This window comes from Magnolia sinica, chromosome 7 (genome assembly GCF_029962835.1).
Source record: "Magnolia sinica isolate HGM2019 chromosome 7, MsV1, whole genome shotgun sequence".
NCBI classification, from domain to species: Eukaryota; Viridiplantae; Streptophyta; class Magnoliopsida; order Magnoliales; family Magnoliaceae; genus Magnolia; species Magnolia sinica.
In genome coordinates, this window is record NC_080579.1 from 93766448 (window position 1) to 93838536 (window position 72089).

The 72089-nt window shown below is 41.0% G+C and overlaps 3 protein-coding genes across 4 annotated transcripts; 2 read left to right on the forward strand and 1 right to left on the reverse strand.

The window, feature by feature from the left end:
- Positions 1-14804: 14804 nt before the first annotated feature.
- On the forward strand, positions 14805-21699 carry LOC131251760 (3-ketoacyl-CoA synthase 10-like). The gene is made up of 3 exons (XM_058252695.1): positions 14805-15249; positions 19048-19673; positions 21059-21699. Exons 1-3 carry the CDS (start codon positions 14836-14838, stop codon positions 21600-21602), a joined length of 1584 nt encoding a protein of 527 aa, XP_058108678.1. The 5' UTR covers positions 14805-14835; the 3' UTR covers positions 21603-21699.
- Positions 21700-32178: 10479 nt separating this feature from the next.
- On the forward strand, positions 32179-40245 carry LOC131251761 (20 kDa chaperonin, chloroplastic). The gene is made up of 6 exons (XM_058252696.1): positions 32179-32334; positions 32858-33035; positions 34776-34955; positions 35450-35605; positions 38889-38966; positions 39774-40245. Exons 2-6 carry the CDS (start codon positions 32865-32867, stop codon positions 39945-39947), a joined length of 759 nt encoding a protein of 252 aa, XP_058108679.1. The 5' UTR covers positions 32179-32334; positions 32858-32864; the 3' UTR covers positions 39948-40245.
- A 2256-nt stretch (positions 40246-42501) lies between these two features.
- On the reverse strand, positions 42502-58340 carry LOC131251762 (auxin response factor 16-like). 2 transcript variants are annotated; one of them, XM_058252698.1, is made up of 13 exons: positions 57862-58340; positions 56488-56600; positions 56306-56401; positions 56174-56230; positions 55610-55765; positions 55408-55492; positions 54010-54100; positions 53754-53918; positions 47225-47420; positions 46054-46192; positions 44116-45860; positions 43219-43409; positions 42502-42782 (listed from the first exon to the last, which is right to left on the reverse strand). In XM_058252698.1, exons 1-13 carry the CDS (start codon positions 57905-57907, stop codon positions 42602-42604), a joined length of 3261 nt encoding a protein of 1086 aa, XP_058108681.1. In that variant the 5' UTR covers positions 57908-58340; the 3' UTR covers positions 42502-42601. The 2 variants fall into 2 exon arrangements, with proteins under 2 accessions (XP_058108681.1, XP_058108682.1); XM_058252699.1 differs by lacking the exon at positions 43219-43409.
- Between the last annotated feature and the right edge of the window lie 13749 nt (positions 58341-72089).

Sequence of the window (72089 nt, forward strand, 5' to 3'; positions counted from 1 at the left end):
GATCGAAAAAACAGATGAACGGTTAAGGTCAGACTGTGCTGGGTGAAGTCAGGCGCACCTAATCCGCTCCCTTCAACGACACGAGGAGGTTATACGGCCCTACGTGTATGTCCACGTGTCAACACCCGCAACTCCTATTTTGGCTACTGGACAGTGCTATGTGAGCCCACCATAATGTACTTGTTTTTTTCACATTGTCCATTTATTTTTTCAGATCATTTTTAGGACGTGAGCCCAAAGATTAAGCAGATCTAAACCTTAAGTAGACCACACCACAAGAAAACATGGTAATTGAACGCAAACCATTGAAAACTTTAGTAATGTTTATTTGCCATCTAACCTGCTGATTAGGTTATGCATATCATTAGCTTCATCCAAAGTTTTTATTTTTTTAATTTTTTATTACACAGGCACCCGACACATACCAGACCCATGCACCCACTCACGCCATATTGGGATTTCACCACCTATGCCTAAGGAACCCAAGAACCCGTGTTGAAACTCCTGAGAGTCTACTACTAAGGCAATGAATGGAACCCAGCTTCATCCAAAAAGACTAAAACTTGGGGCGCCTGAAATATTTTTAACGGCGGGTGTTCAACACCAACGCGGATTGCGTCCTACCCCTGCTCATCTCTAGCCCCAGACGGGCAGTTTTGTAGGTGGGCCCTCTATGATGTATCTGTTTATCCATGCTATCCATCCCTTCTCTCATATCATTTCAAGGTATGTGCACAAAACTGGGAAAGATCCAATGATCAAATTCTTGAGCATTGGATCTTCTTCATTTTTGTACTCGTACCTTAAGACGATATGAGAAAAGGGATGGACGGCATGGATAAATAGATACATCATGGTGCGCCCACTCACGGAGCTGCCCATTCGTGGCTAGAGACGGGACGGGGGGAGGACGCAATCCGTGTCTGTTCAACACCACTGTTACATGTGGTGTGATCTGCCTGCGATTTGGATCTGCCTCATTTTTGACATCATGGTCTAAAATAATATGAAAAAATGGATGTACAGTAAATAAAATACATACATCATGGTGGGCCCATAGAGCACTATTCAGTAGCTAGCAATCAGTGCCTAACTTAAGCCGTGTATAAAGTGGGACCCACCTCACTCTAAAAGACAACTAAGCATACACCATACACGTTATACAAGGATCTATCAGAGACAAACAATACAGTTAAGCATCCAAATTTTGAAGTAAAATCATGTAGGTGACAGAATGTACGGTTGCAACATCTAGAAGACGCCATCCATATAGTAACTGAAATCCATGAATTTTCCAGCCCATCCTGGCATGAATTTTCTTAGCAATGACCAGATTCTATCTCCGCGTTCCATGGAAAAAGTGCCGCTGTCCTTCTCTACCTTTCATAGTAGATGTGGTTTTTGTGAGCAAGATCTAGAACTTTCATGTAATTTTTATATGAGCCGAGTCAAAATAAAATTCTAACCCTTTAACATGTAGCATGAAAGTTCAATACTTGAAGGGTTAGGATCATTGAATTAAAGTAAGAGGTGCTTTGTGGATGATGATGTATGTGTTTTATTCATAATATCCATCCATTTGGTCAGCCTATTTTTAAGCATGAAAACTTCTTAGGGTCTATATAAATTTTGGATCAAGATGATATTTGTGTCTTACCTTCATGCAGTGTAACCTTATGAATAGTTTTGATAGCGAATAAACATCATGGCAGGCTCTAGGAAGTTTTAATGGTAAACATCATTGTCCCAATAGGTCCTTTTTGGGAGCGTGGATTTGGAACTCCAGAATTAAGAACCCACTGGATTTGAAATCCTATTGTTGTTTTTGGCACATTGGATTCAAAATTCCCTCTAATCCAAAATAGTTATGTATAGTATAGTTATTAGGTTTGAATTTAATTACTAAATCAACTTAAATATCTCTAATTAATGTAATTATGTAATGTTTGACACAATGTTATAATAAGATTGTTGAAATATATACTCTGCCTAAAAGTAATGTAATTCCAAGTCTCAAATAAGCCACAAGCACAATATCACATCTAAGTGTCTAACCAACGATTTTTAACCATTTATTTACATGAACAATGTTTGGACGGCGCAAATCATCATGTTAAAGTAATTATAGTGATACAATTGATAATTTAATTATTTTAGGATATCATCAATAAGCCATGTGCCCAATAAATTAATTACCTAGTGACACACATGCAACTCTTAGAATGATTTTAGATGTAATCTAAGATTTCACCTTGGATTTCAAATCCCATCTTCGAGAGGATTTGAAACCCCCTGACTTTGAAATCCTCACTTTATGGTGTCAAACCTCTTAGATGTGCCTCATTCTTAGCCTGATGCCCTAAAATGACATTGGAAAATGGATGGACAGTGTGGATGTAATAGATTTCAAAGGATTTAAACTCATTTATCTAAATCACCATTATGTGGTGTAATGACTTCCAACTACCATGATGGTGATAATTATTACTCATAAACAGCACAGCACAGCTGTTTGGCTAATCCAAACAAGCCCTAACTACACGGCCAAATGATATTCATAATAAAATCACGTCTAAATCCATTCTGCCTATGATTTGAGGTTCAACCAAACACGCCCTCACACATCTGCCATATGAATCACGGCAAGTGTCTTTTCTCACATCCATTCAGTCCGTGGCCCTATGCATTTCTTGACAATGACTGCCCCAATGCTATCTGTACTGGTCCAAGATGAGTGGGACCGCGTAGCAAAAGCATTCAGAAACCGTGTATAAAGTGGGACCCATGTCACTCAAAAGGCAGTAAGACAATGTACCGTGCATGATACGGCAATCTAGGAGGGGCTATCAGAGCATATATTCGGACAAACAACGTAGTCAAGCATCCAAGCATTGAATTAAATCAGGATAGAATGTACGGTTGAAAATTCTAGAAAACGCGGTCCCAAATAACTGGAATCCACAACACATATGGCTCTTGTATTTAATGCAACCCAAGCTTATTATTTGGTGTGGTGCAATTGAGTGTTGGATATGCTTCATTTTTTGTAGACATATCTTAAAATAATATGATAGAAGAGATGGACGGCATTGGATAAACAGATACATCACGGTGGGCCCGTCCACAGAACTGCCCGTTCGTGGCTAGAAACGGGCAGGTGTAGGAGGCAATCCTCGTGTTAAACGTGTAAATCATTCTACACAAATTACCTTCCTTAAGAAAATTGTGACCTTTGGCTTACCTGATGAATAGGCCTATGATCATTTTGCTTTGGAACCATCCGATGGATGGCTCAGATCTTTCAATCATGTGCTGACTCATGGACGGATTATATTTCTAAAACACACTTGTTAGACAATCCTTTCCATCAGTTTCCTTCAATCTCTGGTGAATGTTTGACCATTGACCATGTCCATTTTCCACCGTTGTTTTGATAGCCACTGATCAGATGGCTAGGATAATCCTATCCATGTGAATTTTCAACCATTGCACATCCACAGCTGAGATCCATCATCCTACCCTGTGAACTATGGAGAGACGGATCTTCATTGTTCCAGTGCTTCCAGCTCCGTTGAACAGTTAGGCCGTCAGTGGCTCGAGCTGGCCTGCGGGTTTGGGCCTGGCCCACTTCAAACTGGGCTTGGATGAAATGAGGTAGTGGGCCATGTCTAAGATTCAGATGGGTCCGTTCATGGTGGGGTACACTCAATGAACAGCCCAGATCTTGCACAGAAGTGGGTGGCTGTGATCAGACTCGGCCTGTTTTATTTGGCCCACTACCGGATCGGTCATATGCTTTACTTTCATGCTGGGCTCGGACAGCTTGGGCCCCGGTCCACATGGATTGTTCCTGGTGTCATGCCATGAGATCATGTACGTTGATTTAATGCTTGAAATCATTTTCAACGTTGATCGCTGCCTTAGCTAAGGTGGGCCACCCAATCAGCCAAGCACGTTAGCTCCTTAGATTGTGGACGCTGGCCCTGCATGATGCCGGCGCACACTCGTAATACGCCTCCATATAAGGTGGACTCGAAATACCATGTTTCAATGACTTGGGGTCGCCACAGCCGATAGGATGCTATATTCATAGAATCGCTTCGGAGAGTTCGATTCTTCAACTTTAAATGACTCCTGAATAAGGTCTGCGGTTGAAAATTCTAAAGACTTAGATGACAACGAGGGAATGAATTAAGCATCATCAACCGCCTATATTTGTGTGCGGTCTGCACTTTACGGGATCCAGGGTTTTTCAGAGATTTTCAGAATTTTAGAAAACTTTATATTAATAAACTAGCCTGATTACTTATGGTATCATAAACCGGTTTATGAGCCACTGATTCTCAAAATCAATGTCTCAACCCAGAGTATGTTTGGAAGAGATCGAGGGATGCAATATGTTAACAATGTTAACAACCAAATATGTTACTACTCATTTAAATTACTTTTTAGGAAAATTGCAATGTCTCAACATAGGATACGCTTAAGGAGGTGTAACTATTAGTAAAGCTAAACAAATACAATATTCAGATGTTTAAAGAACATGAGAAAGTGGTTTAAGCAACACTTGACTTATGATATGCCAGGATTCGAAAATACGACAAGGTGCATAGCACATAACCAACAAATACTCAAACTATGTGCATGGGCAGTTTGAGAGAAGATGTATGCGCGCAAATGTTAACAGAAAAATAAAGTAGATAGCTAAACTGTTGTTGATACACAAGGAGATGTGGGACGAGGATATGAGAGTTAAGGCACTCCTCGTGAAGGAGATGACCATAAATCTTGGATCTGACCCTACCGTGCTGACCTTGGATGATGGAGATGGCTTGGATGCTTGTGCAAATTGGATGAGATGGCCTCGGTGGATATTAGATTCATTAGGCTATGTAAGTGCTCTTTAGTATAGCAAGTGTATCGCTAACCCTAGGTAGCTCACTCTGGATCTCACTAATGCCTTACTTTTGCCTCAACCCTCAAGTATATAGAGTCTTCCATGGGACAAAGTCGGTGGAAATGCGAAGGGTAGGCCTCTGTTTATAGAGATTAACTTGATAATTTTGTAAATTATAGTAACTTTGAGGACAAATTGTTGAGGGACTGCGCAAGTACACAGAGGCGGATTTAGGATAGCAACCCAATGGGACCAAGCTAAAGGGAGAAGTACACAGAGATTTTAATGTGGAAAAACCCTCGTGGGAAAAAACCACTGCACAAAGCGACAGATGAACACTATGAAAGTAAAATTACAAAGAGAGAGAATTTATCCGATTTGAATAATCTCGAATCTCACCCTTGCTACCCCTTTAAGCTCTTTGGATGAATTTGAAAACTCATAAGAATATTTTCTAATCCTATTTACACCCATATATATATAGCCTGAGAAGAATTCCAAATGGAAAAGAAAACTGAAAATAATCCCATCCCAAACGAAAAAGAAAACATAAAACTAAATTAAAGACATCAAATACAACACAAACATCATCACATGGCATGATCTAAACGGTTGGAGCAAACATGGCATTATAGATTCACTTTAATAACTGGTAAAATGGATAATTTCACCTTCTTAGAGGATAAAATGATCATTTTACTACGAGTGTTGGTTTTCCTTTACCACTCTTCAGATAGAGCTTCAGAGAGATCTTAGTATATGTCCGAATTTCCAAAGACTTGGAGGCAATGAAATTTTTATCTGTACATAATTTTTGCACTTTTAGTCACAGTGCCTTCAGAGCTATGTTCATTGTATGGGTTTGTTGGAATGGGCTTGATTGATAGCTTTATTGCCACCAACACCTATTTTAAATCTAAGATGGGTCGTTATGCATTATAAATGGCTTATGAGCAACGTGGGCCACCCCAACAAGGGTTTTTAAGTTTGCATATGAAATTTATGGGCTGAATGGACCCATTAGGGTTCATGGTAGATTAGGTTTCAAGGATTGGCTGGGCTATATTCCTAAGAGATTTCCGGCTCATAAATCAGCTTATATGATGATGTGTACTGTTCGTTAGAGCAGGGCTGGCATATATTAACTCAAAACTATAGAACTCATGTCCTTAAGTCAGATTCTGATAGCCAGAACAATCCTGACCTTTGGTTGGTGGACACCTGTTAATTGAAATGGGACCGGACCTTTGATTCATGGACACCTGTTAATTGAAATGGGACCATTTTTTTAAATTTAAAAAAAAAAAAATTTATATTTTTAACCGTCCAATTAATATCCAGCAATACATGGTCAGATAATTAAGTAATTTTTATTTTTTAACCGTCCAATTCTTATTTTTATTTTCTGCTTTGCATGCATCCTCTCGTGGCTACATCCCAACCATACGCTGTGTGGTGGCCCATCAGAGTTATGAATCAGCCATAATTTTCGGTAACTAGTAGGTATGACTTATGAGGGGGTACACATGATGGACGGATTGGATGTTGTGGAAACATCACAGTGGGCCCATAACCTAGAAAGCTTTGTATTTTATCCCACCTCATTAAGGAAGAACATGACCAATGGTTTGTATTCAGCACACAAGCGCTGGCCACCTGATGAGAGAATCAGAAATAACTTTCTAGACAGGGCATGTTTACTGTGGGCCCATCTAACGAACGGCCTGGATCTCCTACACTTGCTTCCCTTCTACTCCACATCATTTGATCTTTGCTGAGGGGAATGGTCTTTGGTACAGTATCCGCTATACACGGGCCTTCAATTCTGATAAGTGGGCCCATCGACCATTTTTATAACCGTCCATCCAAAAGGCCCACCAAGTGAACCGCAACACCCTTACCTGATATCACATTTCAGCTCCCTTAATCCTAAGGGCTGGTTTGGGCGCCACTAAATTGTCAGCAACCGTTGAAAGCATATCAACGGCTCGAATGAACAAAAGATTGCGACCCACCCGGATACCAAACCGGCTGAAATTTTATTGAGGTATGCCTTTTGTGATGGAAAGGTTGATGAACGGTTTGGATTCAAACACGAGGGGGCAGGTTTCCTTAATCAGGTTTAAAGTAAATGTCTACCCTGAAAAATTCTCCTGGGCATAAATTTTCGATCAGTGTTTACCCTTCATTCATGTTTGTGTGATCTTATGAACAGGTTAGATGACAAATAAATATTACAATCGGCCTTCTAAAGCTTATTCGAAAAATCTGGAAAGAAATAAATTAGATAACGACATTTCTTACGCATGCAACTAGAATTTAAATTACTTAAGTTAATAGCATGGCTTGGAAATAAATCGGATAACGAGATTTCTCATGCATGCAACTAGAATTTAAATTATCTAAGTTAATAGCATGGCCTATTCATAATTTATAAAGATGATAATTTGGCTCTAATCACGATAATCAATAACTCTAATTTAACTATGCTATAAACCACTCTAATTATAAAATACACTAAAAATAGAAAATTTTAATTTAATCATATAAAATAATTCCTAGTATAATTATAAGAAAATTTTAAAAAGACATCAAATACAAAAACTTTAAGATGAAAAAAATATGTGCAGTCCATCGAAAACATAAAATTTCAGTTTCAATAAATTTATTGTTTGTAATTCGAAACGTAATAAAATTTGGTGGGAATAAAATAGATTTGATAATAAAAAATTTATTCCCACTAAATTTTATTACATTTTGAGTTATATAAAAATTTTAAAAATTTTGAAAATACTAATTACTTGAAACTAACTATTTTCGACACAACATTTAAAAAGTTCTAAATTTAACTTTCTTTCAATTTAGTTTTTATTTATTTATATATAAAATTAGACTCATCAAGCTTCAATTTAACTTTTAAATCACATATCTTGAAGTTGTAGAAAAATATATACTAATTTTTGAAATCAATATATTGAAACTGTCAAAATTTGAATATGCAAAATATTGCTGAACAGTTGATAACGATGGCACCATCAATTTCTGTCTAAATTTTGATGGTGGCACCATAAAAGTCTATCTATAAATTCTATTTTTTATGGTGGCACTATTAGGGTCTATCCACATTCTGAAAATTTCACCTTCCACTCTTTTGAGTGATTTTGGTGTACCCTACATCACTTCTTCTAGTCCTAAATATATGTAAATATGTATACGGATATACACTCAAATCGAGAAATCAAAAGTAACGTCTAAGGACATACAACTCTCAAATTGATAGACTTATTAATTTAATGGGTCAAGCATATGTTTATTGGACCTAGGCCCAACCCTTACATCACATGAGTTAGGTCTAAGCTAGATATGAAAGTTACAATTTAGTTTCCGTGGAAAATAATATTATATAACTATCTAATAAAGAGTCTATATCAATTTTAATGGTAACCATAAAATGACGATCCCTCTAAATTAAATATATAAAACTTGATAGTTAGGGTAGTTGTGGTATACTCTCCATGGACCTAACTGGTTTAGTAATTTGGGTTGAAATTTAGGACCTAGATCCACTATTTGTGAGGTTGAGTTCAATGACTCATTGGATCAATGTAACCATTCATCAGGTCAAGTTTAATAATCCATAAGTCGACGTGGTTAGGTTGAACTTTAAGCCCAAATCAAGTCAAGTTGATTTTAAGAGAACCCTAGACCTAACTCATTTAGTAATTTAGGTTGAACTTTAAGACCCATATCCACTATTTGTCAAATCAACTTCAATGGCCCATTGGATCAACCTAACCATTCATTATGTCAAGTTCAATGACCCATCAGGTCGATGTGGTCCATTGAATTGAACCTTCAGTCCAAAGTCAATAGTGAATTGACTTTAAGAGAACTCTAGACCTAACTTATTTAGTAATTTAGGTATCCACTATTTGTCAAGTCGAGTTCAATGACCTTACTGACCCATCAGGTCGATGTGGTCCATTGGATTGAACTTTAAGTCCAAAGTCAAGTCGAATTAACTTTCAGAGAACTCTCGACCTAACTCATTTAGTAATTTAGGTTGAACTTTAAAACCCATATCCACTATTTGTCAAGTCTTCCATGACCCATTGGATCAACCTAACCATTCGAGTTCAATGGCCCATTGGATCATCGGGTTAGGTTCATTGATTTATCAGGTCGCCATGGCCCATTGGATCGTCAAGTTAGGTTCATTGATCTATCAGGTTGCTGTGGCCCATTGGGTTGAACCCTTTTTTCTTCTTTTTTTTTACACACGTACCCGCCACACACCCACGCACGCCGTAGTGGGATTTCACCACCTATGGGTTTCGAAACCAAGACCTTGTGTTGAAACTCCTCAGAGTCTACCACTCGGGCAAAGACTGGAACCAGGTTGAACTTTGTCCAAGTCGAGTTGATTTTACGAGGACCCTGACCTAACTCATTTAGTAACTTATGTTGAAATTTAGGACCCAGATCCACTATTTATTACACCCATTATAAAAATGACCCATTGGATCAACCAAACCAACCCACTATTTGTTGGGCGGGGTTCAATAACCCATCTAATGGTAATGTTTTTTTTTTTTTTTTAAACATTAAATGTATATTTTAAAATGTCTTGAAAATAGATCTGAACAGTCTATCTTATAATGGTCACCATGGATGGTCCACGGTTCAAACAATATGCTTAATAGTGATCCCGACCCTTGACTTTCAAAGTTGAATGCAGCTGATTAATGATTTCTGTTTGCAGTCGTCCACATTCAACTACTTATCTCATTGCTCAGGATCATTGTTTGGGAACTATTTTTGGACAGCAGTCATCCATGTAGCACCCTGAAAAATGGATGGTTCTGATCAGCTAACCATCTCCGCCAATTTTCCTCAACTAAAGAGGCTCTTGTGATTTCAAGGCCCATTAAAGCCAAAATCAATTGGACCCACAACCTCAGATCGTAACCGCAGATCGCCTAGATTGGTTATTCTGGGACCCATGTTGTTGATCAAGTGGTGGGGCCTTACATGGACGGCTATCTCCTCTTCATCAATCTCTACGGTGTATAGAAATCACTAAAACATAGGTCTATAAGGTCCAATGAGCTGGGCAGCCACCTAGCCCGACCCAGTTGGCCTTGGATTTGGGCCCATTAACTTCACCCAATGGATGGGCCCATGTTTGCTACTTAGGCCCATGTCCATGTTGGGCCAGGCCTGGCCTTACCAGTCTGTTCAGTCCAATCATCAAGTGGGACGTGGATTAGGTACCACTCCCGCCTATCCCGAGCTCGGAACAGGCCCGGGCTCTGAGGGGCCCACCATGATGTATGGGTTTATCAACACTGTCCATCCATTTTGCTATATAATTTTAGGATAACAGGTCTAAAATTGAGGCATATATGAGGCTCAAGTGGACCACATGGTGGGGATTAAATGCTCGCTGATAAAAACTTCTTTGGAGCTGTAGAAATTTTGGATCAAGCTGATATTTGTGTTTTGCCTTCATTTAGGTCTTTGGAACCTTATGAACAGGTTGGATGACAAATAAACATCACCACGGGCTCTAGGAAGGCTTCAACTGAGGGCATCATTATCATCACAGATTCTTATGGTGTGGTCCACTTGATCCTTAGATTTGACTCACTTTTTTAGGCTTATATCTTAAAATGATATGGAAAAATGATTGAATGGTGTTGATAAACCCATAAATCATGGTGGGCCCCTTTGAGCCCCAGTCAAAGCTCAGAGCTTAGCAGGATAGTGCCTAATCCATATCCTATCAAGTGAGGCACCATTATAAAAAAGAACGAATGGTTTAAAAAACATAAAAAATGAATGGTTTAAAAGTACTCGCGAACAAATCTCATTCAATATAATTGCCTATGCGTAGTTTATATACACCCATCAGTTATGAAGTTTGGTTACTTTGTTTCAAGAATCGAAATCGTGAGTATCACGGGACACATTATAAATAAGGATATTTGAAGTAAATTCTTATATTAAACTATTTTAAACCTTTGATTATTTCGCATGAAGAATAAGGATTTAGAAGTGAGTTCGGGCTAATTCCGCCCAGCCCAACCTGGCCTGTTGCAGAAAGTGCCCAGGCCCAAGCTCAAGCCCAACTATAAATTTATTGGGCTTCAAATCCAGCCCCACATATCCTTCATGACCCGCAATTCAAGCCCAAGGTGGACCTAGAACTAGATGGGCCAGCCCTAGCCACTATTTACACAAGTTGCTTTCCATTCTACTCATTTCACGATAACCGTCCATTTTTAGAACATTGGTCTTATGAGCTCCGTTGATGCAAAAATCCAGTTCACCCTCGTCGAGTTCCGAGCACTTGCACAAGAGAATGACAAAAGAGACTTTGACTATAATAGGGACCCTCTGATGACAAAGTCAGGCTGGGAATTTCGGTTTAATAGTGAAAGAGGGTTTTGGATGAGAGATTTTACATACCTTTCCATATTGATAGGTCCTCTATTTATAGGACGAAAGCTGATTACGTGGGTGGAAACGTTTCCTGAATTATAGGTGTGCGTTCAGCGGATGTTTCGCACAATCTCTAATGAAGATAAAATCAAGTGGTCAAAGTCTAAGAAAGTTGAGGCTGATGTTCGAGGCTGAGGTCTATGGCTTAGTTGACCTGTGAAGGCTAAGCTAACCCGACAAGGCCGAGCTGACCTGACGAAGCCGAGTTGACCTTGAGATAGTATGTCGAGCTACCAAGGTGGTTTAGGCCGAGCTAACCCGGGATAGTATGCCGAGTTGACTTAACAAGGCCGAGCTACCCTTGGGATAGTACATCGAGCTAACCTGATAAGGCTGAACTAACCGAAGGTAGTATGCCGAGCCACTGAGGAAGTTTAGGCCGACCTCTCTTCCTTATCCATTGAGGAGCTTATTAGTCATAACCGGCGGTGGCTGACCTCATATCCCGATGAGAAGTTGGAGCCCAGCTTTTTTCTTTAATCAATTCATTTTTACTCGCAACATGCCCTATAATCTTGTTGGGCCCATTTGATGCTAAACTTAGGTATGATTACGAAGCCGCTGACCTACCGGTTTGAGTGAGCAAAAGAGAAATTGATTAGATAGATATCTGACCCTTTGACCTTATCTGAGCTGAGTCAGGCCCAGTTATCCTAACCAGCTTCCCAGCCGATGCTAGAGTGTCTGTTGGGTTATGTATTATGTTAGTTCTGTACGTCCATCCGGACCGTTCAAATAGATGATCGAACTGCAGATGGAGAATATAACCTGAGAACCACAATCAGAAGAAATATTAACCATCTGATTTTTATCTGTATATGGATCACTCGTTATTTTACTTTTGACCGTTCATTGATAGCCATTAATTGGATAGATGGGTTTGCTTGATCAGTGTAAAATTTAGAGGTATGATCTATCCGCAATGGGACCCACAATTTCGACAGTCTAGATAGCAGCACGAGAGTGACACATGTTTTTTAAAGTGGTGCTGAACTAACATAGGAGTTCAGCAACACTAGCTAGACCTGAATGGTACTTGAGGCACCCTCGGTGATCAGAACCGTTCATCTAATTGCCCCAACCTCGGATCAGTGTGTGAAAATCCCACCATCCATATGGTTTTCACTACAATATTGAAAATCATACTGATTCGGCAATCATATCCATCCAATTAGTAGCCGAGCTATAAAGTGAAATCGTTTAATGGTCTACAACCAATGGCCAGAAGTACTGAAAATCAAAGGCTAGGATTGTCTGATAATGTGTGAGTATGAACAGTGAGAATTTCTTGATAGGCCCACTAGATGGATGGTACTAATTTATAAGTTCCATCTCAAGTGTACGCTAGAGAGACAGAGAGCACTATCATAGCCACGTTCTACGCGATCTACCGAATCATTTTCCCAATATCCACATTATTGATAGTTAGTTTACCACCAAACCTTCGATGGTGGTGGCTCATCCAAATACCAACGTGCATCCTGTAACCTGAGAGTTAATCCAGTCCATACAAACTACCCAAAATATCACTCATGGAAGGATAACCATTCAATTTTGTTATTACATGGACTGTCGAGAACAAAATGATCAGCATCCGGAATTCAACAAGAAAAATCCAACGATTAAGATTTTCTGATTGGTATTAATTCTGGAATATTGTCCATCCACAAAAGGAAGAGTAACTTGGACAGTGTCGATCGCCATACTTTTATAACACGTGTATGGCCCATGAATCACCACCATTTAAAAATCTTCACATTTGCACCACGCTTCTATAGCGCTACAAAACAAAGAAAGCGTCAAGCCACAAATCGGGCCGAGCCGAGCAAGCTGAAGCGAACACGTCAGCGTCATTAAATAAAAGATAATCTCTCAACCACCAACGGCTATTGTTTGACGTTTACAGTAACATCACTTATCACGAGAAATACGATCTCATGTGAGTTCATTCTCATATAAAGTTCGATGGTGACTCTTCAACATCATCCACACGGCATCGTTGTACCGCAATCCAGACCGTCCAGATCACCGATCACTGTGGCTGGAGTAGAAAACAAAGTAATAGTAACCTTTCTTCTTCCCTTCGTATTCGGCCCCTCTATTTTAAGTTTAGCCGTCTATTTAACAGCCATCAAAATTGGATGGTTATTATTGTTTTTTCAGTGCAGTTCTAGACATGCGATCCTTCCACGATATGATCCATAATTAGGATGGTCTGGATTTCTTTACGTTGGTTCCATGTTTGATAAGAATGAGTGATCATTATTTTCAAAGTGGTGGTGAACTATCAGTGGAGTCTGTCGCTTAGCGTGAAAGACGTTATTGTCCCCTGACTTCATTTGAAATGACTATTGTGTCCTGAGTAGTGGCGGTAATGGACTAATGGTGTACCCGGCCCATTTAGCACGGGCCTGGCCCACCATGAGTCGGATTCGGATCTAGACGTTGTTCACCAAGTTGGGCTCGATTTTAAGTTCTTTGACCCACCATGGGTGATGCATCAACCTTCACACTGATGGTTCATTGTGGACTGTGTTTATTGATCTGGGCCGTCCATTTGACCCACCATGGGCGTTGCACCCGCTGCTGAGAACAATAGGTGCTCTAGAGGACTCGGGTCCGGGTAGTGGCTTTGTGCTATGAGGTGGGCCCGACCCATTTTGGCTATTGATCCCTACACCAGCCAGCTAGCTGGTGTGAAAGCTCCATGATGTATGTGTTTTATCCACACCGTCCATCCATTTTTCCAGCTCATTTTAGAGCTTGAGCAGAAAAATGAGGCGGATCCACCAGATCCAAATCTCAAGTGGACTACACAACAGGAAAAGAGTGTTGATTGAACGTCCACCGTTTAAAATTTCCTATGGCCCAAAGTCATGCTTATTTGCCATCCAACCTATCGATAGGCCGCACAAACCTGGATGAATTCAAAACAAAATTTTCAGCTTGATCCAAAACTTCAGTGGCCACCAAAAACTTTTCAACGGTAATCATTCAATCCCCACTATTCTCCAATGTTGTGTTTCACCTGAAATTTGTATCTACCTCATTTTTAGCTTCATGCCTTAAAATGATCTCCCAAAACGAATGGACGGTGTGGATAAAACACATACATAATGGTGGGGCCCACAGAGCTCTGACATCGGCTATCTTCTCATCATGGGCTCACTAGCCAAACCTCATCCTCCCCATGACATCCCTACCTAACAAATACAGTTCAGGGTCAAAACTGTCATTTATCTATTCAGGAGGAAAAAACAAAGAAAGATCACATATTTGAAATCCTACCCAACAAACCATCAATGGCCCATTCATGGCACTTCCAACCAAACACTGTATCTGGTGCGCACATTAACTATCCTTCACCCACTTCTCTTATAAGTTCCCTCTCTTTCGCGCTTTCTTTATTGTATATGTTTTCATAATTTCATAACATGGCAGCAGAGCAGGCACTACTCTCGACAGAGATCGTTAATCGGGGCGTTGAGGCGTCGGGTCCCGATGCCGGGTCTGTAACGTTCTCCGTACGGGTCCGGCGACGTCTGCCGGATTTCCTACAATCTGTAAACCTCAAGTACGTGAAGTTAGGCTATCATTACTTCATAAACCATGCGATCTATCTCGCGACGGTTCTGGTGCTGGTGCTGGCCTTTGGTGCTGAGGTACAGAGCGTGGGGGGCCCAACAGATCTGTGGTCGAAGATGTGCGATGGAGAGAGTTATGACCTTTTGACGGTGATCGCTTTGTTCGGTGTGCTTGTGTTTACGGTCCTGATTTACTTCGTGTCGCAGCCGCGGCCCATCTACCTCATCGATTTCGCGTGTTATCGGCCGTCGGATGAATTCAAGGTGATGTGATCTCATTTGCACGAGTGTGTTTGTGCATACGTGCATGTATTCATGTTGGTGTATGACGCCAATTGCATACTGACGCTGCCCGTGGTGGGGCCCACCTTGATGTTTTTATTATATATCCACTCCGTCCACCTGTTTTGATGGATCATTTTCTGGCAAGATCGTAAAAAGAAAAGAGAGAATAATCTCAGGTAGAGTATTCCATAGTAAACAGTGGTGAATGATAATTAAAATCTTCATATGGCCACAGAAGTTTTGGATCGACCTGATATTTATTGTTTTCCCTTCGTCCAGGTTTATTTGATCTTATCAACAGAACGGATGGAAAATAAACGTTACAGAAACGTTACCATGGGCCCTAGGAAGTTTTTATTATTAGATGGTTCAGTCACCACTCTTTCCTATAATATGGTCCACCTGAGATTTGGAACTGCTTATTTTTTGGACCCATGTGATCTGAAAAAACGGATGGACAGCGTGGATATATAATATATACATCAAGGTGGGCCCCTCCATAAGGACCGCACCATCGCATGTGAGGGGCCGCCCGGACCTAATCTGCTCTCGCTAAGGAGAAATTGACCACTGCAAAAGCGACCTTTTACCCGGAGTCTTTTCAAAGCCCCCCAAAATTTTACTTTCCCAAAGTAAAACATTCTGTACGGAAGCACTATTTGCAGACGAAATTCAGTTTGCATGCACGTGGCTAAATACCTCCCACTACGGTTATAATCCGTAGCTATAGGTAATGATTGCAAGGCTTTTTCTTCCGCAAATAGTGTCTGTACAGAATAGTTTACCTTGATATAGCAAAGTTTGGCAGCATCTTGAAAAGACGCTGGGTAAAAGGTAATGTTTACAGTAGTCAATTTCTCCTCGCTAATTGCGGACTGACACCGCAGAATCACGTGGGTGCATGCACAAACATGGGACGGTGCCTGTGGGCCCACAATAACGTACGTGAACTGCTAATATAATTTATTTTTTTTAATCATTATTTTAAAGCATGAACCGTAAAAGAAGCAAAGCTAAATCTCAGGTGACCGCGCCGCAGAAATATTGGTGATTGAACGCGTATCATTGAAAGTTTTTAATGGTGATGTTTAATCATTACTGTTTCCTGTGGTGTGGTCGACCTGATATTGTCATCAGTCTCGTTTTTTGGCTCATGGACTAAAATGAGCTGAAAATATGAATAGATGGTGCGGATGAAACGCATACATAATGGTGGGGCCAACAGATCACCGTCCAGTAGCGACTCTAGATAATCAGCGTCCAAATCATGATAAAAAAACAAAAAATCTCAGGCAGAGTGTAATGGATGATGATACGTGGGCACTTAGAAATGACTTAGAAATTACTTACGTGGCATAATAGGTAAGTCTCCAAAATAACGGTTTGTAATTTAGATGTACGGTCAGCAGAAGTACCTGTCTACAGGCATGGGAGCCACGGTAAAAAGGGCAAAAACATGTGACTTTTCACTGCGGGTCCCATACCTGTACAAGCGCACGTGGCTTTTTATTGGCGCTTGACCTGTTGGGTATGGACGCAATAGCCGTTCTATTTAATGATCTGAGTACTGGATTGGTGGATATTTATTGAACGGTTTAAAATGGAAAACATCCAACGGTTCCATTTATAAGAAAAAAATCGACGGTTCTATTTACTAATTGTGTGCACCCTGCGCATCAAGCGTCGTGTCCGTCACAGTGTCAAATAATTCCGGTACAAAAGTTTACCTTTAACTACGGTTATAATCCGTAGCTATATATATTGAATGCCAGGTATTTTCATCTGTAAATAGTGTGTCCGTACAGAATTTTTTACTTTGCGTTTTGAAAAGACGCCGGGTAAAAGGTGTCATTCATGGTGGTCAATTTCTCGGGAGAGATTGTAGGAAGTACCGTAACTCGTCGTCCAGGCCAATCGTTCTGGAAATGATGCTAGTTTTGTAGGACATCCGTACCATGCAACCGGTAGGATCCCCGGTGAAGATCATCTTTGACAAAATCGGACCGGTTCGATGGTCATTTGAGCCACTGTATTATAATCAATGGACAACCGACAGTGTGATTCAAAATGGTTATGTGGCCCACTTGATGAACGGACCAGTATAATCTCTGTAATTGATAACCTTAATGGTAATTGTAAACGTTTGCATGGTACAGATGTCCCACGTGAATGACAGGTGAGAAGTTATGGCACCTAAGGCTGTGTGTGATCAATTCACACTTCTCATTTAAGGAAGTTTCAACGCTCACCTTTTTCAGGTGAGAACTCGTGAGCATCTTTACACACGTGTCATGTACCTAAAATCGGAACCGTTCAGTTGATGGGACACCCCATGAAACCCTTATCATATAAAATTTACCCTAATCCAAATTTATATGGGTCACAGATAAGGGGAGGAAAATAAAGGGAGGATACTGTTTCCTTTACACATGGCCCACCATATTTCTTTTATCAGGATAAATTTTGGGTCATAGTGGTTTCATGGGATTTCGCATCAACTGGACGGTTCGGATTTCGTTCCCATCCCCACAAGTTTTCACCTAAAACGGGTTGAGTACTTTTGAAATTCGAATCTCAGGTGCCCTGCGTTCAGGAAAGAAGGTAGATTAAACACCCACCGTTAAAAACTTCCCAGGGCTCACTGAATTGTTTATTTTCCATCCAACCCCTTGATACGGTCACACAGATCTAGATGAAGAGAAAACACAACAAATATCATCTTGATCCAAAACTTTTTGTGGCCCACAATAAGTTTTTACAATCACCACTGTTTCCTGTTCTGTGGTCCATATGAGATTTGGATCGCCTTCATCTTTTAGCCTATGGCCTAAAATGAACTAGAAAAAAGGATGGACGGTGTGGATATACAACATATGCATCGATGTAGGCCCCACGGTTACGGACTCAACGAAGGGGGTGTTTCACCGGTTGGACCATTAGCTACCGTCTATCCAGATGATAACTTCCAATTTTTCGTGTACGGAAGACATCTAATCCGTCCATGATAATTGTAATATTAATTCCTCTTGTGTAAGTTCGTACATGTGGGGTCCATGGCCGGTTAATCCAATCCATTGACCTGATGGACCACGTCCAAAAAATCTCCTCAGATGGTAAATTCTAACCATTCTATTAATGGCATCCAAATACATGGTTAAGGGAAAATTGAAGGAACAAATATTGGATGACTAAGGTCTTTCAGTTGGGGAGGTTTTTTTTTTTTTTTTTTTTGGGAATGGTCCACACCTGATGGTGGCCATCAGACCAATGGGTTGGATTACCCAACAATGACCACACAACATGTAAATCCACTCTTCAAAAGAGAGAGAAAGTCGGCCTCCGTTGTCTTATATTAGCTATACATATAGTTTTTTACCTGATTTAATCGGAATCGGGTCCATATCTGAGGCTGGATTAGTGACTCGCGTTTAGGTCCATGGAATCTGATCCGTTTGAATTTTGGGTCCCTTATGATACCTACGCATATTATTTTTAGTCTTATTTCTTGAATGGACCTAATCTGATCTGGAGCCGGACATAGATCCAGACCCGTTATAGACCTGACAGCATTTCGAATTCTAACTCGCACTCGACTCAGTGAGTTTTCGAGCCAAGTCAATGAGAAACTCGGTTTTTTGCATGACTCAGCTGAGTTTTAGAGACTTGTCATGTCAACTCGACACGACTCGCAATGACTCGGCCGAGTAACTCACCAATGGAATTTGAGTCAACCTGACCGGTCGAGGTATAGCTCTAACATACGACTACTGTTCTCAGGTATCAAAGCAGGACTTCATTGATCTGGCCCGGAAATCCGGCAAATTCGATGAGCCCAGCCTCGAATTCCAAGCCAAAATCCTACAGTCATCAGGCATCGGCGACGAAACCTACATTCCCAAAGCGATCATGTCTCCAGCCAATTGCGCCACAATGAAAGAAGGCCGCATCGAAGCATCAACGGTCATATTCGGTGCCCTCGATGAACTCTTCGAGAAATGCCGCATCCAACCAAAGGACATTGGCATACTCGTCGTGAACTGCAGCCTATTTAATCCGACACCATCGCTATCGGCCATGATCGTAAATCACTACAAGATGAGGAGCAATATCTTGAGTTTCAATCTCGGCGGTATGGGATGTAGCGCAGGCATCATCGCACTCGATCTGGCCAAAGACATGCTAGAAGCGAACCCACATAGCTTGGCTGTGGTGGTGAGCACCGAAGCAATCACGTTTACTTGGTACAACGGCCGCAACCGTTCGATGTTGATTCCCAACTGTTTCTTCCGCATGGGTGGCTCTGCGGTCCTTCTATCGAACCGCAGGCGGGACTTCCCGCGCGCAAAGTACCAGCTCGAACACATCGTGCGCACGCATAAAGGGTCTGATGATCGGAGCTTCAGGTAAGGAGTATTGGGGTTTCAAGACTCGGTGACTCGGCCCAACTCGTTTGGACTTGAGTAACTAGGCTGAGTTGGGTCCAGTGACTGGGACAACTCGTTCTGGCCTGAGTCAACGAGGCTGAGTTGGGCGAGTCACCCACACTTCATGCGAACTTATTGGTGTCTGATTGGATTGGACTTGTCTAGAGCTGGGCATCGAGTTAGATCGAGTTAGGGCTAACCCAATAGGCCTGACTCGAATTTGAACAAACTCTGTACCAAGTCCAACATGCCTAACTCGATCTGAGTCTGGGTCTGGTCTAGACTAATCCGAACAGAGTCCAATCCAATCACAAGTACTAAGTCGAGTCCAGTGCAATGGGTATTCACAGGCTGAAATAGGCACTCAAAAGCCTAGATTCACTTGCCAGAATTGTTGCCTCTCCATCAACTACGCGGCATCTCAGATCTAACGTTTCATATCTGAGTTATATATATATACACACACGAGTCGAGTTAGGCTCAAGTCAAGTCAAGTTACCAGGTGACTTGAACTCGACTCAATTTGAGTTCAGATTAGACAAAGTCAACTTGATTCAGATCGAGTCAGATTTGAACAAGTCGGACGAGTTGAGTTTGCCGAGTCGTCTGTGCCCAGGTCTAGACTTGTCCAAGTTGACTCAGAGTTTACTGGGATGAGTCTTCAATCCATTACTTTGTAGTGGGCCACTGGGAAGTCAATCGATTTGTGGCATATTCGTGTGAGATCTGCCCCATTCATTCAGGTGGGGCCCACTACTTGTGTGTTGTGACATGAAGATCAGGCCGGTCTGCTTGCTCGGCAGTTGCGATTCATATTACCAGTGTGTGTTGCTCTATGGGGCCCTCGTGCAAGTATGATTGGATAATCTGGGCCATGTTCTAATTATCATCATCTAAGACTCATCCAATTAATTGGGATCGGCTCCTGTGGTCCACTAATAAATCTGCAAAATGTTTTGACCATTGGATTATTGACTTGAATGTGAAGCGTTCAAATATCAACTTTCAACGGTCCACATTAAGCTACACATATCGAGTAGCAGTGTAAATTTCTCACCGTCCCATGTCGAGTAGCACAGGAAACGTGGACGGCTTTGATGATCCCATGCCTTTGCATGTGGGCGCCGATGAATGTTGACGATCCCGAGTCTATAGGCAAAACGGAGTGGTATTAACCGTCCATTATTTGATGAAATGAGTAACCTGATGAATGGCCTGGATCTTATACAAACATGACACATTGGGATATTTTTAAGCTGGGCCCATCCAAAATATTGTATTGCCGGCCCATTGCCATCCTTACACGTGTGGCAGTAACCACCATGCTTTCTTGCTTCTCACGTGCTGCATGAACCTTGCCTCAGATGCATCCACCAGAAGGAGGATGATCAACGGCTCAAAGGCATAGCCATAAGTCGGGACCTGATGGAAGTGGGCGGCCACGCTCTGAAGACCAATATCACCACCCTGGGCCCACTCGTCCTCCCCGTCACCGAGCAGCTCCTCTTCTTTGCCATGCTGATGTGGCGAACCGTCTTCGGTGGGCCCGACGGATCAAAGCCGTACATTCCCAGCTACAAGCTCGCATTTGAGCATTTCTGTGTGCATGCGGCGAGCAAGAACGTGCTCGACGAGCTGCAGAAGAACCTGGGCCTCAGTGACAGGAACATGGAAGCTTCTCGAATGACGTTGCACCGGTTCGGGAATACGTCGAGCAGCAGCATATGGTACGAAATGGCGTATCTTGAGGGGAAGGAGAGAGTGCACCGAGGGGACCGTTTGTGGCAGCTTGCGTTCGGGTCCGGGTTCAAGTGCAATAGTGTGGTGTGGCGGGCCCTCCGTCGGGTCAAAAGGCCCACTAGGAACCCATGGCTCAACTGTCTTGATCAATACCCGGTCCGAACCTAGCAAGCAACTGTAACGTCTTTATCCCCTTAAAGTACTGCTTTCCGTCAAATACTGAAAATGTCACTTTATTATGATAATTGTATTATTATTACTATTATTTGTTGTTGTTATTGCCACTATTGCTGCCGCAACAAGGTATGGTGCATGCAATACATGTGGAAAGAGGAGAGAGAGGTTAAAAAGATGGTATAGGTTGGTGTTGGCTACGGACAAAGATTGAAAGAGTTAATTAATGAAGTGTATTTTTAAAATATATTTCTCCCATGTTTATTTATTACTTTGGCTTACTTTGTTGAAGTTGATGGATAAATTAGATATCTAAACCGTGTCTAATGTGAGTTAATTAGAAAGTGTAGAGTAGAGAGAAAATGATATTGGCTACTTTCATGGAAATTTTTTTTATGAAAATACCTTACTCAAAAGGCAAGATACATAAATGCCTTTTATTATTTATTATTACTATTTATAATCTCTCAATGATTAATTATGGGTGGAGGTGTATACGAGTTGATCCGAGTCGAGTTTTGCCCAGCTTGGTTCGACTCGGCCAGCAAAATACCCCAGATTGAACTTGGCTCGGCTCAGTCCTTGAGCCTAAATGGCCAGCTCGGCTTAGTTCAGTCAGCAATATAGGCCAATCCATGTAGAGTTCAAGTCAAGATCAAGCCGAGTTCACCTATACATCATTTTCACAAATATATAAACTGTACCTTTAAAATCTCACTATATGTAAAATAACCGTAGTGATTTTACATGTATTTCATCAAACACCTTGTAAGCAACATTTTTTTTTTTTTAATTTTTTTAAAAGTATTTGTTTCATATACATATCTTCCTTGCCACCAACCACACTTCATTCAGTTAGTTCATCGACCACTTGGTGAGCAACATCAATATCAAATTAACCAAGTCATCGAATTTTGATTCAAGTTCGATTCCAATTGGGTTGGATCTGAGTCGAGTCGAGCTCAATTTGAAATTTTTTCAAGCTCAAAAAATCAGCTTAACTAGACTCGAACTCGATTTCAAACCGAGTCGAATCGAGCTTTTTTGAGTCGAGCGAGCTAACCAAGTTAACTCGGTTCGCGTACAGCTCTAATTGTGAGGGTGAAAATATTCGATGACTATTCACGTTATACATGGCATAGATTGTTATGAAAAATGCTCCAGCAAAGACTAACGACGAATGTAGGTTTACCCAAATCGCATACGAATGTGGGATTTTTACCTGCTTACCTAACTTCTAACTGGGTTGGAGTGTCTACTTATCCGTTTACTCAAGGGTGTTTTTAAAATTTACCCAACCAATGATACTTTTATAATTCCACGCTAAGAATCAGGTCGGTCTACAAATCATCTGGGCCACATTTAACTGATGAACTGTACGGTCGTGAAAGAACTGTCCGAAGCTTTCTAAACCGTCCAATTATTTCTAACATCACAGCATACCTACTGATTTTACCACATTTATGTTTTAGCAATAGCATACAAACGGTGAGATCCAAGTGATGGTGGATTGGATATTTCACTTGTTTCCAATGCTGGCATATATACCAGCGTGTGAAATAGTTTACCTCTACACACGTGTGGAATTAGCAAAAGCTCCGTTATGTAAGCTAAGAAAGGAAAATTATTTGTACTCCCGCTCCTCGTGACACTTGATATGCAGGCACGTAGAAATTGCTCAGAGGGATACTTTAATTTACATTAAACCAACTGAATTGCGTGACACTGTCGCCAAGGCACAGTCCCAAAATGAGACTGTTGAATCAATATTATCCCTTGATTGGGGGACCGTTATATATTTTCTTTTTAAAAACATAGGTTATGCCAAAACACTGTCGCCAAGGCACAGTCCCAAAACATATGAAGGAAAATTATTAAGAATTCATATCACTCTACAGAGGTTGGGGTTCGGGTTGGGGTGGATTGGGTTTCCAGGCATCAACCTATGCCAAAGCCAACCCAGGTAGGGTTGAGGATTTAAAGCCTGAGTCTAACTTGATTTCGGCCCAATACAATCTAATACGGCACGGTTTTCTATCTGGGCCAATTCGTTCAAGTTAGGGACGACTTAGTTGTAGCCTAATAATCTAAGGGGTCGTTTGGATACCTATAAAATTCTTAAGTAGAAATCTATTTACGGATAATCAAATTACAGAAGAAGTTTGGATGAGTAATTTGATTATAATCAGCTTGCAGGATGTAATGCTGAGCTATAATATGAAACATGAGAAAAAGTCATGTTTCATATTATAGATAAACGAACTTTAAACAATTAACTTTTTAAAGATCTCAAAGCAGAGAGATTTCCTTATAATTTTCCAATGGTTAAAAGGACATGTTATGGGAAAATGTAGTCCAACCATTTCCGAGGTCAGCTTAGCTCGACGAACACCCGACCCATTCCTGCGACGCTTCACCAAGGGAAGTTGGCATCCACTCCCTCGGGCATAGTCTTTGGCAGAGCATGATCCTAAGTTTCTACCTGCTTGCACCCCCAAGGACTGGATGACTTGGTAACGCTAAGGGACCATTGAGAATGGATAGATCCAACGAGGGATCAACTCTGAGCTACAACTTGGATTGACTTAGCTTCGATTAGTTCAGCTCGGATAATCTCCGGTCGATCAGTAAAGCTTGGTTCGGATTAGCTCAATTTAGGATCCCCCTCAATAATGCATGATTCAAAAGTAATTGCCAACTCCCATTACTTGCGCATAACTGCCCACCGCGTGATTTTAGAGTAACTGCCGACATTCGCCACTCACGCACATTTCGCCTAACGGCTGAAAGAGTGCCTGAGATTGCGGATTACCTTGCCCTACAAACAGTATAGATAAGGGACTCACCTACATGAACAAGTACACAAAATCTCTCAACCAAAACCCTTGAACATGACTAGACCCAGATTCCTAGGCTGACTTGTTGGGATTTTGGCATGCGGAATCACACAAATCTAGAACTAGGATAGCAATACAATGGCACCAAGCACATACAAGAGAACATACAGATTTAACATGAAAAACCCTTGCGGGAAAAAAACACGGCACAAAACGACAGAATTCCACTATGAAAGTATCAATTACAAAGAGAGAGGACTTACCCGATTCGAACAACCTCGAATCCCACCCTTGTTACACCCTTTAGAAACCCTAAAACCTTTTTAGGAATCCTTGGAACTTCTTTAGAAAGCCTTAAAATAATTTCTCATCGTGTCTAGAAAAGCCCTAGAGACCCCTATTTATAGTTTAGGCAACTTTCTTTCGCACCTTGCGAAAGACTGACTCAAATTTCCGCAGTCCGCATCAGATTCGGAAACTAATTAAGGCTAGTCGAGCCGAGGCTACGACTAGTCGTAGGACCCCTACGACCAGTCAAGACATCCCTACGATCGGTCGAGCAGCCCGGACACCAAAAATCCCAAATTGCTGGACTTTGAGTCGAGCGGCTCCCACGACCAGTCGTGGCTGACCCACAACCGGTCGAGTAGCACCCAAAATCAGATTTAAGACTTTTTTCAACAATCTTTACTAAGTCTTCAATCTTCAATCGTGTAGCTCTTTGACATCTTTTCTTATTTCTGTATTGTATCATAGCTTCAATCAACGCTTCTCGTGCACACTCTTTCCTTCTTTTACGCCATCGCCAAGCCTAGAAAAGTTGCACAGAACTTTGAACTTCTCTATAGGAACATTCTTGTTGATCATGTCTGCTGGATCTAAATCCATATGCCCAACCACCTTTGCTCCTATCTTCCCAAAAGAAAAGATGTAATCTTCTTACCATCTCACCACTACCCAATATTGTTTGCCGGGGTACTTGCTCACAACACTGATAACCTATGAAATAACCGATCTAATCCAGACCATGATATACACTGCCAACCGTATTCGAATAAGGCTCATGAGATATCCTGCTTTTCCTCATCTGTTTTGGGACATGTCCTGAGGAAAACTTGAGGAGAGACGCGTATGGAACGCTCTCTAGCTTTTCCTAGCCCATCATATCCTTGATCATACCTACACACAAAGTATTCCTCCTGTGATTACCAAAGCCTACTCCTCTTTCAGTCTCAACACCGAGAACCATCTTTGTAGCCCCCCAATCCTTCATCTTGAATGTCCTACTTAACGAAGTATTCAGTATATTGATTTCAAACATGTCATAATTGGCGATCTACATGTCATTAATTCCTGACTCGCTATGAAGGAAACAAAACACTGCTTAGGCAACAGGTCGAATCACGACCTCCTGCAAAGTTTTTTCTCAGCCCCTTTAACTTCGAACCGCTTTGGTTGCTTCATGTAGATCTGCTCTTCACTTTCCCTTACAGAAGTACAAACTTCACATCCACCCTTCCAGCTCAAGATCACATTGGCCAACCAGCGTCAATCACGGATCTAATAGACATCTGCTATACCGTTGGCGCGAATATCTCTAAGAAGCTGATCCCTTCTTTCTCAGCATAGCCCTTCGCTATTAACCTCACCTTATATCTATGTTGTATTCTCCTGAATATCCACCTGCATCCAACCGCTCTCCAGCCCACTGGAAGCTCCACCAGCTCCCATATGTCGGTCTGGTACAACAAATCCATCACATTGCCCATAATCACCTTCCACTTCTCAGCATCAAGCTTTCTTAGAGTCATCTGAATAGAAAGTGAATCTCCTGCGATATTGGAGTCGTCCATGTACCTCGCCGATATCCTGCGATCATGTCGTGTGATTCTTCTTACAAGTGGTTGTTCCACCTGCTCTATATCCCTGTTCGCGCGTCTCAGCCTTCCTGCCCGGCCCGCTCATATGATCATGCCTAGCATGCCACACACGTGAAGAGGCAGAATCCGCTATATCCACTCCAGCTCCACATTTTGAAGTGCTTCCGATCAACCTGTACATGTTACCGAGTCGTTGCGCTTTCATGATTATCCGTGCCACCTTAGATACCTTAAGAACACTATCAATACCTATGTACTTACATTCTTTTGCTTCAAATACACCAAGAGAAATCAGATTCTGCTTCAAATTAGGAACATGCCTGACACCAGTCAAGGTACGCTCCACCCCATCAAAGATCCTGATGCACACCATACCAACGGTCACAACATTACAGACAAAGCCATTGCTCATAAACACCTGTCCACCATCGCACTCCCTGTAGCTAACGAACCAACTCCGATGAGGAGTCATGTGAAAAGATGCCCCTGTGTCTACCATCCACTCGTCCTTACGATCATCGTATGACCGCCTGATAGTAGACACATACAAAACATCACCATAATATTCACTCGATTCATCTGACGTGGTAACATTGGCCTTCCTGTATGAAGCCTCAAAATCTTCTCTCTTCGATTTAGGATTTTCACAATCCTTCTTCACATGTCCTTCCTTCTCACAATTTCAGTACTTTACCTTTCATTTGCCCTTGCCCTTGCCCTTAGATTTGGATCTATAACCTGAAGAACCCGTATCTTGTTCAGAATTCTTACCCATTGTAAACAGTGCATCAGAAGATGTCCCCATGTCGCCGTTTAGCTTTCTCATAGCCTTCCCTTGAAAGGCTGAGATAACGGTGTCAACACTCAGGGTTTTATTCGTGCTACACATGGTATCCTTGAATGACTCATACGACGTCGAAAGAGAATTCAGCAACATACATGCTTATTCTTCATCTTTCATCACTTCCTCCATATCAAGCAATTTGCAAACTAATTTATTAAAATTGCTGATGTACGAATCTAATAGACACATGCTATACTGTTAGTGCGAATACCTCTGAGAAGCCGATCCCTTCTCTTTGAGCATAGCTCTTCGCTACTAACCTTATCCTATATTTATGTTGTATCCTTCTGAAGATCCACCTGCATCCAACTGCTCTCCGGCCTACTGGAAGCTCCACCAGCTCCCATATGTCGGTCTAGTACAACAAATCCATCATATCACCATAATCACCTTTCACTTCTCAACACCAGGCTTTCATAGAGCCATCTGAATAGAAAGTGAATCTCCTGCGATATTGGAGTCGTCCATATACCTCGTCGATATCCTGCGATCATGCCGTGTGATTCTTCTCACAGGTAGCTACTCCACCTGCTCTATATCCCTGTCCGTGCTTCTTAGCCTTCCTGCCCTGCCCGCTCATGTGGCTATGCCCAGCATGTCACACACGCACAGAGGTGGAATCCGCTACATCCATTGCAGCTCCACCTTTTGAAGTGCTCCCGATCAACCTGTACATGTTACCGAGTCATTGCGCTTTCATGATTACCCGTGCCCCTTATATACCTTAAGAGTACTATCAATACCTGTGTACTTGCATCCTTTTACCTCAAGTACACCAAGAGAAATCAGATTCTACTTCAAATTAGAAATATGCCTGACATCAGTCAAGGTACGCTCCACCCCATCAAACATCCTAATGCACACCATACCAACGGCTACAACATTACAGGTAAAGCCATTGCCCATAAACACCTGTCCACCATCGCACTCCCTGTACCTAGCGAACCAACTCCGATAAGGAGTCATGTGAAAAGATGCTCATATGTCTAGCATCCACTCATCCTTACGATCATCGTATGGCCACCTGATAGTAGACACAGACAAACCATCACCATCACATCCACTCGATTCATCTGACGTGACAACATTGGCCTCCCTGTACGAAGCCTCAAAATCTTCTCTTCGATTTAGGATTTTCACAATCCTTCTTCACGTGTCTTTCTTTCCCACAATTTCAGCACTTTACCTTTCCTTTGCCCTTGTCCTTGCCTTTGGATTTGGATCTATAACCTGAAGAACCCGTACCTTGTTCAGAATTCCTACCCATTGTAAACAGTACATCAGAAGATGTCCCCATGTCGCCGTTTAGCTTTCTCATAGCCTTTCTTTGAAAGGCTAAGATAACGGTGTCAACACTCAGAGTTTTATTCGTGCTGCACATGGTGTCCTTGAATGATTCATAGGACGCCGGAAGAGAATTCAGCAACATACATGCTTGTTCTTCATCTTTCATCACTTCCTCCATTTCCAGCAATTTGCAAACTAATTTATTAAAATTGCTGATGTACGAATCTAATAGACACATGCTATACCGTTGGCGCGAATATCTCTGAGAAGTCGATCCCTTCTCCCTGAGCATAGCCCTTCGCTACCAACCTCGCCCTGTATCTATGTTGTATCCTCCTGAAGATCCACCTGCATTAAACCGCTCTCTGGCCCACTGGAAGCTCCACCAGCTCCCATATGTCGGTCTGGTAAAACGAATCCATCACATCACCCATAATCACCTTCCACTTCTCAGCACCAGGCTTTCCTAGAGCCATCTGAATAGAAGGTGAATCTCCTGCGATATTGGAGTTGTCCATGTACTTCGCCGATATCCTGCGATCATGCCATGCGATTCTTCTCACAGGTGGCTGCTCCACCTGCTCTATATCCCTGTCCGCACGTCTCAGCCTTCCTGCCTTGCCCGCTCATGTGGCCATGCCCAGCATGCCACACACGCGCAGAGGTGGAATCCGCTACATCCATTACAGCTCCATCTTTTGAAGTGCTCCCGATCAACCTGTACATGTTACCGAGTCGTTGTGCTTTCATAATTACCCGTGCCCCCTTATATACCTTAAGAGCACTATCAATACATGTGTACTTGCATCCTTTTGCCTCAAGTACACCAAGATAAATAAGATTATACTTCAAATTCGAAACATGCCTGACATCAGTCAAGATACGCTCCACCCCATCAAACATCCTGATGCACACCGTACCAACGGCTACAACATTACAGGCAAAGTCATTGCCCATAAATACCTATCCACCATCACACTCCCTGTAGCTAGCAAACCAACTCCGATAAGGAGTCATGTGAAAAGATGCCCCCGTGTCTAGCATCCACTTGTCCTTACGATCATTATATGACCGCCTAATAGTAGACATAGACAAAATATCACCATCACATCCACTCGATTCATCTGACGTGACAACATTGGCCTCCCTGTACGAAGCCTTAAAATCTTCTCTCTTCGATTTAGGATTTTCACAATCCTTCTTCACATGTCCTTCCTTCCCACAATTCTAGCATTTTACCTTTATTTTGCCCTTGCCCTTACCCTTGGATTTGGATTTATAACCTGAAGAACTCGTACCTTGTTAAGAATTCCTACCCATTGTAAACAATGCATCAAAAGATGTCCCCATGTCACCGTTTAGCTTTCTCATAGCCTTCCCTTGAAGGGCTGAGATAACGGTGTCGACACTCAGGGTTTTATTCGTGCTGCACATGGTGTCCTTGAATGACTCATACGACGCCGGAAGAGAATTCAGCAATATACATGCTTGTTCTTCATCTTTCATCACTTCCTCCATATCCAGCAATTTGCAAACTAATTTATTAAAATTGCTGACGTGAGCCTCCAGATCTCCACCATCTGCCAGCTTAAAGTTATACCACTGCCGCTTCAAATGTAGGGGATTTTCAGAAGAGTTTTTTGCATAAACATCCTCTAACTTCGCCCATAACTTAGCCGCAGTTTTCTCCCTCATGACGTTGCAGAGAACTTCATCCGTGAGACATAAACGAATCGATGATAAAGCCTTCTTATCAAGAGTATTCCATTCATCATCAGTCATAGTAGACTTTCGCTCCTCAAGAGCACCATCTTCACCTTGCTTGGTTAACAGGGTAAGCATCTTAACCTTCCATAATTCAAAATTATTTTTGCTCGAGTACTTCTCAATATCAAACTTGTCGTTTGCCATTATTACTAATCCTGCAGATTCAGATCTGTGCCCCAACGGTTGCTCTGATACCACTTGTTGGGATTTTGGCCTGCGGAATCACACAGATCTAGAACTAGGATAGCAATACAATGGCACCAAGCACATACAAGAGAATACACAGATTTAACGTGGAAAATTCTTGCGGGAAAAAACTACGGCACAAAGCGACAGAATTTCACTATGAAAGCATCAATTACAAAGAGAGAGGACTTACCCGATTCGAACAACCTCGAATCTCACCCTTGCTACACCCTTTAGAAACCCTAAAACCTTTTTAGGAACCCTTGAAACTTCTTTAGAAAGCTTTAAAATAATTTCTCATCATGTTTAGAAAAGCCCTAGAGACTCCTATTTATAGTTTAGACAACTTCCTTTCGCACATTACGAAAGACTGACTCAAATTTTCGCAGTCCGCATCAGATTCGGAAACGAATCTGCGTAACTACGACTAGTCGAGCCGAGGCTACGACTGGTCATAGGACCCCTACGACCGATCGAGACATCCCTATGACCGGTCGAGCAGCCCAGACACCAAAAATCCCAAGTCGCTGGACTTTGAGTCGAGTGGCTCTCACGACCGGTCGTGGCTGACCCAAAATCAGATTTAAAACTTTTTTCAACATGACTTTGGCATCGGAGGGTTTCTTACTTTAGCCAGGGTCTCCTTTGCTTTTCTTTTGTGCAGGTGCTCAGAGGTTGAAAGATGACGGTCTAGATTATTGCATCAATAGGATTTTTTATTTTTTAAATGAAGAAGAAAAAGAAGACAAACTTCTCTCCTTTTTTCTTTGTTACTATTGTTGAGGTTGAAATTTCTCATGCATTGGGATGTCATCAAATCTTAGTGTTGTGTTTGAATTGGTGAGTCCACTTGCGTGGCCCATCAAATAATTTATTTATCGTAAAAATTAGTCACATGTTTTATTGAGTTGAGTTTATCTATTGAATTATTTTACATAAAAATTTTACATATTATTTAATTATTTTTAAAATATTTATTACCCCACGTGATGTTACAAGTGAATACTTGAATATAAATTTTAAATATATTTCAAATTATTCAAGCACAAACAACTTTTCTCTATCATCATATTACAAATTAAAACTACACCTACAGCCAAATTACTTGTAATTAAATTACAACTTAATAACATTACAACTCAGAAGTCACTTGCATGCATAATCCAAAAACATTTTAGCAGTGTAAAGCCGGAGGTATTTGAAATGAACCCACTGTAGGCATAGTAAGCCAATACCCTATATCATATTGAGTAAAATCTTTGAGGCTCACTGTGATGTATGCGTCTTATCCACACCATCCATTCCCTTTTCCAACTCATATCAGGGCATGACCCTAAAATTGAAGCATTTCTAAAACTCAAGTGGACCAATGAAAAGGTGATTGACTGCCGGCCAGTAAAAACTTCTTTGAGAGCACAAAAGTTTTGCATGAAGCTGATATTCATGGCTTTCCGTCATGCCTGTATGTATGACCAAATCAACAGGTTAAATGGCAAATAAACATTACAGTAGACCTTAGGAAGCTTTTAGTGGTTGGATTTCAATCAACACTGTTTCCTTTGGTGTGGTCCACCTGAGAAATAAATATTCCTAATTTATGGTATCGGATACTGAATTGAGATGTAAAAATGGATGGACGGAGTGGATAAAGCACATCCATCATGGTGGGGCCTACAGAACCGACCAGTAACGAGATTTCGGTATTGGAGGGGTCACTACTGAGTCCGACTCCGTTTGTATGGGGCGATGGGCAACAAATTCCAGACTAATCTGTACAACATTCTAGAAACCTCTTCTTATCAGCTCCCATCCCTGCTATAAAAACCCCTCCTGTAATTAGAAAGCTCTAGGGCTTTTTGTAGGGTTTTTGACATCTCTTTCAGTCGCCCAATTCAATCTCCTTCGCATTTCCGGTCTCATTTCAGGTTCGTTTTTCTTAACATCTTCCAGAAAGTCCGTAATTTCATCGATCAAGGTTCAATTTCATCTGCATTTTCTTTCGAATGAGGTGGATTTTTAGGTTTTTCTTTCTCGTTTGGATGATTATATTCGCGCGGGCCTCCTTTTTCTGATTCTTTTGAGCTTTTTCCTCATAGAAATCTGGAATTTCTTACTCGATTTCGAAAATACGTCTGCTCTCTTTCGGATGTTGTTGATGGTTTTGTGAGTCGAAAACTTGAGGTTTTTCAGCTTTCTGGTGCTTAGTTTATTTGAGGATGTCTTTTTTCTTTGATTCTCCGATTTTTTTATTTTTTTTTTCCTGCAGAAATCGCAATTCCTCGCTCTATTTTGGAAATTCTTCTATTTTCTTTCGGATTTTTAATAATTTCTGTTTTTTTTTTAAATGTTTAATTTTTATTTTTAACATCATATATATTATTTGATTCTTCTTCATATATGTTGTTTTTCCTGATGTCTTTGAGATTTTTTTCTTTTCTTTTTTTGCAGGATTTCCATGGCTACTGTTCAGTTATCCGGCGCTTCTGCAACCAGGAGCTTGCCACCTTTTGAGGGGCTCCGTCCTTCCATGGTTAGGGTTTCTTCGGTCGGGCCTTGCAGTGTAGGGCTTAAGCAGAGGCGTTTCCAAGGGCTTGTTGTTAGGGCCGCAACCGTTGTTGCTCCAAAGGTATTCTTAATTTTACTTTTTATGTGTATTTTCACCATTTTTTTTTTTTATTGGAATCTTTAATCCTTTGTTGAAGTTGTATTTACATTTTTAGGTTATTGAAAGTAATGCAGCTCAAAAAATCTTTGTAGGTTTCCCTTATGAAGTGAAATGTTTACTAATGACTGCATTTGGATTGAAGAAAAAAAATAGGGGATAGAAATGTATGTGAAAGTTCTGATGAAAAATGGAGTTATTCTTGTAACATTGGCACTTTGCTGGCACTATTGAAATGATTTTCAAAGATTTATTTATTTGTAAAATGAGTTTTGCTTGAACCTAAGGCCACAACAAAGTAGTGAAACACAATTGGTTTTTGAATCATCGAGATGGAAATTGAATTCACTCAATAAGATATGACTACCTCCCACTTGAAACCCGAAATCCATATTGAATTGCCACAAATTAGATGACACACTTCAGTTGCAGTAATGTAAAGAGGAAGAATAATAGGATCATAGGATGAAGAAGGATAAAAGCGTGGAGTTTCACCACAAGAAAGTGCAGTTTTGCATCTAGGGATAGAAAATGCTCCAGTTTTAAGAAACCCCTTATGTTTGAACCAAAAACAAAAAGGGTCTTCATTCAATTGATCTTTGTGTTCTATGCTTTGTGTGAATGACAATGTATTGCGTTAGTACATGAAGCTATAAAAGAAACCTTTATTCAATACTCAACTCTTATTTGTCCTCGCTCCACATATCTATTGTTTTATTTGATTCCGTCTTGATGCAGGGATGAACGTGATGAGGTCGATCACCGTCTTCCTCAAGGATACTCCGAATCTAGAAAAAAGCAAGAAAATAGAAAATAAATTCTATAAAATTCGTAATTTGATTGATGAATCAAATAAACGAGTTCACAACCCTTTAAATGGGGATACTAAGCAATGAGAGAGATTTCAGAATCAAACTACAACTAAAACTCCTAGAATTCACAACTTACGATAAATAGTAAACTTACTATTTATAGACGGTTGTGATATCTACTAGTTTGTAAGGTTTTCAGTCAAAAATAGTAAGTGTCCTATTTGGCTTCACCACGTTGTTCTCCTAATTATTATAAGCACTTTTCACATTGGGCGCAACTCCTAAAGCCCAACGGATGATGAGTTATAATCAAACTAAAACTTACTATTTATAGTAAAAACGAAATTAAAATAGGGAAATGACCGTCGATCTGATGGTATTTTGCAAATCTGGCTTGCGCAACCCAGCGTAGCAAGGTTGGTGGCTAAAGTAGCTCGCTCTACCCCAAAATCATATATTTTACATCTGATAACTCATTCCAGATTGCGAGATATGCTTGATTTAAGGTCTGACGGTCCAGATCACTTATGTCATCGACCGGGCCTTTTTTGATCAATCTTGGCCATGAAACTGTCCGTGACCGGCTCTACATCAAGTCTAGCCTACAACTATTTGGGATAATGTATATTAAGGTATTTTTTTTAACAATCCCCGAGTTTCATTGAAAAATTCAACAACTTTCCTAATGTTTCCCCATGTTTCCCAAAAAGTGCGATAAATTATCCAATACAAACGATATATCCCATGCGATAACCGATGTGTATCTATATCCTAAGGATGTGATATGTAACATGATACCGATATCTTGAACACTGCATGACGCTATATTGAAACGCCATGGGATTTGTGCATTGTGATCACTATGGATTTTGATTTTTGTCTTATTCTGCAGTATACTTCAATTAAGCCCTTGGGTGATAGAGTGCTTGTTAAGATTAAGACTGTTGAGGAGAAAACAGTAGGTGGCATTTTGCTTCCTACAACTGCTCAGACTAAACCCCAAGGGGGCGAGGTTGTCGCTGTTGGAGAAGGTAGGACGATTGGCAAGAACAAGGTGGACATCAATGTTCAGGTAAACATCTCGCTTGAATATAAATTTAGTCTTTGTATTTTTGTATATTTATTACTTCTGTGTTTTGAATAAAATGAATGCTGTATGCTGTTGTTGTTTACAAGCCATACAGGCACCATTATCGAAGTACACATGCCAACATGGCAAGCAGTTCATAAGTGGGCCTCCACCCTACCCAAAATAAGGCTGCTGTACCCATCTGACGGGCACCTTCCCTACATGAAAAGAGATGGTATAATAAAAATGCAGTGGACCAAATTCAAATTCATGCTTGGCCCTGATGAGTAGGTTGGCAGGATTTTTTAGATTGGAAATCTCCACATGGTGGTGGCCTCTTTATGCGAGGTTCAATGACCCATACACTTCTCAGGTTGGCACATGTGAAGTTGTGTGCGGTTGAGGGTGCTTGTGAGGCTGGCAAAACCATCTTATCTTGAATACCAATTTCCTTGTGTGATTTTTTTGTTTGTTTTTGGATTCTTTTGTGGTGGTAGACTGGAACCCAGGTTGTGTACTCCAAGTATGCAGGCACGGAGTTGGAATTCAATGGTTCAAACCATCTTATATTGAAGGAGGATGACATTGTTGGTATTCTCGAGACTGATGATGTCAAGGATCTCAAGCCTCTGAATGACCGTGTTTTGATCAAGGTATGTTTTCTCTGTTTCCAAGCATATTTGCAGACTTGCACTTTGGATTTTAAATCAATGTAATTGCAGCATTGGAAGATGTGCATGTTAGAGAGGCAGTGAGCTTATGACCCAGTGCCATTACAAATTCTCCATTGCCTTACTGGACCTACCTATGATTATGGTGGATCCACTGTGGATTGCACATGGCTCCAATACCACCCTAAAAGGCTGATTGCAGCCATTCAAGGGCCTTTAAATGGTCAATACCAGCCATTTTTTTACTAGGACCGTCCATCATCCATGTCCCTAATTGCATGCCATTGATTACATCTAATCATGTTTACCTAGCCAATGGACTTGTTTATCATACCTGGTCCCCTCTTGGGCTCCATGTGTGAATCTTTCTAAGGTAAGAAGAGTTCATGCCAGACTGTAAAATAAGTTCTTCATCATCATCTAAGCCTTATTCCAACTAATTGGGTTGGCTATATGAATCCTTTTTCTGCCATTCCACCTCCACCCCATGTCCTTTTGGGCCTTCCTTGTGCCCCTTTAGAACCTTTCAGCTTGTATGAAGTTACTTCCAACCAGTGCAGTTCATGGTCTCCATTGCACATGACCAAACCAACTAAGTCTGCTTTCCCTTGTCTTGTTACATATTGGTGCTAAATTCACTCAAATATATTCATGTCTAATTGTATCTATCTTGCCACTCATCCATCTCAACATCTTTATTTCTGCGAGACCAATTGTGATAAGATAAACCAGTGGGGCCCCACCGGCGATGCCGAGGAAAAAGAAAGAAAAAAGAAGAAGAGAGATTCTGCCATGATGAATGGGTCTGCTTTTTATTTTTTTTAAAAAATTGCACAGTGAAAGAAATGGGCCACCTGTAATTTCACTGTTCAGTATCACTCACCTAATGACGAAATAGGCTTTATTTTTTTAAGCAATCACACAATCACAACATGGTCCACATGATGCACAGTATATATATACCGCAAATAAATCAAGGCGTGAGGAGAGTAGATTGTACACTCTCAAGGACCCTTGGCAGGCTGCACAGTGAAAACAGTCACATGACATGGTCAACCTGATGCACAATTGCATCATGTACATGCTGGACACGTTTAGCTGGACCATGCTTAATTGAACTTATTTTGATCTACCAGGCATTATTAGATCAAATATGGAAGAGCAAAAAATGCAAAATAAACCCTGGGAAAGATAAATGGAGAGAGATTGAAAGCTTACCTTAGAGAAAAGGCCCCTCTCAGCAATGTCTTCCTATTTGATCGGGGGAGAGTGACGTGCATGTGTCTACGTGTGAGGAAGTTGAAGAGTTGTAGGGAGGGAGGCTGCTACAACCTTGGGAGAGGGTGGGCGTGGACGACCGGGATCGTCCACAATACTTGAACACCCAATCTCTGTGAGGCCCACCATGTTGTATATGTAAATCCACTTTGCCCATCAGGCAGGAACCCTTATTTGAACTGCACAGACAAAAGATCAGCCTGATATAAATTAAAAAAAATCTGTGTCACACCAGTGGGAACAATGTAACATTGCTCGTAATTTATGCAGTGTGGCCTGCCTATGTTTTGGATCACGCTGATTTTTGTACCTTCACTTTATACAGGTAGACCTGATAAATGGGGTTGATGAAGTATGCATGCCATGGTTACCCCACACAAACCTACAGTTGACACTTGACTTCCTATCACCATTGTTCCCCTTGGCATGACCCCTCTTGAGTTGTGAATCTGGCTGATTTTTATCCTCAGGGTCTAGGGTTGAGGATAGAACCTAATGAATGGTGTGGATTTTCATACATAGCATGGTGGGCCCCGCTGCGCCTGAGTGTTTTACCAGGAGTCTTGCAGAGGATTACTTACCTTCCAGGTGTGGAGAGAGGGGAGAAGTGTTTTTTGGGGAGTTTGCTGGCATAGAGGTGTGGTAAAATACATCCCCACATTTGTTATAGATTAGTGGAAATCACTCTCGGATTGCCACTCTTTTAACACTATAATCATTTAATTATTTTCCTTGAAGTATGAGCGGTCTCATTAACCCTTTAACTCTTTATTTGGCCATTGATTGAAATTGTAGGATGTTCTAATCTTGTTGATTTTCAAGGAAATTGCCATCAACTATGTTTGTTTTTTTTTTGGGGGGTTAAACTGTTTAGATCACCAAACATTGCTCTAGATCTAATGATTAATCCCAATGCATTCTATAAAAATAGGTCTACAAGAATTTTAGTTTAACCACCTAAGAATACCAAGAGTACTCTTGATTTACATCAAAGAAAAAAAAAAGGGAGTAAAAGAAAGAGTGGTGCCACCCAGGCAGCTGTGTCCAAAATCACTATTTCCCTTCCAGAATTTATGACCATTTACTGGTGCCCTATAGCCCAACCTATATGTGTGACATCTTCTCTGTCCATTAGATTAGGTTCTTACGGATAGGCTTTGGTGCAAAAACTCTTCCTTATCTGCAGCTCAGGTTGATCACACCACAGGTCTAAGTCGAGATGGATGCCAACCACTTGTGGGATGGATGCTAAACATAGGATTCCGGGTCCCACTTGCGTGAATTATTTATCATATTTGTCACTTCATAGCTAATTTAGCTATACATCAAGAGGGTCATCTAATAGACGAAGTGGATGTACCATTTACAACAGGTGGGCCCCACAGATTGGGTTGTATATACCACATGTATATGCATAACCACAGGTACTGTCGACCTATTCAAAGAAAATCGTCTCTTCTCACTCAGGAGAGAAAAGCTGACAGAGCTAACACATTTTGCTGCATGCATCTCAACCATAATTTGGGGTTCACCATGGTGTGTGTATTTCATCCACACCATTCATCAGGCGTTCCTTGCAAAGTGTAGAGAGGACCGAAGGAGAACTCATACAGGTCATATCATCTCTAATTAACGGATAGGCATGGTTTGGCCCACATCAGTGTTGGATGAAGCTTATTTTTAGTGCATACGGTCAAAATATGTAGGAAGTTGCATCTGATTGGGGGAGTGGATGTTATAGATACAACATGGTGGGTGCCTGTGCCACAAAGTTTAGGTGTATTACCTTCCATCAAGCAATCAATAAGATCACATATAAATACCACAGCATCCACAAGGAATGCTCTCTCCATTGGAAAATGAGAAGAAGAGAAAAATCTTGTCCAAAAATCCTATTTCCTTTCTAGTGTTTAGATAATTGGTACCCATGATGAATGCTGAAAACCTTTCTTTTCTAATTGCAACTGTACATACCTCTAAACTTCAGGTTGCCGAAGTTGAGGAGAAGACTGCTGGTGGTTTGCTGTTGACGGAAGCAGCCAAGGAGAAGCCATCCATTGGGACGGTATGACCATGAGCATATAATATATCGAGCCAACTTGCAGATTGAACTCTTGAGTATTGGATTATAAGTTGTTAGGTTCTTGCATATACATCTTTGGAAAGAATATTGAAGGAATATATTCCTTTAGTATTTTTATTTTTTTTTTGTTCGAAACTTCTTTAAGAATGTCTCATGTGCAACTAGTTGTAGCAGAAGAGAATGGGCTGCTTATATGCTATCCAACCCGTACAATGGAGCCACACCACCATGAAATGGGATGCCCCAAAATGAGGCCAATCATTCGGAGATGGCACCATGTGAATTTGTAGCTCATTGGGTGGTTGTCCATTGTTTTCTATTGGTGTGGTCCGCCTAATGATTGGATCAGCCTCATTTTAATGGTGGAGTCACCCTTCTGCTGGATGGGTTGGATGCCAGGTATAAAACATTAGTGGGCTCTGATCCCACCCTGTTGCAGTAGAGAAGTTGCTAATTTTCTTCCGAATCTGTATGGATTGCCTCTTAGGAGTACATCTGGAAATGATAGAAACTTGGGGGCATACTGCTTGGTGGTGCGGACATTTGGTCTGTGTTGAGTGCACCTGTGGTGGACCATGCTTCCCAAAAAAAAAAAAAAAATCTCCTATATTCTGGGTTGAATTGTCCAATCAAGGAGGAATGGTCCATTCCTATCCACAGTGGGGTTGCAACAACACAGTTGGGTTTCACGATTGAAAGATTTAAAAACTAGGACGGTGCATGTTTGGTATCATAAAATTCCTCGTAGGATTTACTTGCTCTGAGTGATTTTATGCTTGTTTTGAACAGGTTGTTGCTGTGGGTCCTGGTCCTTTGGATGAGGAAGGCAGCAGGAAACCGCTGCCTGTTGCCCCCGGGAACACCGTCCTGTACTCCAAGTATGCTGGCAATGATTTCAAGGGCGCCGATGGTTCCGACTACATTGCATTGAGAGCAGCCGATGTGATGGCCATCCTCTCATAAGTGGACACCACCTACGTTACATCACATCACGTGGGAGTATAGATTCAACAACGGGAGAGATTTTAGAGGTGTTGGGATATTATGATTTGTGATGTGATGGGCGCATGCTATTCACTGGCACGTTTTTGTTGTAGTAGTCTGATTGTTGAAGGATTTTTCATTCCGTTTATTAGGTCCGTTGGGTCGCAAATCTTCAAGTGTATTTTCATAATTGCCAAATCCAAAACAAGGTAAAAAGGCAGTGTGGCAAGATGTTCAATGTGAAACACAGGTTGGGAGGGGGTGTTGATTCCCTTGAGTTTGGTTGCAAACCCACGAACGACATACATGGGCATTGGTGCTTATATAATGAACTGCGTGTGGTGTGACCCACTGCAATTGAGGCTCGGCTATAAACCATCTGTGGTGGTCATAGGCCCCCGCGGTATTATTGTAGTGTAATGGTTTTTCAGTTCTGGTGGCAATTGAGGCCCATTGGGCCTGCTGGCTCCTACAGGATGGACTAGACCACGAGATCTCATGGGCAGGGCAATTACAAATTTTTTTTAAAGATTTGTGGCCCGTGGCTAGGCGAAGAGCACGGAGGGAAAGTTAGAACTTTATGGCTAGGATCTTCTCCTCATATACGAGAGTCTGAACATGTTTCAGAAGTGACATATTAGAGAACATGTGCCAACTTCCCCTTTGGAATTCCATTTTTTTAAATTTTTTTTAAAAAAGAGTAGCAACTAGATTGCGTCTACCCTAACTGAGGTGGGACCGATCGTTGCCGTCCATGGAGAGTTGAATTTTGGGCCTTGAACGGCTTTTGCCACTCCCAAGTCCCAACCCATTTAGCATTGGTGGGCCGAATGGATGGGCCTGGCTGTGACTACACCAGTTCCTAAGCCCACCAGGCCAAGCTTGGAGTGGACTCTCACCAAGGGCCTTAGATTTGTTAGGATTTTACTTTCTGGGTTCCGTCTTTAACCCATGATTATAGCTGGCTGCATGCTTTGTGTAAGCCATTCTAGCCATGAGTATGGTGTGTCCCCACCATGATGAATGCCTGACATGAAATTTGATGGGGATTTTCTCCTCATTGCTGGGTTTGATAAAATCGAACCAGTTTCGATATCATCGATAATTGCTGGATTTTTCACTTTTGGTCGCTTAACAGTTTTTTGGTCCTGACGATATTATCGATGGACTTTAAATGATATCGAGGCTATCATCGAGAGTGGCTCGATGACATCGATAATTGTCGGAATTTTTACTCTTGGTTGCTGGATAGTTTGTCCTGTTTCGATATCATCGATGACCTTAAATGATATCGACGGCTGTCATCGAGAGACATTCGATATCATCAAAGAGTTACGCAGATACGATTGCGGAAATGCAGATTTTGCGAATTTTGTTTCCTATTTGGATTCTATTTCTTTCTATTCTTATATAAAGTGGTGTATGCCGGATTGGGGTATATTCCAGGGCATTCTGGGGTTTCCTAAAGCTTTGCAAGAGTTTTGCTAAAGGGATTAGGGTTATTAAAGGTGTGTGTGTGTGTGTGAGGAAGCTTGTGGAAGGGAGGCTATGCTCGTAGAAGTGATCTACCATTTTTGCTTCCACGTCCTCGTAATCGATGAGATCTCTCCGTCTTCTTTGATTCTCTTATTGTTTATCCTTTCCAGCGTGAGTGATCCAAGCGGTGTGTGCTTGTGATCGGTTGTAACGTTCTGCTTTATAGTGGATTATTGATCTGGACGAGGTCCCGTGGTTTTTACTTCTTTAAGAGTTTTCCACGTAAAAATCCCTGGTGTGGTGTGGTTTATGTTTTAATTTAGTTCATAACATTATTATTCCATAATTCTGGTTTTTTTCGAGAGGGCTAAATCCAAAGGTTTTGTGCAACGCCCCCAACAAAATCTGATAAGCTGCATGCACTAGGATGACTCCGCACCTAACAGGGGCTTAATTTTTGGTAAAAGGAAATGACGGTTGAGTCCCAACTATAGATTCCAGCATGCCGGCTGCTGTAGCTGATCAGTCATCATATATAATAGCAGTACATGGGGAGGGACAGGTAGCAAATAACTCTCTCTCTCTCTCTCTCTCTCTCTCTCTCTCTCCATATTTTTAACATCTTACAACGAAGAGGTCTGTTTGTTAGTAACACTTTGACTTTCTTCAGTACATTGGAAGAAACTTGAAAAAATTTCAGTGGCTACAAATCAATGGTGATCCTGTTCAATCAGATGCTGCTCCAACATTTTGGTGAGATCCATGATGTGTTTATCTGATGGACCCCAGAGCGTATGCGCCGGGGGGGGCGCGGCGGTGGTGTGCTCCAGAGTCCATCTTTGGCCCTTCTGTTGAAGAATTTGATGTGTCGCTTATTTTCTTTCTGGACATTTATATGTAGGCCGAGTCGAGAGCTTGGAATCTGGGGAGTTTCGAGTCATCCTTGGCAAAGGATCACGGGGGGGACCATTTTCGACCCCCACACAGGAGCGAATCCCATGCTTCACTATACCATGCGCCTGCTGCTGATGCTCAGGACCTGCATATGAGCATATGATAGCCTTACTTACACCTGAAATATATATAATAGCTTTTTGGATTTTCAATTGGTGAGTGGCGAATGCATGAATGATTTCCACTGTAATCCTGGTAATCCATCACCGATCAAAAGAAGCAGCTGAATTGTCATCGTAGTGACCCTTCCAACCATTTCCACTATCAGACCCACTACATGCCGGGTTCTGTATGGGAATGTTCACCAAATCGCCGTCCAGACTCATTTGCTGAACTTCTGCAGACGACAGTATCTTGATGCTCTGAACGCAGTTCACGAATTCTCTGCAGTCAGAAGAAGACAGTACATGAAAATCAAATTATCAGATGAAAAAAAAAAAAAACTGATTTAGTTGTGGTGAAGAATTCAATGCCCAAGTGTTTCAATCTTTCACACAAATTGTGCAATGTTAAACAATATTCCGAAGAACCAAATAGTTTACCCCCACCAGATGGTCCTAGCTATCCAATTGGCCCATGTTAACTGCTGGTTGTAGTAATCCATTTTCACCTGAATGGCTAGGATCATTTGATAGATGAGATATTAAGCATGGACCACCCACGATGAAGCCCACCTGATCCACATTTTATGTTACCAAAAATGTGTGGGCCCCACCTCCATTGTTGGGTGGAAAGAAAAAAATAAGTCACAACACCTTTTGAGCATCATATAATGCAGCTACAAAAAACCAAATAATCTTTATTAACTTTTGTCACTCACTCCCATGGGTCGTCCCCGACAAGTAGGATATCGTTTTCGTGATCCACATACACCAGTTTCCATTCGGTCCTGTGCTGATCTTCCAGCTGCCCTTCTATCCCAAACATGCGCGCAAGATCGCGCCTGAGCTCATCATACCCACTATAACGAGTGACATCGATGGATCTTCCAACAGAACCACGCTTTTGAACCTTCCATGTCGATGGGAAGGGTGGCACAGACAACTCAATGATGTCAGAAGCAAATCAAGGAATGAAAATGGCATGCCGCCTCCAAAGCAAACAATACAGATACACACATATCAATCCATCTCAGCGACCATATATCAAGAGGTTAGGTGTTCAAGCTCCAACAACATTACATTTGAATGATGGGCCCAATGCGGTATCTTGAAAATCACACTTAATGTATGATCCTGCCACCCCAAAATGGCAGCCATTAGATGGACATTTACAATGAAAATTATCACGGTCTAAATTCAAAGGTGAACGTCAGAGGATAGTATCATCCAAATAGTGTGATTACCACATATTCTCCATCAACCATGGGCCCACAATGTGAACACTGGACATGTACAACACCGTACATTACAAGAACCTCAGCAGCAGATGTTGGAGCTGAACATACATTCTAACAAGAGCTAAGAGAGGAAATAGGACTTGATTGACGACAACCCACTTAATTATATGATGGATTTTTGCTCTTGAAAATATATGAAATTCATATTTTCAAGGGCAAGATTGGATTAATAGAATGTAATCGGTTGTAGGTGATCATCCCTTGTGTGAGAAAAAGCTGACTACACATCTTGAAACATCATTAACCACATTAGGAAAAAAGAAAAAAAGAAAAAGAAAAAAAAGAACTGCAAAGCAGGTGGATTGTGAAGTGGCAAACCTTGGTAAATGTCCGCATACGCTGAGGTTGGTTGGCCCACACCCCCCTATTTAGAACCGCACTCTCATTGACCACAGCATCGCTTGAACAACCGGGCTTAAACGACATGTCCCGCACCCCAAACGACTGAGAACTGATTCCCGCTGTAGATAACTCCGTCTCAATGTCTCTCTGATTACTATAACCAGACAGCAAGTTCTGAAGATCCTTCCCAGAGCCAAAGCCCCTTGACAACAGAGCATCTGGTGTTAAACCATCGATGTTAACTCCAAAGAGAAGATTATTTCGTGGGTCTGCTTGAACGTCACCATCCAAACAGAATGCAGGCAAGGATAGACTCTGTTGATCGCCACCGTCCAAACAAAACGAGGTTGCAGATGAGGAAGCATCCAAGTGGTCGGTAGCGGTGCTTCGGTATGCTAGTTGGTCCAATTCTTTCACTGCGGGCGTTTCATTCTTGACCCCAATGTCGGGCTTGCTATGAAGTTTTTGAAGTGGATTATTTGCAGGATGAATTGTGGTTTCCTGATGAGTTCTGTTCAACACACTCGATGAAGACACGTGGCAATTATTGGTAGAAGGTGAGGTTGAACATGATGGGGCATCCCCATTGGTGGGACCCGAATGAGTCCTCACAGGCAAGGAGGGCTTGACCTGACCCAGTAGATGATTCGAGGAGGTTTGCTGCGGTTGGTTTACTGGAGGTGGAGAAAACTGGGTGCTACCAAGCTGCTGCTGTGGCTGCTGCTGTTGCAGCTGTTGTTGAAATTGCTGAGTTTGTTGTTGGTGTGGCAGCTGAGACTGCACACGCGGGCTGAGCTGGGAAAGCAACTGCTGCTGCTGCTGCAATTTCTGCAGCAGCTGAAGCTGAATCTGCTGTTGGGATAGTGGCAGCTGTTGTGGCTGTTGCAGTTGTGGTAATTGTTGCAGTTGTTGTGCTAATAGTTGTTTCTGTTGTTGCTGCTGCTGCTGCTGCTGTGATTTCTGTTGTACTGCTTGCTGCTGAAACTGCAAGTTTTGTTGGACAGGATTCTGGATTGGGCGTGGGAGGTTTTGTTGAAGTTGGGCATTGGGCGCGAGAAACTGCTGCTGCTGTTGCTGAAGCTGAGAATGCATGAGAGGTTGCTGCAGAAGTTGGCTTGGGATCTGAGATTGAGGCAGAGGTTGGTTAATGAATGGTTGTTGTTGCTTTTGCTGCAGTTGATCTACAACGCCCGGATTAACAAGCACTGGTCGCGGTTGCTGCTGCAGTTGTTGCTGTTGTTGTTGTTGTGGTGGTAGTGGTTGATGCAACTGTTGCTGTGACTGTTGTTGATGTAGCTGCTGCTGCTGCAGCTGCTGTGTTTGTTGATGTAGTTGCTGCTGCTGCTGTGTTTGTTGCTGCTGCTGCTGTTGAGGCCATGTGGGAGCTGGCTGCTGAAATTGATTGGGCAAGTGGATTTGTTGATTTGCTTTGGGAAGATTGAAGTCCGAATTCGGCGGAGGCAAGGCATGGGCTTGAAAATTCAGTATCTTTGATGGGTCTTCGGTGGTTTGGTTATTATTGAGTAGGGCTGAGGCAGCCATCGATGGGAAGTATCCCGACTGAGCGGCCGAACCAATCAGCTGAGGGTTCTGCTGCATGCTCATCCATTGGACCAGACTCAAGCCCGGGAAGACCGGGCTCTGAACATCCTTCATGCCCATATCGTCGGCAAGCCATGGCATTGCCCTCTTGAAAGCATTCTCCACTTCGGACTCATCATCTACAAAACCACTCCTATGGACCCTTGGTAAGAAACTATGAAGCACCCAGAAATGGGGATTTCAGAGTGGAAAGCACAAAGCTACTTAACAGCCCATTTGGGTTTTGTTTTCCATGTTTCCAAAACGCTTGCAGGTTCAAAATGAATTCCAGATGCTACATTATGAAATATATCAAAGTAAAGCATAACACACCTGGCATCCCTGGTTGTCTGGGGAACTTGGGTCTGAAAAATGGAGGAGGGCATATATAGAAAGGAGTTGTCACAGGCTCGATCTCCCAAATTGAAACTCGGTTCTGCCGTTCACCAGCTGTTGATTCATCCCAGCCAACCTGTCCAGCCCCATAAACTTATGAATGGCAGGGTACATTAGAATGCCAACAAGACAGTCTTTGTCAACACATAGATTCACTTAACAAATATCGTATGCTGGTTGTTACAAACAATCCAGTTGAGGATTCATACAACTCAAAAGTCAATTAGGAAAAGCTGTATGCCAGTTGTTCTCCACAATATGCACATTTAACCAATGCAAACGGATATGGTGGTGGTAGTAGTAACTCAGGTTATCAGTTCTGTACAAGTGGGGACCACTGTTCTGTGTTACAGACCGTTTATCTACTGGTGGCCACATTAGATGGATGATGATCTAGGCATCTTCTTGATGGACAAACCTATGTTTAGGGCTGCAACTTCGGTTCAGGTCAACCCGAACCTGATTGATGCTTCAGGTCAGGTTGGGCCAGGTTGTCAAGGTCCTCAGTTGGGTTCAGGTTGGAAAAGACCAACCCAATTTGAAAACGGGAAGGTTTTGGGATGAGCAACTTCAGGTCGGATTAGGTCAGATTGGGAATAATTACCTGTATTTGGGCCAGTTGAGTTAAGAGTATAGAGGCTTCGATTGGGTTCAGGTACGGCACCTCGGGCGGGAACTCAGGTCAGGTCAGGTTGCAGGTTGGATTGTCCGAGAGCAGGACAGTTTCAGTACTTTCAGGTTGACCCTCAACCCAACCCAATCTGCCCAAGTAGCAACCCTACCTATGATGGCTGGCCATTAGATTGTTAAGGGGGAAAGATTGGATGGAAGGAATCTTCCAAGCGGAGATTTAAGGGGCACGGTCCATCTATCATGGGGCCCATCAAATCAGCAGTCTGTATAACCAAACCAATGACAGGCTCCACTTTTACAAACTGGAAATCTCGGCATACTTGTACATTCTCGGGCATAATCCACATCATACCACGAAAACAGACACGTAACTAAGCCTCCACCATAAATTCAGGTATGGTCTAACACAGTGCGCATGTACATTTGCACATCAAAAGACATAATCTAACAGTACATTTGAGATTATAATGTAAACCTGAAGCTTGCGCCACTCTGAATTCTTCCATCGTACTGGATCAAGATCACTGATGCCTGTAATGGTGCCCATATATCTGCGGACTCCTGATTCCTCAGTTTCGAACATCATCCTGAACCGCATACCAAGGGAAACTTGGTGGTACATTGCTTTATTGTACTTGGCTAAGGGAATCACGAACTCAGAAGGACTTGCTCTGCAAAAGCGTAAGTGAAGTTTTGTTAAATTATGTCAATCTGACATTTATTGATGGAATTACATGGTCCTCCAGATGAGGATCTGCACTGTATCCTTTGGTTTACAGTTCATACCAGAGGGGGTACATGAGTAAGTGATCCAGACCATTGATCTGATGGTCCACACCATGGATGAACCATGTCTCCAAAATCAAAATCTCATGGACTAGATCTAGCCATCCAATCTTTGGTCTTTTTTACTTAAATAAGGACCGTTGTTATATCTCCTTTTATTAACGATATATTTGCAGGGCACAAAAGAAGAGTTGGGTATCTTACCATTAAAGATGATACCATCATGTGTCGTAATGACCCTCACAATCCAATTGATTTTATCAAATCAATCTTAAAATGTTGCGAAGTCTCTGGTTTTTTCAGTTCAACTATAGTACGAGTGCCACAGACGAATTGGAACGGGAGGGACGGAGGTGAAAGATTTCCATTCTATGTTGGGATGCGAAGCAGTTTCAATCCCTATGAATTATCTAGGTTTTCCTCCTGGATAAAACCCTAAATCTTTAGTCACTTGGGACCTGACTGTAGAAAGGTTTGAAAAGAAATTGGCAACTTGGAAGAGATCTCATTTACTGCCCAGGGATCTCATTGCACACATCAAGTCCACCCAATGTATTAACTTTCTCTTTTCAAGATCCCCATTGAAATTCAAAGAGTCCTTTTTTGTTTTGTTTTTTAGACCACAAATATCATCTTTGTTGAGACGAAAGTCCAAAACTGAAAGGAAGGAGGTATTGTTAGTAGTAGGATCAAGCAAAGAAATTGGCTCCTTATGGTGAAGTGGTGGCGGCATTTTGGCAAGGAGATGGGAAGAGGTTGGTCTCTAGGAATAGGAATGAGCAGTAAACGATCTTCCATCTGGAAACCCATCCCTTATTTTGGAAGTTCTTTTAATGGCACGGGGCATCTAAGGTCATGAATGTCAGTAAATGATACAATATTGGGTTGTACTGAACACGTGTTGGAGGATGCATATATATATATATATATAAAGAAAAAGAAACTAACTTTTTTGTGTGTACTTGTGTTTTGAACATGCATTCAATGGTTCACTAGACCATTCTTTAATAAGAATGTGGTTTATCAACTTGACCTATTGAAAGCCAACAAATAGGCTCTAATTGAGCCCAAACCAAGCATGATTTAGTGGATTAGGGCCAATTATATTGGAATACAACAACAACAACAACAACAACAACCAAAAAAAAAAAGGATTAAAAAAATGAAAAGAAGTGATGGTTCACCCTTTCTCAATTTTTCCCAAAAATGGACCTTTTTTTGTTGAATGGTAATGATGACATTTAATAAAAGGAGCCCCAAATGGCTCAAAAAAGCAAACAGCAACTACAGCCCATACAAGGATTTATATATATATATATATATATATATAAAACAATGGCCCTAAGATATGGCGAAATCAAAATTTGGCCTCATTTCCCATAACTCACTCTCTCTTTTTGCCGTGGGGCACTTTTTGAATTTTTTTAGAACAAAAATGTCATTCTGCCAACTTTTCATTCATACGGCAAAAGCTTATCTCGGAAGTTGAAAAGATTTTTTCAAATAAAAGAGTGTGGGTCCCACTAAATCAAGATTTGGCTCACTCAATGGGAGATCTAATCTCTTCATTTTATTCGGGGCATCTTGAGACCTCGAAGGGCATTGATTTCATCTTTATCTGAGCCCTTTGTGGCATCCCCAAATGGAGATAACGGTGGCCTTCCTTTCCGAATTGTTTCCTCTAGTGTGGTCCACCCTTGATGTCCTCTTCCCTCATTCTTGGGGCCATGCCTTGAAATTAAATCTACATTCAAATGGTCGGAGTGGATTTCACTAACAAGAACTCAGCTTAGGCTAAGGATCTCTATTATGCATTTCCAACAATATCCCCATTGAGCTTGGTCCAAGGTCGCCAGGTGGGATCCACAGTGGCAAGGTGCAATCCACACTGGCCACCCTTCAAAAAAACTAAAAAAAATAAAAATAAAAATCCACAAACCTCCTTCCTTGTGCAATCTCCTCTTCATACTCGCCAAAAAAACAAACAAACTCCATATTCTTACCTCTAGCCGCCATAGTCGAATGGTGAAACAAGTGACTTTCAGGCCTTAAAGTTGATGTGGGTCCCACAATGAAGTGAATAGTTCGTTGGAGGCTCGCTAGAGAGTGACCGGAGAGTAGTGGCCCTGCACAACTACCTTCCAACTATCGGAACTTTCAGAATGCTTGGGGGTCCCTCTCTAGAATTTTTTTTTTAAAAAGTCACTGGAAATATGCTGAAATGGAGAGAATGTTGCCGAAATTTGGAGGAATGAGTCCCATAGAGGTGGCAACAATGGTCTCCAATGGCTTCTGCGGTGGTGGTCCCCTCTCTCATAATTTTTTTTAAAAAAAAATCAGAAATACACGAATGGGGTCCGAGGTTAGGTCATGGCCCCACATATAGGACAAGTTTTATGAGGCCCATTGTTACTTCTTACTGAATTCCCCTCCGACCATTCGAAAGGAGAATTAATTTCAAGGTATGGCCCCAAGAATGAGTGAAGAAGACATCAGTGGTGGACCACACCAGAGGAAAAAGCTCGAAAAAGAAAAGAAGCCACCTTCATCTCCATTTAGGGGCCATACAGGGCTCGGATGAAGATGAAATCAACGTCTACTGAAGTCTCAGGATACCACGAATGAAATGAACGGATCGGATTTCTTTTTTTTGTGAGAACCATTCTCTCTTTTTTTTCTTTTTTTTCTTTTTTTAAATGCTTTTCAACTTCCAAGACAAGCTACCGCTATATGTTCCGGCAGCTGACAAAATGACACTTTTGTCCTTGAAAAATTCAAAAAGTGCCCTAGGGAAAAAAAAAAAAAGATTTATGGGAACTGAGGCCAAAACCTTGATTTCGTCTTCATCATACCTTAGGGCCATTGTTATTAAAAATCCCCCATACAACAAAGACCAATCACTTTGGTTAAAACCCTTGCTACATGAGACCTACCCTATAACGTCCAACTTAGCCCTCTAATAAACATCCGACTCCAACCCACTTTCGTTTTAGAAGCACCGACTATTCCTCTCCCCCTAAATTGCCCAAATCATAGCCACTAAAACTAACCTCCAGACCACCATATCCTTTTTTCCCGATCCCCCCTCCATGGCAAGCTAAGAAAAGGCCTTCAATGGATCTTGGCATCACCCAAGGCCATCTAAAACAAGGAATCTCTCCCAAACCATCCGAGAAAATGGACAATAGATGAACAAGTGATCAACAGTTTAGGCATCCCTTATACACACTACACAATAATTGGGAATTGCCATCAATCTTTTTTGAAAGTTATCAATTGTAAGAATCCTGTTTCTACCGACGCGCCAAGCAAAATTCGTTATCTTAGGAAGGGCTCCATTGGACCAAGTGAAGGCCAAAAGACCTTTACAATCTTCTGAAGAAAGGGCACACAACATCTTGTAAAAGGAGTAGATAGAGAAGCAACCCGACTACTCCAAAGACCACATTAGCGAGACTCCCTCCAATGATGGCTTGAAGTGCTTAAGCTACTCTAGAAGCCGAATGAAGTCCCCTGCTTCTTCATCAGATAGGTTACTTTGGCAGGGCGGAGACCAAACAACTGCATCGCCGGAGATAGAATAACAACAATCAATGGTCATATTCAAATCCGTAAAGCCTGGCTTAACATCAGAAAATCTATTTAAAGCAAACACTCCCCAATCCATAAATCACCCAAAACCAGATCCTCTTCCCATCACCATAAGATAATCGGACCCCCTGCTCAAACCTATATTCCAAGCTAAGAACCCTCCACAATCCAGAGGCTCTATACAAAGGCAAGGCCTTCCCCCACCAACCCCCTACCTGAACACCGTTTTTACTAGCAATCACCATTCTCCACATCCTTTCTTCTTCCATCCTGAACCTCCGTAACCATTTGCCAAGAGCATCTTATTCATATGCACAAGGTTCCTTATGTCACATCCCCTTTCCCTATAAGGTATGCATAGTTAATCCCACCATAGAAGGTGAAACTTATGCTTCACTTCAGCACAATGCCACATGAAATCCCACCTCGACCTTTCCAACCTCCCCAATACCAATGTTAAACATCTAAAAAGAGACATGAAGTAGATTGGAAGATTTAACATAACAACTCTGATCAACATGATCCTTCCTCCTAACAAGAGGTGCCAACTCTTCCACCTTGATAGCTTCCTTTCAACCCTTTCAACAAACTTATCCCACAGGTGCTTCGCTGGCTTGCCAATACAAACGGAGAGGAGAGCCCAAGATAAGTGAAGGGAATGATTCGACTCGACACCCAAAAATATCCGCCGAACTCGCCACATCTTCGCTAGGAATGATTTCCAAAGTAACCACTTGCTCTAAAAGCTCAAACTGATAGAGCTTGGCGAATCAATCCCTTTATCTCATAGCCCAGGCCCCACATCCCATAGGTTAGGTCCTCAGCCAAACCCCCCTCGTGGGCCTCACATCACATGGGTTCCGCATCACACAAGTCACCCGCCTCACATGAGTCGCCCACCCCGAGTGTGCCCCTGCATCCCAAAGGCCACCCCACTCGAGCTCAATTTGAAAATGCCCCTTCATTATCTTCTATTCATTGAATCCCACTCAATATTTTGTTTTAATCCAAAAATAGGCCTAGATCTAGTCTAAAGTGAGCTTCGAAGCTCCAAGGATGAAATGGGAAAATGATTATAAAATTATTATTTAAAAAAAGAAGAAGAAGAATTATTATTATTTTTTAGGGGGGGGGGGGGGGGGTATCAAAAGAACCTTTGTTCTATCTTGTGGACTTATGGATGGAGGGAATGGTGGGCTAGTTTTATGGAAAATGCTTCAATATGCGATCTTGTTGGGTATTTGGAAAGAAGAAACAATAGAACTTTACAAGATAACTCTTTGAGCAGATCATAACTGGCTTCCAAAATCAGGAAATATTTGATAAATTGAGGACACGTTGCAGAAGAATTTAAAGAGACTCCTACATGTGAGCTGTTGCATGATTGTAGAGAGCTATCCATGATCATCATATGCCGCCATTACGAGGTTATTGGACTGCCCCCTCTATGAGCACAGTTCAATCAAGTTCTCTTTGTTTCTTTTTTTTGGCCAGCTAGTGTCCGAACTTCCAATAGGTTGGTCTTGTTAGCCATCAAAACAGAATTGCAATCATTGATGTAGGTGGATCCCTAACAGTGTAGAGGAACACACATTTGACTGCCTGGGCTATTGGAATTGTTCCCCACGTTGAGATCTTGCTGTTATCTTTGATGGCATAAGCACGTGTGCCTGTGGTGGATATTAGAGTTCACCATATTCCTAGAGAGACTAAGAATATCGTAGATTTTCTTGCCAAGGAAGGTGTATGTAGATCTTCTCTTTGTATAGGGACTCTTATCCATCATCTTGATGGATCTTCGTACTTTTTAGCCTTATGGACTCTCCTTCAATAAAATATTTGTTACTGATAGACAAAACTAAGGGTTAGAATAGGATTATCCCATTGAAGGAATTTTTGAGAAACGGTCCATCCACTTTGGGATCCATCTTACCAATGGTCTAGATCACCAACCTTGGGTCCTACAAGTACGAACTGAAGACCCAAAGATGCTGTAAATGCCCTCTGGCCGAGGATTATATAGTTCCACAAGTTACAAAAATATTCCTTTAACAACAAAAACAACAATTTAAAGATCACTCAGACCATCTAGGGCTCTCAACGAATCAGGTCCTATGGTACCCATACCCAGGCTAACCGGGTTCAAGTCTTGCCAGGCCCAGGTCTCGTTCTTTAAGACTTGGAGTTGGATTCACTTGGGTTCAGGTACCCGTCACCCATCGGGTCTTAGGATCTAAGCTTCGAGTTGGGTTTAGGACAATAAGAGCATTTACATGGTTGGGCCCACTCAAATGGATGGATTAGATCACACACATATGTGATGCTTTGACACATGCATGGTGTGTAAAACACTCTCTAACATGTTTGTGGCCTAGAAAGCCTCACTTCGTGGTTAGAATGATCATATTATGTAAACCAAGTGGACCCGACCCGATCCGATTTTAACCAGGTCCAAGTTTATGGACCTGACCCAGACCCAGCTAGACCTGGTTTTAACTGGGTCCAAGAAGGTGAGACCTGAAACTGATCCGATTTGTTAATGGGTCCAAAAAAGGGCGACCCGGAACCATTAAAATGAATCCACATACCCATTGATAGCCCTAAGACCATTCCTCAGTCAGTAGTACCTTGGGTTGTAAAATATTGTAAAGGGGCTGTTATTTGCTGCAGCATGAGCAGCAGCAGCGAGGATTCCAATATGCATGCTATCACTAGATAAGACTGAAGACGACAGAGCTGGTTGCTGTCTGTTGGCACGTCTTATACCCAAGAGAAGCTGGGACTTTTCATCACTGCAAACAGAAGCAGATAACCACAACGGTCTTACTCAGGACTGAATAAAATGCCGAACTGAAGATTACTTATGGAATCATTTTCACCTACCGTATGAAAAGGACGGAATCACCAGCAAAGAGTCTCTTTGTGCTGACAAACACACTCCAACCAGTAGTGAGAAGATGCCTTTTTGGTTGACCTGTGAATTATGTTCAAGCATGGATATCCACAAAATAAGACACTAGGGTAGGGATAAAACAGTAAAAGATGAGATGAGGCAAAGAACTCGTCTTGGAAATAAACATTTGTGGACAAATTAAGCCGGATTTTTTTATTTTTTTATTTTTTAAAAAGGAAGGTCAACACTTCTGCACCATCACAAGCCAATCCAGACCAATCATCTAGCATCCTTGTGCTTCAAGACTACAAGCCAATGATCGCACTGATCAGAGAGCTTCATTTTCCATTCATGCTGAAATCTGGAAATTGTTTTTAACCCATTTTTGTCTAGACAGTGAGGATCTGTGACCGGTGAGTTTTTTGCATGTGTCTCAGCTATGGTGGGACCTTCTAGATGAATGGCATTGATCGCCTCATGGGGAGGCAAAGAGCAAGTCTCCTTAATATTACTCTCAATATACACACTCCAGAGCATCACCCTCCATATTTGCTGATCCTCTATACCACATTTTGGTATACAATGTTTGGCCACTCAATATGCACTCACATTGAACCAAGGACAGTAAAAGGCAATAAACTCGTATAAATAGACTGCCATTTGGCAACTAAGGAGACACTTTCTCCACCATGATGGTCCTGATTCAATACCATTAAGTATACTTTTGGAAAGTTGATTAACATATGTAAACACTAGAAATAACTCATTTGAATGTTTCATAGCTGTCTTTAAAAGTAGGCACAAAATAACAAATAACCTTCTTGAAAGGCCTTGAAAAAACAAAAAACAAAAAAATAAAAATAAAAATAAAATGAGGGGAATAACATGTCTCTTAAAATTCTTTCTTTTAAAACTGTGAAAATGCTCTCATTCCTTCACCTGTTTGATAGGCAGCAAATAAGCATGCTCCCATCCAGGTTCTAATTCCCCTTTTCAATACCATGAAATCAATCAAGATAACTCTAAATGTGTAAGGCAAAAATTCCAGAAGGGCACCTTATCTTCCTAATCAGTCATCAAACATATTACATTCTCAAGCTTTGGTAAGAAACAAATTCGATGACGACAAAAGTATTGACATCCTGAACCAATATAACTCCATCGTGGATCATTAGTTGTCCTTCTATACATTTAGGCCAGAATAAGAATGATAAAAGAATTCAATCAGAGAACACAAAAGGACAAAAAAATTTCAGTCAGGACTGCCAAAACCACCAAGTCTTCTATGTTCTGTAAGCTTTGCCAAAGTAACTTGAATGCATGATAAATCAAGGATCAAAAGAAGATGGAAAAGAAAAAACAGTGTAGGAAAGGAGCATATGGCATACCACGATAAATATGTCTGAATGTCCATGCAGCATCATGCAAGTCTCTTGCCACTAGCTCCTGAGCTGGTGGTTGCATTGAAAAATCCTACAAAACAACTTTCCTCATAAGCACTAAAACATGTAGAATATTTTGAGGAATTATAGCATCGTAAGACGTCTAAATTTGTGACAATAAGCAAATATTTTGAGGAATTGCACATACAAGAGGTGGGAAGATCTTCTCTGCTGCACGACGGGGTACAGAAAATCCACCATGGGTGCTTGTGTCACTAGCCGTAAGTGTTTTACAGAAGAACTCAGCAGGTTGCTTGCTTTGCTTGAGGCCCAAATCCGATGCCAGCAATGCTTCGTTGTCATACTATTGAGAACATGGTTTAAAAGGTACCCACAAATAATAAGGAGAAAACGTAAACCATAAGAAAAAGAAATAAAAATCAACTTTTAGGATGCATTTAAATGCCTTTTTGAAACTGAAGTGCAATTCATCTAATTCATAACAGAGGAAATGACCATAGCACGAGGGTCATGAGTTTAATTCACATGGACAACCAAACCCTTTATTGCAGCTCCATGTGTTCAAGTTGGACTTGAAATGACAGTAACCACAACTACGGGCTAGTCACTCATTAGGGAATAGTGATGAAGTGCTAGTCCCATTTTGGTCACCTATTCCTAATTAAATTGAATTATTGCAATTCAAATTCTACTGAATATCCAAAAGCAGCCTTAAAGATCAGAAGAACATCAAGTGTATTTTCCGACCTACTTTATTTACAGGCTGAAGAGTCATCTGTGCATAAACTTCATCTGTTTCAACGTCAGCCTGATCGAAACAGAAGGTGAGTAATTCAACAAAAAAAAATCACATGAAAAAGCAGTCACGTGGAAACTTTCATACATGCAGTGTGACACTGTGAAGCATACAAATCAACTTAGATGGAAGTGAGGGATAGTTTGGGATGCCATCAGTCTCCTTTTGCATTGAAGCCGCAACCTGACATCAGTGTCCAACAAGAACTCTTTAAGAAACCGAGATTTTGGAGATGGAATCTCTTATTGATTAACGGCCAAAAAACATACCTGTTCGCTGTGACCTTGCGGGAAGTAAACCACGAGACTTCCCACTGGAGGCAATGACACAAGTGGTCCCGCACAAGCATGCCATAACTCTGAATTGATACTTTTTTTCTGTCCTGTTTCCACATGCACAAGAAAATTCCGACATTATGTAAACAACAAAACTCAAGAGAAAAAGCACAGTTTTAGACAAATTTTAAGCTCCAACTCTTCCACATTCTTTACCCAGACAAGGGAACAAAGGGATGTACATGACTTGCATTATAAAAAAAATAATAATAATTAAAATAAATAAAATAAAAAATAAAAAAAACTGTACAACTTGGCCATATGCTTAATGGATTCAAAAGTAAGACATGTATAGGTTTCTCTAGGAAAGGCTTGTGATGGAGGTGAGTACCCATTCCGTAGATCTAGTTAGGTATAGCATGAAAGTCATAAATACACATGGATGCTTCAAATCTTGTGTTGCTCTAGCAAAAAATTTGGCGTCTTAATGAACTATCTATTATGAAAGTGGTTGGAATCAAACAAAAACAATTTCAGAATAAATTCCTAGATCGAGACATCTCTTTTCTCTTTTATTTTATTTTCTTAGTTTTTCTGTTTCGACTTCATTCGATGGATCATTCCTCCAGAAATTCATAGGACATTAATTTTTTTACAAATTAAGCAAAACCACAAAGGGGGGAAGAACACTCCAAATTTATATAAAGATGGCGAGCTGGAACCTGGAGAAGCATTCAAATTCCTACAAACTAAGCAAAACCCATCAAATTTCAATCCACCATGCAAAGCCAAAAATTGCTGAAACATTCAAATTCCTACAATTTAAGCAAAACCCATCAAATTTCAGTCCATAAGGCAAGCCGAAACTTACTGAAAAACTCAAATATCTACAAATTAATCAAACTCCAATCCCAATAATTTACAAAAAAAAAAAAAAAAAAGGAAAAGTGTTGAGAGTGAAAAAACAGTTCTTTGCAAATTCTTCACCCATAATCCAAGCTCTGAATCTCACGCAACATTCAAAATCCAACAAATTATGAAAAACCCATCAACCGAAAACTAAATAGAGAAAGAAAAAGTCTTTTCGAAAGAAAATTCCATCCATAATTCAAGCCGAAACTCGCAAAACCTTCGATTTTCTACAAATGAAACAAAACCAATCAATTCAGAAAAAAATCCAAAATTTTCGACTGATAATTGAAGCCACGTAGCCTGGAAAAAAATCAAATTCCTACAAAATTACGCAAAACCCATCCCCCAAAGATAAAAACAAAACCCCAAAAAACCCAGAAGCGCAAATCCAAAACCGATAAAAAAAATTAAATATAAAAAGCTCTAAAAATCATCAAATCCTACTAAAAAAACAACCTTCTCCCAAATCCGCTGAAAAACCGTTCGACGCTGGAGCCTTCATTTCTGAAGATTCCTCGAACTAGATTCTACCAAAATTTCTTCAACAGTACACGGAAACTCCCCCAATTCCGTTTCCAGTCTCTACTTGCAGGATCTCCCCATCTCCGTAATTACCCTCATTCCAACCACTTTTTTTACAAGAACACCCGAATCGGATCTCCGAAGATTTTCGAAACCCTAATTCCCAAAACTCGATGAATGATTTCTTCTTCTTCCGAATTTTCAAAACCCTAATTGCATCTGCGATCTTCGTCACTCTATCGGAATTACAGAAATGCCCTCCGGGAAGGACTCGGGGCTGTAATTCCCGAGACTTTCGAGGGCAAGGTTATTGGAATTCCGATGCCGGAGCTGGGACGGAAGTAACCAGAAGTCTGACTCTTTCCGCCTGAAATCTAACGCTCTCTGCCGGAGACAAAGACGAGGTTGATTTGGGATTGGGAGCCGACATGAAAATGACTGCAAAGGGTTTCAACTTAAAAATCAGAGAGCTGATATCGTAGTCCGCTGGCGTACTGAAGTAAGTTAGTAGCATGCTAGCTGGCCCACCTGTATTGATGATCGAAACGGTTCGTGAGGTGGGCCCCACAACGGAAAAATATTTTGAATCGATAAAAGTTGTCTAATATTTCGGTACGTGTATGATTATGGAACCGAGTATATATTTCGTTAGGATCAGCTTTTCAGGAAAAAGGGGAGCCGTCCATTTCTTATATGTGTGGGCCCTACCTCCTGCAGTGGGTCCCTCGCTGATCGACGCGGCTCAGCTGGTCGGCTACGATTTTAGCCTGCCACGCTGGAAATGCAGGCGTGTGCCGGTCTGCTCTCAGACAAATTCCCTTCCATCCTCCAATTCCGATCGCGTTCACACGGAGAAAATGATATTGTGCTGGCGGCACGGAAGTTGTATTCAGCACCTTCGTAGAGGCACACGTGTCATGTATTGTCCTGATCAGGACCGTTGATCTGGTGAGATATCGTGTAAATGGGCCATAACACTGAAATTGAAGGATTGGGATTTCTGGGTCATCCGATCGATGTCATGAGAAAGAAACGGTTAGAGGACTGTCCACATTCAACCTGAAAATCTCCTAACAAATGGGCGGTTGGAGATCTCCAAATTTTTTACTTTTAGCCGATCCGGGCGGTGGGCCACCAGATCAACAGTCTTGATTATAGAGCTGCAGGAGGGCGTCTACGGCGCGAGTGCATAATATCACATATCATCTTCCATGAGGAATGCCAGGTGTACGCGCTTGCGTCATGTGCGAGAGAAGCTTCCCTGAAGCACGTGCCGAAACACGAGTACGAGATCAGTACCATTCGTCTGGGTTGATGGGATGACTCCAGCGTAACATGCATGTGTTTGCGTGGAGCATGCCTACCACTACTTCTAGGGAAATACCATACCTGAATAAGATCCAACCCGTCCATCTGGTATAAAGTTTGTTTTTTGGCCTTGATCATAAAAATCAATCGATTTAACACTCAGGTGGGCCACTCCATCCCTATACCCAAAAATCTTAAAATTCGCGTGTCGTGGCCCACATGAGTATTTGAATAGTGTAATTTTCTTTTTATGCTTCCATCCTGATGATTAAAGATAGATGAGTGGATTGGATGAAAAGTAGATGCAAAACCAATGGTGGAAATCGCATCCCAGAACTGATGATGGGCGTTCCATTCCAACTTCTTTCCTATGGAGAGACCTACCTGAGTTCTCGATAGTCATGATTTGTGAGCCTCAGAGTCAATGAGAGGCATCCTACCTGATGAACGGGTTGGATCTCATGAATATCCATCCACGTGGCGGTACGTATGCTCCCCACTTACCTACGCAAGTCACGCTCACGAGGTTCGTCATGATGCCAGAAAAGCGAAGACCCAAACGTGCACGTAGAAATGTGTAAAAGTTACAGAAAAGGCCAACGGTCCGTATTCAACGTCATGTGTCACATATAAGATAGGTGGACCGGACTGATTCCAGGCCATTGTATTTCTACGGTTGGCCAACCTGATAGATCCCCCAAGATATCACACACGTGCTCCACGTCGTACGTGTGACACAAAATCCTCTCTCTGTCGCACGCTTGCGAGTATAGACATTCCCCGAGTCGGACGCGGATTTCCTGCGAAAGCCTTTCGCAGGAAGTTCCTGCGCAAGAATGCTGTGTGGGGCCCACAATCATGTTTTTGGGAAATGTACTCCGTTCATCCGTTTGGTGACCTCATTTTAGGAAAATTGACCAAAAACGAAGTGGATCCAAAACTAAAGTGGGCCACACGAGAGGAAACAGTAGGGATTCAGTTAGAACCGTTGAAACATTCTTATGACCATAAAAGTTTTGTTTCAGGCTAATTTTTTGTATTTTCACTTCATCCTTGTGTTAATAACCTTATAAATGGTTTGGATGGCATATAAACATCAAGGTGGAGCCCAGGAAGCTTTCAACGGTAGGTATTTCTTTCCCTCTCGTGTGGCCCACTTTAGTTTTGGATCCACTTCGTTTTTGGTCAATTTTCCTAAAATGAGGTCACCAAACGGATGAACGGAGTACATTTCCCAAAAACATGATGGTGGGCCCCACACAGCATTCTTGCGCAGGAACTTCCTGCGAAAGGCTTTCGCAGGAAATCCGCGTCCTCCCGAGTCACATCTTTGGGCCCTTTTGATAGGAGCGGATTAGGTGTTACCCGGGTAACACGTTAGTGGGTGTTACCCTTACCGTGTGGGACCTACCTTGATGAATTTACTATATATCCACGCCGTCCATACGGTTTTTCAGCTCATTTTAAGATGTAATCCCAAAGTTTAAATAGATCCAAATCTCAAAAGGACCACACCACTAGAAACAGTGGTGAATGACCATTAAAAAAATTGTGGGCCAGGATCAAGTCGATCTTTGTATTTCACTCCATCCCGGTCTGGTTGACTAATAAACGGTTTGGATAGAAAATAAACGCTATGGTGGACCCTAGGAATCTCAAATAAACATTTCCTATGGTGTGGTCCACCTGAGATCTGAATCTGCTTATTTTTTTATTATTTCTTTCTGAAATGGGCTGGATAAATAGATAGAGGGCTTGGATATACGATAAATCATCAAGGTGGGCCCCAGGGTAAGGATAATGCCTGCTAAGGTGTTATCCGGTAACACCTAATCCACTCCCTTGGGCTTCCACTCGAGGTGTGCTGCGATGTATCTTTCCTATTGTCTTGTTCTTTTTAACTATTGGACTGCAGCGGTTAGATCTGGGTCATTTTCCAATGATCCCGACCGTTTAATTATGGAAATTTTCATGGATTGTAAATACATAAAAATTAGGAACGTAATATTGGAAATTTTCAGCCATTTGATAATTTGATTCTTTTTCTTTGAATATAAACCGTTACCTTCAAATGCTCCTTGCAGGCCATTGATAGGGTCTTTAAATCTTTAAAATCATTTGGTCCCTCCATAACGGTGTGGTCCATCTTATAAATGATTTGGATCGTTGAAACATGACCTAAATCCAACCTGAGGTGTGGTAATTACCGCATGCTCGAGAGTACGCGATCATTCCCCATTATTTAAAAGGCACAACCCTAGCGAGTGGGTGACCCTAACGTCCGGGTTTTGGGCATGGATTAGGTGTTACCCGGGTAACACCTTTAGTGAGTGTTACACTTACCGTGGGGCTCACCTTGATGATATGTTGTATATCTACACCGTCCATCCGTTTTTCCAGACCATTTGAGAGCTTTATCCGAAGAATTAATCATATTCAAATCTCAGGTGGACCACGCCACACGAAACATTGTTAATTGAATGCACACCATTGAAAACATCTCAGGGCCTACCGTAAGAAAATACATAATGTTTATTTTCCATCCAATCCGTTGATAAGTTCAAAAATGCCTGGATGAAGAGAAAATACAAATATCAGCTCGATCCAAACTTTTGTAGCCTAAAAAGAAGCTTTTAATGGCCATTCACTACTTTTTCCACTAGTGTGATCCAATGGAGATTTGAATCTTCTTAAATTTTATAAAAACAATCTCAAATGAGCTGAAAAAATGAATGGACTGTGTGGATATACAACATACTCATTAAGGTGGGCCCCACACGGTAAGAGTATCACTCACTACGGCGTTACCCGGATAGCACCTAATCGGCTCCCCCGGGTTTTCGGTGGTACGGGTTCCGACCCATGGGTACCAAAACCACTCATATGATGTGCCTGGCTGCCAATGGCCCAGCACCAAAAGTCCTCAAGGAAGGTTCTAAAATAATGGATACTTTCTGATTTTTTATATTTTATTTTTTGAATTTTTTTTCTTCCTCGAGGAGATCATCATCATTTAAGCCTTAGTTCCAATTAATCGGGGCCAGCTACATCTAACCCTATTTCACTTTATCAACGGTCATAATTTCAGTTAAGGCCTATTTGAATTGGAAATTACATCGTTAATGTAATGTAATAACATGATAAACATAAACTACTATGCTTGTTCGATCATCTCTACTTAGATGGATACACATAAGCTTCACATGTTTTCACCTTCCACCCGGATTTGATCCAAAAAAACCAATGATATGCATCTTGGAGTTTTCGAACTAGACCCAAAGTCAACGGTAGCTTGAGACTCTTCTATATAGTCCTTCGGCAGGGCATGATTGATGGTAGAGAGCTGTTGGGCATGTTGATCGCAGTCGAAGGAGTGTGTCGCATATAACCCACTAAAATTTGCCGATGCAATCATTACTTATTTATAGGATTTTTAGGACTTGTATCTACAACCACTAATGCTTGTTTGTTGCAAGGGATTAACCAGTATTAAGTGGAATGAGACTTCAAATTTTGTGGTAAAAAGAATCATCCCTTGCTTGGTTCATCATAAGTTTCTAAAATGAGGTCATGTGCCCGAAGTGGGAAGGGCTTTTTGTAATCTTTTCTGCTCAACCAGGAATTTTGGAATTCATAGGATTTCCTCCTAAAGTTGTTAGGTAGAAAGTTCTTACACTTGGAAATGAGGTGAGGCCTACGTTGATATTTATGAGGAAACCACCCCGTCCATCTATTTTACATAATCATCTTAGGGCAAGTGACTAAAAATGAGATATATTTAAAACTCAAGTGAGCTACATGAGAGAAAATAACAGGGATTGAGTGACCACCATCGAAACATTTATATGCCCACAAAAGTTTTGTAGCACGTTAAGGTTTCTATGTTGTCAATTCGTTCCGACAAGAATAACCTTATAAACGATTGGATGACATATAAACATCAAGGTGGAGCTCGGGAAGATTTCAACATACGGTAGGGAATTCTTTCCCTACTATTTCCTCTCGTGTGACCTACTTGAGTTTTGGATTTGCTTAACTTTTGGTAGCATATCCTAAAATGATCTCAAAACAGAAGGATGAGGTGGATTCCTCGCAAATATCAAGGTGGGCCCCACTTTACTTCCTAGTATAGTTTTCAAACATGATTTTCGACATTGTTTGTTGTTTTCCATATACAACCAAACATTACATGAATCAAAACATGTATTTAAGTTATACATTCTACGTGATCCAAACACCAAAGTGAATAGGTTAACTCCCATGGCATTAAGAGACAATCCACGAACAAGTGCATTTATTAGAAAAAAAGCAATTTCATCCTACTTAATACCATCTAATTCCTTGCACCAGACACCCCCTAAAACTTTTCACTAGTTGTCGACAATTTTAACAAGAGCCTATTTGGATCGTAAGTCACTTAAGATGAACTACTTATTCCACAAGTTGCTTATCTTAATTTTTACTTACTAAGAAGATAAGTATGTTTAACAAAAAAACATATTTGTCAGCTTATCTTCGTATTCATCTCTCTTTATGTCTCTTTTTAGCTGCTTTTGAAAAGCATAAAAGATTATTTTAAAAAAATGATTGAAATAATTAAATACTTTAAATTTTTTTTTTAAAAAGGTTACCTATAGATAATTATAAAAAAACTTATCTGAAATAAGTCTCTTATCTACTGATATAAATATATAAAAATAAAATAAAATAAAATAAAAGTAACTTATTCGGTGGTATCCAAACAGGCCATAATTTTCATAGATACTACGTATGATACATGAAAGTCATAACACAAAATGTGTATTGGAATGTATTATGTACTAAATTTAGAAAATGATATGAGTTGTTTGCAAATGATAGTCGACATGGTGCCTTTGATTCTTACACTAACAATTGCCAACCTACAAGACATTTAATTAAAAATAACTTTACAAATATTGTAAGACTCTTATCAGGTGAGCCACACATGATCATCAGATCTGACCGTTGGATTATTCAGATCGAGCGATTCAGTGGGCCGCACTATAGTTGTGATTATTGTATATAGGTTTGGGGCGGGACACTTGAACCGCGGTCCCTATACTCGGTTATTAAGCCAGATATGGAAACGTACGATGTGGAAACCCTCAAGAGAGAAGTGTAATGGGTAAGCTTCTACCACTCTTTTCTATAAATAGATGTCTTGGTCCTCTCACCAACACAAGAGAGAAAACCTTAGTCCAACTGAAGGTTCTCCTAAATAGTGTGAGGTGCGAAAGATTAGGATTCTTGTCAGCTATAGCGAGTAATCAGGAATGTCTTCCCAATCAGGTACACCTTAATATTATTGTTTTGAATCTCCAATGTTGATGCATAGAGGATCCGTTAATTCCACAATATAAGTATAACAAATACATGTAGGAACTTCTGCATTGAACATTAAATCTATGCATTTGAGGCCATGGTTGTAATCCAAGCTGTTGATATGATGTGTCCCGTCATCGATGAACCATGTTGAGAGAGATCTCCTTAATTGGTGATCTCAAATCACGATCATTAGCATTTAAATGCATGGTTAAAAAGAAATGCACCAACAATCTATATTCAATGGTAAAAATGGCAAAACTTTGATGGCTAGGATCTTCAAATGTGAGATATTTTTAGGGCACTGTATGTCGATGATGGAGCTGTTATTGGAGAATTTTTCAATTGCTCATACTGGATAGGGAGAAGATGAAGGCTTATAAGACTTGGATAAAACAAAAACATCCCAATGTATTAAATGTTGGTATTTTTTTTTTTCAAAATTAAAAGAAAGGCAAGAGATTAAATGTCTTTTGGTGATTCTTTGAGTCTCATTGTTGTTATTGATTGGTAATGAATGGTTTTAATGTCTTTTCATGTATTTTAATTTCAAAAATGACTGCAAAAGATGCATTAATGAAACAAAAAATTCATGAATAGACACAAAGCATCCTATGTTGCTTTAAACAAAAAAAGGTAAAAAAAAAAAAAAAAAAAACTCATTTTCAGCTCTTGTGAAACATTACAACTTTATCAATCTTTTCTGTCTCCCCTGCTCTCTTAGTTTGGGTTGTTGTTGAAAAATAATGAAGATTGTAAAATTTTTATAGCATAAATTGCAAATACACAAAGAAGTTAGAGTGTGGAAGAAATAAAAAATAATAATCAAGGGTGTTCACTACAAAAGCATGTTTTGGCTATAGTTTTTTAGTTTTCAAGTCGCAATCTTACAATTTTTTGGTTTAAGAAAAGGCTTACAATATCCTCAATATAGATTTGTTGTAATCCCCTCGAAGCTTATTTGAGATGTAGGATTAAGTGGTATAGAATCTCATTTGATCCAATATAAATTTCATCCTATGTTTAGAAATGGTGGGAAGAATCCAAATCTCATATAATCCAATCTCAATAGGAGATACAAAAGTGGCCTTTGTTGAATGTGTTTTATCCACGCCGTCCATCCATACGTATCCTTTATACGTGACAATTGATTTGTATATTCTTATAGGTGACCTTTTGTCAATTGTGAAATCTAGGCAGTTGATTATAATTTTATACTTTATTAAGTACATTATACTTATGCAACATTTTTCTCAGAAGAAGAACTTATCTTATGCACGGGATTAAACTGTCAAAATATAGTATCATAGTATTTTTAGACACGTAATCATTATGTAATAATGGCGACAATCCCACCTAATGTAATTTTATACCATTTAAATGTTATAAGTCATGAATATCTACTTAAAGACAGTGACACTTCCCATCTATTCATTGCATCTTTTAGTGCCTGGATATAATCCATTGTAATCTTTGCGGGATCTTATCTCCTTTTTTTTATTATCTTGTGTTTCTTTCATTTTTTTAATAACTTTTGGAGTAGCTGGAGCACTGATTGGACTAAGAAAAGTGGAAAAAAGGGGTGCTTTCCTCAAAAGTTGGGGTGTGAATGGGAGCTCCCGGAAAGAGTTTCTTTTGGCTGCCTCGGCGACTATGGATTATCATCATGCATCTGTCGCACTATGGGTCCACATGCAGCGATTTCCTCAGAATCGGAACCGTTCAGCCTCTGGATTCTATTTTTAAATAACATGTGATCTAACAATTAATTAGAAAGGATGAATCTGACAAATTTGTGGTTTGGACGGTGAAAAATATTTAATTGGTAGGCTTCTGTCCGTTGAATGTGAACATATGCTCATTTTGTTTTCAACTGTTCATTTTCAATGATTAGGATCGTGTCTGAAAATATTCCATTTGGGCCATTAACATTGTGGTGGGGCCTATCGATTGAACGGTTAGGATAGGACGCACGTGCCCCAAGATATAGAGAAATATAATTTAAGGCGCAACCCGGTATATGCAATCGATATTCTTTTTGCTTTTGAAAGAAAGGGGGAAGATTTGACACTCTAGCAGAGTACGATGGATGATACACAGGCATTTAAAAATTGCTTACGCGGTGTGCAAGAAATTTAAAAGAAACTGTTGCAATGATGGGAGTCACTTTAGATGTATCATGAACAAAACTATATATTTATTTGATTATTGACTATTTGATGGGTGGACATTTATTGGACGGTTGAGGTGAAAAACATCCAATAGCAATATTTCTGTAAATATTGATCCACGAAGCAGAGGTTAGGATTGTTCAATCGATCTGATTGTTGGATCGTGACTTACAAAAAATGGGTTTCGCAAGTTAATCTGTTTATTTTGAGTTAGCATGTGTACAATTTCTAAGTGGCTGCGTATCAAGAACCGTAGTCTGCCAGAGTATCAAATAATTCCCTTTAAAAAATCGCTAGAATTGCAGTTATTCTGGCGAGAAAACCGGACGCTTTCACATGCCTGGTATTCCCACCATATTTATATGGGCGCGACTTTGGTGGGTGCATCCCCGAATTTGGGGCCCACCTTGATGTATGCGCTTACATCCACACCGTCCATCCGTTTTGATATATTGTTTTAGATTATTTTACAAAAAATTAAGCAGATTCAAATCTAATGTGGACCATAGCACAGGAAACGGTGGTGATCGAATATCTACCATTAAAAAATTATCGAGTCCACTGGAATCTTCTTTTTTTTCCATCCAACCTGTTGATAAGGTCCAAAAGTCCTGGATGAAGGGACTACACAATTATCAGCATGATCCAAAATTTTTGTGGCCCACAAGAAGTTTTTAATCGTCAATCACTACTGTTTCCTGTGGTATGTTCGACCTTAGAATTAGATCTCCTTCATTTTTTTGGATAATCCACTAAAATGAGTTGCCAAAACGGATGGACGGCGTGGATGTAAAGCACGTACATCACGGTGGGTCCCACATACAGGGATCCACCGAAGCCGTGCCCTATTTATATACCGTGCGCTAAAAGGTTGTACGGTACGTTGGAGTTCGTTCGTGTGGGGCCCATGTTCCGGTAATCCGAAACGTTGATAAGATGGGGCTAGACATTGATAGCTGATGCCTCTAAGACATCAGAGCTAAGAAGAGCTTAAATCGAGGATGTTTTTGGCATTTTGTTTATTGAATGGACACCGTTGCTGCACTTTCCTTCCCAAACGTTTCTTTGTTGCCAAACAAAGGTTTATGATTTTTCCCAAATAAGATTTATGGGTCATGGACAACTCAGTGAGGCCACCAATATCAACGGTCTGGATCTTTTAAAAACGGCTCCAGTTATGCAAGATGAAAACCATAGCGGTACCATACAGTGTGTCGTTGCATGGTATATAGGTTTCCCACATGCAGCATTACCCACGTGCAAAATGAAGCAAACGAGCTAATCTGGCACGTGTGTAGAATCTGAGCGTTGGCTCCTGCCATGAACATGACCAAACAGTGCAATAACCAGGTGGGACACCTATTTGAAAAGAGTGGATCGTTTAAATGAAGTTGTCAAGGGTCAACATCCAACACACGTGTGCATGCGTATTGAACTGGCCAACTTAATCAGTGGTGATTAATCAATCTAATTGGGGAAGATATCATGGAAATTTCATGATATTAGGTGCAATCAGCTGCACCTAAGAACTTCACTCTCACACGTCTGGAATTGTCAATCGACCAGTGTTAGCTTAGCTAGGCAGGTCCAAGTCCAATCTGCAAAAAGAAATAACTTACAACCCTATCTGGTCTTTGAGCCAAAACAGACAACTTCAAACCTATCTATACTAAAAATAAGAGGGTTGGACGTAGTCTAGGAGCCCGGTTCGAAAAAGTTCTTCATAAGAAGTTAATGATCTTCCTCGAAGATGAGGCATGGCTCCGTGACTTTGTGATGGAGAAACTCTGTTTTAACATTGAGATTATGGGATTGGGTGCTTATGTAGTGTGGGGGTAGGTTAAAAAAAAAAAAAAAATCACTATTGATAAAAGGTGATCCAAATCTTTGATTTCCAGTCATGATTATGGAGGTCTTTTGGATTTGAAACCCATGATGCTACTATTAATGGCTAACAAATGGTTGTTTAATAATTAAGAAAAATACTAGAACAATGATTTAGACCTTTGTTGTCTTTTTATAATAAAAATAAAAGTTATTTTTAAAAAATAAATAAATATATTAATTATTTAAACTTTCTATAAATAGTGTGTATAGTCAGTCGATAAGAGAAAGGGTTTTTATTTCTGCAACTAGGGTTCGCGCACGCCTAGCGTAGGTTGCTTGGATGCTTTATTAGGCACACTTAACACTTCCCAGGTGCGCTTTTTTATTATACTGTTAGATGACTTTTTCTATTTAAAAGGAACAGAAGTATCTTCCATAGGACAAAGGGTCATGTTCTTTCATGGAAAAATGTTATTTGGTATCTCTTCAGGAATAATTCCATGACCATTTAATTGTTATAAATCCTAAATACGATAATCTATAAATATTATTACAAGTTCTCTCGAATTTGATATCTTGCTATGTTTATTCAGAACTTTTTTTAAGGCATATCGGTGTCAAAACTAAAGATTTGTTTAACACTTAAATATGCAAATTTCCTTGTTAAAATTCAGATTGAGAGTTCATTGTATGCTGAAGACAGTTTGCAGATTTCTTTCATTTGCACTTGCTGGAACTACTAGAAAAATGGCAGCAAATTTGTCTTATGAAATTGACTATTCAAGTTGAGCCTTAAACCTGATATATTTAATTGTCTCATTATCTTTTTCTTCTATCCTCTTTGTATTCTAAATTGTTACTTTTCCAACAACCTCTACGTGCAATAGCGAGAGAGAGAGAGAGAGAGAGAGAGAGAGAGAGAGATCCAATGGTTATCAAGCCTTGACTATTATTTACTCAAGTAAAGAGAGATGGTTAGGAACTAATGTTATTATTCAATTCAGACACGTAGCTACATGTGTAATGTAAGACCCATATCTTAGTTCGTACCATTCCGAAGATCCCTGCAATCATTCCCGTCGAATTCTGGTGACCCGCGACCTGTAATCAGCATTTGCACGTGACCTTGAGTCGTACCCTGTCAATCTGAGTCGATTCAACCCAAGACTTATACCCTAGCGACCGCACCGTTACCGCAGTTCCGATGCCGCGTCTCGCGCACTGAGGCGAAACCCAGGCCAGGAGATGTAGGCCCGTGTTATGTTCAAAAAAAACGCCGCGCATTACAAAACTCAAGAGAATTTCTATCCAAATGTTACATCAATCCCATTAAGAGTCAAATACAAGTCAAGTACACCCATCAGTCAACACATCACTCAACCTATCACTCAACCCATCACAACCTATACCTTTCTTATACAACAACTCCAAAAGTCAACAATCTCTTGCATAATCCATCACTCTCTCCCATCCATCACTCCATCACCCGTCCCTCTCTCTCCTTACAAACCAGTCTCTCTCATTTCTCAAGGCCATCTCCCAAGCAACCCATAAAAAATCCCATGTCTAAGCTCTCCCAACTTCCATGGGAGAGTTTTGTGTGTGGCTCACTTCTTAATCCTCTCATCTCCCATCTTAACCTTTCATTCTCCATCATCTTCCGTTGGGATCGAAGCCAAGGAGCAAAGGAAGCCATAGGAGCTAAGAAGAAGAGATCTAAGGTGGGTGATCCATCATTAAATTCAATTTGAGGGCCTACTTATTGTGGGACCCACTTGATGTATGCATTGTATAGGGAGGGCCTATAGTGGCGGGGTCCCTCCATCTCTCCGTTTCTCTTTCTCTCTCTCTTGTATGGATGGTGTGTATGTGTGTATGGCCCACCATGAAGTGAGTATTTCATCCATGTCGTCCACCGAGTGGGCCCACATGGCAGTACGTTTGGACAGGCCTGATTAAATGAAAACACAAGTATTAGTTTGATCCGAAGCCAATGTGGGGCCACACGTGTGGACCCACCCTGATTTTTGTGATGACCCACACCATCCCCACCATTGAACAGTGGAATGCTAATGACGGATGGTTGAAATCTACACCGTCCAGACGTCCAGGGTCTAGGCCGTGGATCTGAACAGCCAGCTCCATATTCATATAACATGTGTGTGTGTATAATATTATATAATATAATATATTATATTGAGTATATAATATATAATATCATATAATATAATATATTAAGATATACATCTGGGTGGGCCACACCACGTGGACCAACCCTACTGGATGTGATGACCCAACATCCAGACTCCCGACCCTACTAGATGTGATGACCCAGCGTCCAGAAAGTCTGGACGTTGGGAGCTTTCTGGGCATGTTATCATATATATATATATATATATATAATATAATATAAAAATAAGATAGATGTTATGGTGGGCCACTCCCACGTGGGACCCACCATACCTGCAACAGCTATATGCTTGACGTGAGGTGAATCCTCACCGTCCAGAGGTTTGGACGGTGGGACCCACTACTGATGGGTGTATCCCATCCAGGCCGTCCATCTGTCTGGCATGCCAGGTATGGCCCAACCATGATGCATGTGTTGTATCCCTATCGTCCATTCATTTATGCGGGGCCACTGTGATGTACGGTGGGACCCACCGCTACTGTATGTGTCGCACCCAAAATGTCCATCCCTTTGGCAAGCCGTCTTAGGTGGGCCACGTTCGTGGACCCCACCCTGATGGATGTGGTTCATCCAAACCATCCATCCATTTGGTGAGCCAGTCCTAAGGCTTGAGACTAAAAATAAGACAGATCTAATATCAAGTGGACCACACTGCAGAAAACAGTGGGATGAACGTCCACCATTGAAACCCCTTGAGTTACAGGATTTTGGACTAATATGATATTTGTTTTTCCTCTATATCTAGGCCTTTGTGACCTTATGAATAGACTAGATGAGAAATAATACTATGGTGGGGCCCACTGAAATTTAACAGTAGAAATCATCATCACCACTGTTAGGTTTGGACCACTGTTAGGTTTTGGACCAGATGATCCTTTGGATATGATTCATTTATATGATAATACTCTAAAATGATCTCTAGCAATAGATGAATGGTGTGTTGGTTTGGGCCCATTTGATTCGGCCCGTTTGAATCTGGATTTTTTAGTGTGGTCCAAGCCCACTTGAGACCCATTGGTGCGGCCCATCCATGGGGCTCACTACCTTGTATTTAAGGCTCATATGATGGGGCCAACTTGCTTGGATCTGAGGTTCAAGGGCAAGGCCCATTGTGATATGTATTAGGCCCATGATGCATGACCCATTTGATGTATTCAATGCCAATGGGCGAGGCCCATTGTAATGTATTCGAGGCCCATGGGTGTGGCCCATTGTGATACATTTGAGGCCCCTTTTATGAAGCCCAATGCGATGTATATGAGGCCCATGAGTGAGGCCTAATGTGATGTATGTATGGCTGTTATGTTGTGTATGAATCCCTT

Excerpts from the sequence above, each read along its gene's own strand:
- LOC131251761 (XM_058252696.1), top strand. The coding sequence starts at position 32,865 with ATGGCTACTGTTCAGTTATCCGGCGCTTCTGCAACCAGGAGCTTGCCA. Across the intron at positions 34,956-35,449 it reads AGGTGGACATCAATGTTCAG|ACTGGAACCCAGGTTGTGTA; the intron begins GTAAACATCTCG and ends TTGTGGTGGTAG. Across the intron at positions 35,606-38,888 it reads ATGACCGTGTTTTGATCAAG|GTTGCCGAAGTTGAGGAGAA; the intron begins GTATGTTTTCTC and ends TCTAAACTTCAG.
- LOC131251762 (XM_058252698.1), bottom strand. The coding sequence starts at position 57,907 with ATGAAGGCTCCAGCGTCGAACGGTTTTTCAGCGGATTTGGGAGAAG. Across the intron at positions 53,919-54,009 it reads GATTCCGTCCTTTTCATACG|TGATGAAAAGTCCCAGCTTC; the intron begins GTAGGTGAAAAT and ends TTCTGTTTGCAG. Across the intron at positions 43,410-44,115 it reads GTATGCGGACATTTACCAAG|GTTCAAAAGCGTGGTTCTGT; the intron begins GTTTGCCACTTC and ends TCGACATGGAAG.
- LOC131251760 (XM_058252695.1), top strand. The coding sequence starts at position 14,836 with ATGGCAGCAGAGCAGGCACTACTCTCGACAGAGATCGTTAATCGGGGC. Across the intron at positions 15,250-19,047 it reads GGCCGTCGGATGAATTCAAG|GTATCAAAGCAGGACTTCAT; the intron begins GTGATGTGATCT and ends TACTGTTCTCAG. Across the intron at positions 19,674-21,058 it reads TCTGATGATCGGAGCTTCAG|ATGCATCCACCAGAAGGAGG; the intron begins GTAAGGAGTATT and ends ACCTTGCCTCAG.